This window comes from Rana temporaria, chromosome 3, assembly GCF_905171775.1.
Source record: "Rana temporaria chromosome 3, aRanTem1.1, whole genome shotgun sequence".
NCBI lineage: Eukaryota > Metazoa > Chordata > Amphibia > Anura > Ranidae > Rana > Rana temporaria.
The window spans coordinates 397,059,813-397,128,404 of NC_053491.1; the positions used below are offsets into that span (position 1 = coordinate 397,059,813).

Here is a 68,592-nt window from a genome sequence, read left to right on the forward strand (position 1 = left end):
GGGCAGCAGAATCGGGTGTTTATTTTAAAATCGAAGCAGTACTTACCGTTTTAGAGATAGATCTTCTCCGCCGCTTCCGGGTATGGTCTTCGGGACTGGGCGTTCCTATTTTATTGACAGGCTTCCGACGGTTGCATTCAGCGCGTCACGAGTATCCGAATGTCGGTGCGGCTCTATACGGCGCCTGTGCACCGACGTTCGGCTACTTTCGGAAAATCGTGACGCGCTGGATGCGACCATCGGAAGCCTGTCAATCAAATAGGAACGACCAGTCTCGCAGCCCATACCCGGAAGCGGCGGACAACATCGCTCTCTAAAACGGTAAGTACTGCTTCGATTTTAAAAAAAAAACACCCGATTCTGCTGCCCAAAATTAGCCTCAATCTAATGTTAAAAATTGAGTTTTTGGGTGAACCTCCACTTTATGTCAGGGAACTAACTTAATGTTAGACTTTTCACATGACCACTGTCTCCACCTGTTCCTAGGCATTGATGAGCTCCACATGCAGGGTGAAAATGACCCCACCCCCCATCAGGGTCGTTGTTGGCAGGGGGTAGCACCCACCAAAAACAGGGGGTTTAATTCCTGCTACAGCATGTGTACACCTTTGGCAGCTGCTGCCTCAACAGCTTGTAGGGTTAGAGGGCAGTAAACTCAACCGCAGGGTGTTACCACCCCCAACTTTATCTGTGAATGAGCCCTAATTGTGCCGCTACAGAATGTAACCAAGGGTTCATTACAAGTGCAGCAGGCACTGCTGGTCCTCTGAAAAGCAATCCAAGTGTGTTTGGCAGGTGCAATGTATGCGATTACAACATGGTAGGTATAGCAAGAGGTTTAAATCAGGCATGACGAGGCAACACTGTGCTCGGTGATCTTTGAATTCTTCTATGTTGTTCAGGTAGATCTCCACCTCTTGAGGGTTGCCTACCCCCTGACATAGTGTAGGAATGTGTAATGTACAATATAGCGTAGGACTCTGGATGGAGGAATCTGTCTATGGTCCGCTTAACACACAAATTAGGTGGATGAGAGAATGAGTCACACAGGACATGGTTGCCAATATTTAACCACTTCCCACCCGTCCTATGACATCCTTGACTTTGAGCAGGTATATCTGAATGATGCCTGCAGCTACAGGCATCATTCAGATATTGTCTTTTGCAGCCGGCAATTCTCTACATTATAAGAATGATCATAGCAGCTGGTCAGCCACTTGATTGTTCTTACAGGCGGTGACGACACCCCCCTCCTACTAACCCACTGCTGCGATCAGTGAGTCAGAGATCAGATCCGCCAGCTCTGAATGTTTACCATAGATTTCAGGCAGACCGGATGGTCCCCGGAGTCCCTATGATCGTCGGAGGATGGATACGATATTATGACGTCACACGCAACCTCTACATTCAAACGGTGCCGCCTCGGCTGGGAAGCTGAGATCGTTTTTTGCTTTTTATTTCAGCTGTCCCAGGCTAGAGGTCAGATGTGGGGTCTTATTGACCCCCATATCTCACCGTAAAGCGGTCTGATCATGCCATATTCCTATAACAAGGGATGTTTACATTCCTTATTTTAGGAATAAAAGTAAAAAAATAAATAAAACAAATTTGATCAAAGTGTCAAACTAAAGTTTTATTTTATTTTTAAAGCGCTCCTGCCCACATATGAAAACGGTGTTCCATTAATTGCCACCTATGGGGATTTTTAAGTACCCAAAGTTTGGCCCCATTCCACGAGCGCATGCAATTTTGAAGCGCAACTTCATCTTTCACTTTTGCACATCCTTTTATGCAAAAAAAAAAAAAAAAATGGGCTAAAATTACTGTTTTTTTTAAGCACGAAACATTTAAAAAAAATAAAAAAAAAAAAGTTTGAAAAACTGCTGCACAAATAGTGCAAGATTAAAAGTTGCAACGACTGCCATTGTATTCTCTAGGGCGGTGATGGTGAACCTTGGCACCCCAGATGTTTTGGAACTACATTTCCCATGATGCTCATGCACTCTGTAGTGTAGTTGAGCATCATGGGAAATGTAGTTCCAAAACATCTGGGGTGCCAAGGTTCACCATCACTGCTCTAGAGTCTCTGCTAAAAATTGATATATATATATATAAATATAATTTTATAGCCCCAAAAAAAAAAAAATATGTTTTTACATGTAGGAAACATCAGAATTGGCCTGGGTGGCAAGTGGTTAAAAATGTACTTTGTGTGTGGGACATTCTCTTAAATACAGCAGGTACAACAGTATGTGTAGGAAAGAATTATGGACTGTATAAATGTAATGTAGGAAAGGAGTGTATAGGGTAGCATATGTAGAAGAGGAGTGATTAGGGTGTAATGGTGACCAGTATATGCAGGAGCAGAGTGTATGACGGCAGTTAGTTTGTACAGGAGAGAAATACGTAGTATATGACGGTGCTTAATAAGTGTAGCAGAGGAGTGTAAACTGTATGGCATTGTGTAGTATGTGCAGTTGAGGTGTGTGAACTGTAAGGCAGCGGGTAACATGTACACGAGAGGGGTAGGGTGTGCAGATAGTATATGGTGTGAACGAGCCATACTTCATTGCTCCAGCACTATACAGGCAACTAGGCAGTGGCATGCATAGAGCAACTAAAGCCAGCTGTACAGCACCAGTACTGGCCTTCCAACCTGCTGCAGACACTGCTCTCACCTCCCTCCCCGATCTCAACCCCCTTCAAGTCCTCGCACATAAGTCTAACAAAACCCCACCAACTCACCCCTTTTCTTTCTGCCGACAGTGATGGAAATGCACTGAGCAGGGGCACCGGAGAGTGCAGAGAGGTGAAGGGAGAATTCAGGTCAGTGCTGTATTTACTTAGCGGCAGTGGCACAGCTGTAGGCAGTCTAGGTCTATGTTAAGGTAAGGGCCTGGCGCTGCAGCTCCAATAGCCCCTGGGTATCTGCTACCCATCTCTGCCAATCCCTCCAATGACTTCCACTCAACCAAGTGATAAAATCTGAAATGCCAACAACTTCTATAGCCATCCACAACTGTCCCCAGCTATATCACTAACCTTGTGTCATAATACCAAACAAACCAGTCTCTCTGCTCCTTCTAAGACCCCCTGCTCTCTAGATCCCTCATCACTTCCTGCCATGGTCTCGACAGGACTTTTCCAGAGTCTCTGGAACGTCTTTACTCAATCTGTCCAACCATCTTCCACTCTATCCACCTTTAGTTAAGCCCTGAAAACCCATCTCTTTAGAGAAGCCTATCCTGCCTCCACCCAACTACTTTTATTTTCTCTTTCAGCTCATTCCTTTTATTAAGTTGTATTGTAATTGTACAGTCTGCCTTCATTTTGTAAAGCACTGTGCACACTGGACTATATCAATCCTGCATAATCTAGGTCCAGTCTGGCATTGGCTGCAAACTGTGGGCTGCTGGCATGAATATTCAAGAGCAGGGGGTCTGGTATGTCTCTGTCAGCATTTGCTTGATAGGAGAATCTTCATCCAAATGGTCTTGACCCACTAAAGTTAAAGAGGCATCCAAAAGCTGTAACACACCAACCTAAACTGAGCTTGTACTTCATATGCAGAGCTAGAGGTGCGCCAAAAAATATCAGCCAATAACTTTAATTTGGCCAGATGAAAAACAAAAAAACAGCCGATTCCAAAAGGGGGCGTGGTGCGACCCATTGTGGGAGTATCATCCTGGAGCACCCAGTCCTCCACCCCTCCCTCTCGCTGCGATCTTTATGATTCACAGAGCTGAATTGCCCAGCCATGTCTCACCTCCTATGAGATACAGCACACAAATCCAATGGTGGGACATTGAATCAGCGTGATGCGATTATAAGAGGCTGGACATTGTTACTGAGGCCTGGGCAAGTCAAATTTAGCTCCGTGAAACACGGAGATTGAAACTGATGCGGGCACTGGCAGGCTGCACATGATGGGCACTGGCAGAGGTTGCATTGATCTCCTGTATCATGTCTGCAGTCTCTGACCATCTCCTGTATCAGATCTGCTAGAGGTGCACCGAATGAAAATGTCGATAATACTATTAGCAGCGTGTTCAAGTAAGAGATTGCAGACATGATATAAGAGATGGTCAGAGACTACAGACTGGATTTTTCTTGACCTTTATTGCACTAAAGGTGCCAATAATGGGCAACAATAAAATCATATTAATTTAAATTGATGAAGTTAATTAAAAAGTTGAATACACCTATATATAAAAATATAAAAAAATTTAACTCATTTTCAGTATGTTCCCGGCGCCAAAATTTCCATTCAGTGCACCCCTAGTTATAGCCCCTAGTGGCCTTTCTGCTCTGCTTACTGTACAAACCTAGCAGCACACAGTATTCTTTCTTTGTGGGAGACTGTTCTCCACTGAACTTTGTAGTCAATTTTAATTATTATTTTTTTTTACAAAAATTAATACTGAGCAGGTTACTTAGATTTGCTCACTTGAGCCCTCTTTTGTTAACCATTTCCACCAATATAAGAAATGCATGCTTCAGTTCCATTGCCAACAGAAAGGGCCCTGGTTGGTCGGCTCTATCCCCCTTCACACCACTGCTTTGCATTTCTTGGCTTATCGTGACATTCACCTCAGTCCAATGTTGGTGCACATGGTGGTCAGTCCCTTTAATTATTAAATATTGAGCATGCTTTGCACATTTTTACAGCAGTTTAAACCAGAAACAAAAACACAACAGGCTAGTTCATTAAGAATTTATCACATTTCTAAATCATTTAGTTACACAGGAATATAGCAGTTCTCATTCCTGTTTCCACATAACTGTTTTGATCACAGAAGATAAAAATCCTTGAGAAACAAATCCAGTGGGGATTCTTTTTTCCTAGGCACCTTCTCATAGGAGAGGGAAAAAAAATCAAACAGGTTCTCATGTACAGGCTCAGATCATGTCACATTAGTTTATAAGATGAAAAACTTCAACCCTTTGTTCATTGAAGGGGAGCCGACAGTGATAGTCTTCAGCCCTCCAAAGGTCAAATTTAAGGCGAAAAAAAAAATAATTAAAATGGTCTAGATACAAAATTTATGTAAACCAACAAAATGGGCCATAAAGAATTTTAAACAGTGCGTACAATCTGAATAGGAAAATTATTTTCCACATTGAAGGTTTCAAGGAAGGAAACAAAAACTAACCTTCACAAAACACAACTTCACAAATATTGTACAATTAAACTTTATAATACATCTCAATTCATACTAGGAATGCAATCTAAAACTGCACGCTACTTCAGTGAAAGAAAAGGAAAAAAAAAAAAAAAAATAGACATTTTTGTGCAATTTTCTGCCCAAAATGGCAGTGATCCCTGCATTGTTTTTTATTATTTTCAAATGAACTTAACCCTTTTTCTGCCAAAGATGATCTGACAAGGCTTGGCTGCCCTCTTCAAGAGAGACCAGGTTAAGTAACAGTTACATATAATATAAAAAATAAAATGGAAAAAAAAAAAAAAAAGAAAAAAAAGAAAAGGAAGGCAAAAATTGGCAAACATCCAGCATCTCTAGTTATTTTTGTAGTTTGTTTTTAACCAAGTTGGTGAACATGTCATGATTAAAAAAATGGTTACTTTTTGTTGTATTTTAATAAATATACTGTATCTGACATCTGCACGGACATGATTATAGAATGGTATCAAAGTAAACAAATGGGCCAGCAACAGACAGCTGGTGTGTGTTGGGAGTCCTTCCTCTCATTGCGTTTGGTATCCAGCCATACGATAGCCTGTTTGGTTTGTGATCAGAGTTCCATTCTGTCCAGGTTGAGGTTGAACACCATAATTTGGTCCCACCCATGCTGCCGCTGCTGCTGCCGCTGCTGCAGATGATGGTGTTTGACTGCAAAAAGAAAAAAAAAAGGGGGGGGGAAAGAGGTTTATGGAATCTGTTTAGCTGCTGTAAAACTACTTTCCATATTGTACAGAAATTAAAGTGATATTAGGCCCCCCCGTTCACACATGTCTTGTCATGCAATTTGACAGTTCAAAATTGTACTGTTCAAATCGGTGCAACGCCAAATTTCACCAATTCAAAAAAGGTTCCTGCACCATTTTTGGCGATTTTGTGAGACTTGCACTGACATCTGTGCATGAAATCGCACTGACCTGCGGCTTTGAAATCATGCTCAAGTAGCACGATTTCAAAGCTGCATTCGTTGTGAACTAGGGCTCAAGGTAGTTTAAAAAAGAAAAATAAAGTCATACTTACCTGCTCTGTGTAATGGTTTTACACAGAGCAGCACCGATATTCCTCTTCTACGGTCACCCGTCGGTGCTCCTGGCTCCTCCTCTTATCCAAGTGCCCCCACAGCAAACCGCTTGCTATGAGGCACTTGTGCATGCCTGCTCTGTGTGTCCATAAGACACACAGACCAGGGCACTGCCCCTCTCTCTCCTCACTGGCTGAGACTGACAGCAATGAGAGTCAATGGCTTTCCGCTGCCGTTTCTATACGAGAGGCATGTATTATTCTTACTTGGATCTTGGTGTGTTTTTTTATTTATTTTTTCAGACCCATGCAATCCAGTATGAAGCTGTGCAGGAACAGTTTGCATTAAGACCAGTCACTACTTATCTGTATCCTTGTGCAAGAGGATTTGCCTTGTCTCTAAACAACCAACCCTGTAGTTTTTTGCAGGCAGCACGAAGAGGGTGTAACTTTTGGGTCCTTCCAGTTCTGCTTTCTGCACAGCCCAAGTGTACCACAGTGATGATACGATTACTTTTACAAGGTGATAACTGGGTTTGCAAAGGAATTTGGTAGATAAGATGGGTTTATACATTTTGTGGCTATTCTGGAATATATTTAAATAATTTTTGTGCCCAGATTTCAGGTTTGAACATGAGTTACCCTTCACGAGCAAGCAGGAGATATAGGGTTAGCCACTGCTGTACCAAACAGAATATGCCAGTTGTCCGATTGCAGGGCTTCAGTAGGTTTCCAAATACTTAATTTGCCACAAGTGTAGCGAGAACCTGAACTTGCTGAATCAGATTGCATTGAAGCCAGAGCCAGCCAGGCAAATGACATTTAAAAAAAGTGATTCGGCAGCCTTGGTTTCACCCAGGTTTCCTTTACATCGTTACATAGTAGGTGAGGTTGAAAAAAAAAAAAAAAAAGACACAAGTCAAACCTATGCGTGTGATATGTCAGTATTACATTGTATATCCCTGTATGTTGCGGTCGTTTAGTTTAAAAAAAAGCTATTAGCTAAGCACCTAATCAATGCCACCTTCTGAGAGCACCACCTGTGGAAGGGAGGGTATGTGGCAGCTCTCAACCCTGGTACTAAGGTGCACGGAAATGTGTTACAGGTCCACCAGTACAAACCCAGCATATGTACCAGGGGGTTCAGTAAGGGCTAGCAGTGTACATGGATGCTTGTGAAGCACTTTCGAACAAAAGTACCGTTTAGTTAATCTGTTAAAATGAAACCAGCACTCGCTCATTGTCTCCAAAAAAAAGTAATAAAATTACCTGAACACCATGGCTGGATCTCTCCGGCCCCTCATGTTTTGGCCACAAAAAGCTAATCACTGATGCGAGAAGCAAGTATGCAGGCCTGCTGTAATTTTTTTTGCCGGGAGAGGGAAGAGAGCAGAGGACTGAAGCATAAGGCTGGGCTCACATATATGAGAACTGGATGCGGATTTCATTGCATCCAATTCGCATGACAGGAGAGTGTGACCAGCTGTCAATAGACCTGGGTCACACAGGTTCAGGGCGACCGCAGTCCAGATTACAGAATTCAGGTGCGAATTAAGGCAAGAATTCGGACCTGAACCGATGAACAGGGATGCACCGAACCCCATGCTGTGAACCCGGCCTAAAAAAGGTAAAAATGGATTTGCATACGGGGTGGGGAGTTTTACTTTAGCCAAGGAGCCTAGAGAATAAAGACAAGTATACTTTTACACAAATTTGAAAAGGGCTGTTGTACCTCCGATAAATGCAGGCACGTGGAACCGCATGGTCGTGTTTTCCAGATAAGTGGGGGTGCCATTAAGAACAAATTGCACCCCTGCACTTCTGCTAAAAAGCAGCGTGTTTTGCCTGCATGTTCCCAACCTGCTCATGAGTGAACCTTATTGTCCAGCATGACGAACCCAAAACATACCGCCAAGGCAAGAAAAGGAGTGTCTCGAAGAAGCACATTAACCCCTTAACGCCCGCCGCACGACTATATACGTCCGCAAAATGGCACGGACAGGCAGATGGGCGTATATATACGTCCCTGCCTTCTAGCGGGTGGGGGGTTCGATCGGGACCCCCTCCGCTGCGTGCGGATTCCCTCGGGCAGCGATCGCTCCCCGGAACTGAAGAACGGGGAGAGCCGTATGTAAACACGGCTTCCCCGTGCTTCACTGTGGTGGCGTATCGATCGAGTGATCCCTTATATAAGGAAGACTCGATCGATGACGTCAGTCCTACAGCCACACCCCCCTACAGTTGTAAACACACACAAAGTGAACACTAACTCCTACAGCGCCCTCTGTGGTTAACTCCCAAACTGCAACTGTCATTTTCACAATAAACAATGCAATTTAAATGCATTTTTTGCTGTGAAAATGACAATGGTCCCAAAAATGTGTCAAAATTGTCCGAAGTGTCCGCCATAATGTCGCAGTCACGAAAAAAATCGCTGATCGCCGCCAATAGTAGTAAAAAAATAAAATGCAATAAAACTATCCCCTATTTTGTAAACGCTATAAATTTTGCGCAAACCAATACCAATCGATAAACGCTTATTGCAATTTTTTTACCAAAAATAGGAAGAAGAAGAATACGTATCGGCCTAAACTGAGGAAAAAAAAATGTTTTATATGTTTTTGGGGGATATTTATTATAGCAAAAAGTAAAAAATATTGAATTTTTTTAAAAATTGTCGCTCTATTTTTGTTTATAGCGCAAAAAAAAAAAAAAAAAAAAAAACGCAGAGGTGATCAAATACCACCAAAAGAAAGCTCTATTTGTGGGGAAAAAAGGACGCCAAATTTGTTTGGGAGCCACGTCGCACGACCGCGCAATTGTCTGTTAAAGCAACGCAGTGCCGAATCGCAAAACCTGGCCTGGGCATTTAGCTGCAAAATGGTCCGGGGCTTAAGTGGTTAAGGTAATTGGGTGGCCTAGTCAGTCTCCAGACCTTTATCCTATAGAAAGTTTATGGAGGGAGCTGAAACTTCAAATTGCCAAGAGACAGCCTAGAAACCTTACGGATTTAGAAAAGATCTGTAAAGAAGAGTGGACCAAAATCCCTCCTGAGAGGTGTGCAAACCTGGTCACCAACTACAACGTCTTACCTATGTGCTTACCATCAAGGGTTTATCCTCCAAGTACTAAGTTATGTTTGTGCTTGAGGATCAAATCTTATTTTACTCACTGAACAGCAACTTAATTTATAGCATTTGTTTTAGGTGTTTTTTTCTGGATTTTTGGTTGATATTCTGTCTCCATCATCCCTTTCACGCCGACGGAACGCATATATGCGTCCTCGGCTTTCAGGGGATATACCGGGATGATGCCTGCAGCCGCAGGCATCATCCCGGTACCGTTGTTTAGAGCGGGCGATCGGCTTTCCAAACATAACAACCGATGCGGCTAAAAGCCGCTCGGTTGTTATGCCGGAGGAGCGGGAGGGGACATCCCCCCCCTCCCGCCGCCTCTCGCCACTCTGACCGGGCCTCCCGATCCACGATCCGGCGCCTCCAGCGTCTCGGCGCGCTCTGAAACAAAGCCGTAAACGGCTTTGATTCAGTGTCCGCATTGAAACCACGGAAGCGGCGTCATGACGTCACTTCCGGGTTTCTCAGATGCCAATGGCGCTGGATTTAAAAAAGTACACAGTATTCAGAATCGCCGTTTTCGGCGATCTAAATACTTTGAAGTGCAAAGGAGGGCTCGGAGGTCGTTTAGACCCGCGATCCCTCCATAAAGAGTACCTGTCACCACCTATTGCTGTCACAAGGGATGTTTACATTCCTTGTGACAGCAATAAAAGTGATCAAAAATGTAAAAAAAAATAAAAAAAAATTTAATAATATTAGAAAAAAATAAATAAATAAGAAAACAAAAAAAAATTTTTTAAAGCGCCCCCCTCCCCGCGAGCTTGCGCAGCAAAGAAAGCGCATACGGAAGTCGCGCCCGCATATGAAAACGGTGTTCAAATAACACATGTGAGGTATCGCCGCGATCGTAAGAGCGAGAGCAATAATTATAGCACTAGGCCTACTCTGTAACTCTAACCTGGTAACCGTAAAAAAAGTTTAAAGCGTCGCCTATGGAGATTTTTAGTTACCGTAGTTTGTCGCCATTCCACGAGTGCGTGCAATTATAAAGCGTGTCATGCTTGGTATCTATTTACTCGGCATAACATCATCTTTCACATTATGCAAAAAAATTGGGCTAATTTAACTTTTTCATTTTTTTAAAATTCATGAAAGTAAATTTTTCCCAAAAAGTTGTGTTTAAAACACCGCCGCACAAATACCGTATGACATAAAATATTGCAACAATCGCCATTTTATTCTCTAGATTCTCTGCTAAAAATATATATATAATGTTTGGGGGTTCTAAGTAATTTTCTAGCCAAAAATATGGATTTTAACTTGTAAACACCAAATGTCATACATAGGCATAGGCATGAAAGGGTTAAAATACACCTATGATCAAAACGATAGACCCTTCATTTCTTGGCAAGTGGGCAACACTCACAAAAACTGTAGGGGGATCAAATAATTATTTTGCCCCACTGTATAGAAAGGTCCTCATGCCTACAAATTATGAAAACAAGCATGTTTTGTATGCGATAGTGAAAGCCTATGTGAAATGCAAAGCCTGGGCATCCAGAAATGAATGATTCAAGCTGTAATTTTATTTAAATACTCTTACTAAAGGGGCTGGCAACTTACAAGTGCATAAAACAATTAAAACTTTAAGAAATGATCATTGAGTTCTTCACTTATGCTGTCTTTCAAATCTTACATTCTTTGAATAGCTGTGACAAGCCCTCCTGATGCTAATGCTTTTTTAGTACATATCCTTGGTCTGGTTAGTATTTAAAAAAAATTTTTTATAACACTATAAAAATTTACAGCAGAGAACTTTTATTAATCACCTTGCGAACAGATACCACTGGTATCTTACTAGGAAATTATAATACTTTAATTATGCTTTGTAGCCTGAATAGCCTTTGCTTAGACCACAGGTCCGCAACCAGTGGTTCCTATACCAAGGAAATACTTTTACATGATAAACGTAAATTCATCACATCAGCAGAGATTTAGCAAGCGATACATTTTCCACATGGAGGCGTATTCAAGAATAGGTGATCCACATTGGAGGAGCATTTAAAGTGGGAAATACTTCAAAAATGCTGATAAACACCACCTTGGACTGTAAATTGAGTTTAGTCTCAACTTTTTTCAGTTATAAAATGGAATAAAGTTACGGACTCTGGTTTTGGTCACTTTTGTGCACCTAGGTGGTGATTGTAATGAACAGTGATATACATAAAATTCTTACCTAAAGCCCTGTTGATTCCAAGCTTGACCGTACACTCCATACGCAGGCACCTGCCAACCATTGGGCATATACTGGCCTATTTGCTGAGCTCCTCCATACCACTGTCCCCATTGTCCATATGTTGGCGGAAAGCTAATTTGGCTTTGCTGAGGGAAAGAGAAAAAAATTAAAAAAAAAAAAAAAAAGGGACTGTGAAAATAGTCAAAATAAATGGTCAAATAATGAAGGCACAAAGCAAAAACACTCACTTGCTTTATATGTAGGAGTAAAAACACTAACATCCTAAACTTTAAATTTAAAGTGGAAGTAAACCCTCCTATTGTTTTCAGCCAAGGAAGCTGCCATCTTGGCCTCTGTTTAAACTGCAACTGCCACGATGCTGCACATGTGATCAGTTATGAAACCAGCCATTGGATGGTTTGACAGTTTGGTTGAGAGCACAGCAAATGTGACAGCTAGCATTTCCGGCATGCCGGGAATGTTAACTGTTTTTTTAAACTATCAAATAGATGGGTTTACTTCCGCTTTAAGGAAAACTATATTAAATAGTGTCCTCAGATTTAGGAATAGACATCTTTCAAACCCAACTACTCATAGGACCGCATCCACAAAAAAAGTTGATCTTACTTGATCTGAAAGTGACTTTGAATAATAAAGTGGAGTTCCAGGCAAAACTTCTTTGAAAACATACGCAATTCCTACCCCACTTCCTTGGTTTTTCTCGTGCCCTCCTTCCTCTCGTCGCCTCCTGGGACCCGCGTGTGTCCCAGAAGACGGGACCATTCAGAAAGCGCTGTGCTACTCGCGCATGCGCAGTAGGAAACAGACTGCAAAGCTGCAAGGCTTCACTTTCTGTTTCTCTTAGTAAGGATGTCGGCGCATGCACCCGGAGCCGATGGATGGGGCCGACATCACGGGCTCCCTGGACAGATAAGTGTCCTTATATTAAAAGGCAACAGCTTGTAGCTCATGACTTGTATTTTTTTTTCTCACCCATGCTGGAACTCCACTTTAAAGGGGTTGTAAAGGTAAAAAAAAAAAAATCCCCAAATAGCTTCCTTTACCTTAGTGCAGTCCTCCTTCACTTACCTCATCCTTTGATTTTGCTTTTAAATGTCCTTATTTCTTCTAAGAAATCCTCACTACCGGTTCTTCTGTCCGTTACTCCACACAGTAATGCGAGGCTCTCCCTGGTGTGGAGTGTCGTGCTCGACCCCTCCCTTGGACTACCGGAGAGTCAGGACTCTCTCTACGTTGCAGATAGAGAAAGGAGCTGTGCGTTAGTGGGCGTCCTGACTCTGTTGTCCAAGGGAGGGGGCGCGCACAACACTCCACACCAGGGAAAAAGCCTTGCATTACTGTGTGGAGTAACAGACAGAAGAACAGGAAGTGAGGATTTCTCAGAAGAAATAAGGACATTTAAAAGCAAAAATCGAAGGATGAGGTAAGTGAAGGAGGACTGCACTAAGGTAAAGGAAGCTATGAAAAACTTTTTTTTACCTTTACAACCTCTTTAAAAATTTTATAATGTAACTAAAGTCAATTTGTTTTTTTTGTCCCCCGCCTTTAGGGATATTCACCCTCTGTTTGGTCTTGTTTACCAAGAGCGAAAGTGAAAGGAAACCAACGAAATGGTGAGAAATACAGGATGCCCTCACTTCCAGGGACAGGAATTTAAATTTCTCTCTACAAATGATTTTTTAGCAGTGTGAGAAATGGTTAGAACTTTTGTCCACATTACTGTTGGGGATCTTCCATTCACTTTCTGCGTGGTCACTGATAACCATTAAAGCAGTGGAAACCTGACAGAGGTTCTAACTGTTTGCTACTCTAGCCAAAGCCAAAAAGGTTTTGTCTGAACCTGTGTAAATGGGCCGAACACCTTCAGAAGGTGAAATGGTCCGTTTTACTTGTGGCACCCAACATAGCGATATCTGCCATTATAGATACTGCAATGACATATGAAAAAAGCAAAAAAAAAAAAAATCACCTGGGAGGTACTTTAGCCCTCCAAAACATCCGTAGTGAAGGGGAACCCTTTGTTACTCGTAAAATGTCCCACTTACAAGAAACTTTCCTAGTGAATTCCTATGGTCATCAATCTGTACCCACAACATCAACTGCCATTTAATTTCTCTCTGTTTAGTTACTGGCTTAGTAACGGACGATCTGCAAAATATGTAAAATGCACTTACTTGTTGTACTGGATTCAGCATATCTGGAGTCTCCTTGCCCCAGTAGCACTTTACCACATGACCTTCAATAGTAGTTCCATTCACACTAACTATAGCATGAGCTGCACTTTCATGAGAATTAAACCTGTAAAGATACATAACCACTGTCAAATAGTATTCACAGTAATTATACTTTTCCACATTCGTTTAGGCCATCACAAAGGCCACTTTGTGTTCTCATGGGTCAATATCATATAGACAATAAGGAAAGCAGTTATATATGCTTGCCAGGCCCAAAATTGCAAGATCATATCAATAAACCCCCCCTCTGAAGCTTCCCTCTAAACACTTTGCATATTATTTTATATATACTGTGATTCTGCCAAATATGCTACAAAAATCTACCGAGTCTGGCTGCAACCATTTTAACTGTGGGCAGCTGAAGCTGCTGCCTGTTCACTTCCTGGATTTACTCAGACATACAGAGGCACACCTCCAGCTCGGAAGCGCTCATTGGCCCTCTTAAGCCTAGTCTTTTTTTCCCCATTCAAGAAACAGGAAGTGGGCTGTAAATTGTATTTACTGGCAGAAAAAAAAATATTTTACTATCCAAAGGTATGCTATGACTAAGCACTAGTTTCAGTGCGAAACGTGTCAGCAGTCAGGTTTTATTTTGCTGTGACTTGTAGTGCTGTCCTTTTAACCACTTCCCGACGGCCGTACGAATATGTGCGGCCGCGGGGTGGTTCTAAATCTGACAGGACGCATATACGCGTCCTCCGCTCTTCCAGGCCACTAGAGGGCGCGCCCGCCGCATTCCTGAGATACCGATGTGCGTGCCTGGTGGCCGCGATGTTCGCCGGGCACCCGCGATCGGCGGTTACAGGGACAAGGATCTCTGTGTGTAAACACAGAGATCCATGTCCTGTCAGGGGAGAGAGAAGACCGATCTGTGTCCCTTGTACATAGGGACACAGCATCAGTCACCTCCCCCAGTCACCCCCCGGGAATACATTTAACCCCTTCCATGCCCCCCTAGTGTTAACCCCTTCACTGCCAGTCACATTTATACAGTAATCGGTGCATTTTTATAGCACTGATCGCAGTATAAATGTGAATGGCGCCAAAAATGTGTCCGCCATAACGTCGCAGTCCCAAAATAAAAAAAAATATAATCGCAGATCACCGCCATTAATAGTAAAAAAAAATATATAATGAAAATTAATAATTCTGTCCCCTATTTTGTAAGCGCTAGAACTTTTGCGCAAACCAGTCGCTTATTGCGTTTTTTTTTTTTCACCAAAAATATGTAGAAGAATACGTATCGGCCTAAACTGAGAAAAAACGTATTTTTTTTTTAAATGGGCTATTTATTAGAGTAACAAGTAAAAAATATTGACTTTTTTTCAAAATTGTCGCTGTTTTTTGTTTAGCGCAAAAAAAAAAAAACGCAGAGATGATCAAATACCACCAAAAGAAAGCTCTATTTGTGGGGAAAAAAGGACGCCAATTTTGTTTGGGAGCCACGTCGCACGACCGCGTAATTGTCAGTTAAAGCGACGCAGTGCCAGAAGCTGAAATTTCACCTGGTCAGGAAGGGGTATACGTGCCCAGTAAGGAAGTGGTTAATAAAAGGCTACAATTTGTGTGAGTGCGGCTGTCTAGAGACAATTTTTGTTCCTGCTCCTATAAGCCTAGGGTGTCAATCTGCATGCCTCACCGTGCCCATGTCTAGACGGACATTTAACATGGGAGTCTATGGAAGGGGTGCCCGGCTTTGGAAAAAAATAAAATAAAATCCGTGCTCCCCGGCCAACAAACCTTGCACACTTGTAGAGGAAGAGTGGGGGCTACATGTGTGCCAAGTTTGGGGTCCAGGGGACCTACGGCTAGCCAGTACCGGGCCCCCAAAGTCCGGGAGATCAGGTGCAAAAAGGTGATTCGAGTATAAACCGAGGGGGGCATTTTCAGCACAAATAAAATATGCTGAAAAACTCAGCTTATACTCGAGAATATACGGTAATTGATTAATTTCATAATCGATTATTTGTGTCGGCCTTAAATAAAAGCTATACTGGACTACATAAAAGTTAGACAGAACACTTGGTTAAGAACTAAAACTGAGTTTTGGTTCATTTTAAAGAAAGGAACACACTACAAAAAGACAACAGACAGACAAAAGAAAGTTCCCTGTGCAGTAAATTTACTTGGCAATCTAATGACTTACCGTACAAAAGAGTACCCTTTATCTGGAAAAACTCGAACCTCCATTATTTGACCAAATGGGGAAAAAGTCTGACGCATAAGTTGTTCTGTAGAAAAATCAGACACAAAATTAAAAGAAAGTCATCTCCCTAGGGCAGGATATAACCGCTCTGAAAAGCATAACGCTTACCTGTTAACCCGGATGTAACACCACCACAATACACAGTGCAGTTGCTGGGGCTTGACTGGTTGACCACCTCATCATAAGACAACTGTTTTGTATTTGCTGAAGAGAAAGAATATTTAGGAAGGCTTATAGAGTAAAGATCTAAATACATTACATACAAGATAATTTTTTATATATATATATATATATATATATATATATATATATATATATATATATATATATATATATATATATATATATATATATATATATATATATATACACACACACACACACACACACACACACACACACACACAGTTGAATTGATCACTAAAAAGGTAATGTCATCACACCACCAGTCTGTCCTAAACCTAAATTGATGCCACACCAATTACCAAAAGTAGTTCATGTACTACTTTTGGAGACTTCAGGAGCGATTTGAATAGACATCTGTGCATGAACCTGAACGGAGGTCTATCAAATCGCCCCTGAAGTCGAATTTGAAATCGTGCAAGTTCAGCTGAACGGAGCCAACTTCTACCCGTTTTATCATTGTTTTCCAGCGAACACATGACTCCTGGGCTCTCTCATCACCTCCCTGGCCGATGTCCGCAAGGGAATCTCGGCCCCCGCCCACTGGAGCAAAAAAAAATAAAAAAAATAAAAAAAAATAAAAAATGATCTTCCCCCATCCAGCCGATCCTTGTAGTGCAACAAATGCCACCACCTTAATCAAAACTCACAAATGGATGTACATGAATTGGGGCAGAGTCAGTGAACTGAACTTTAGCTTGAAGCCCATGGACATTGTAGTATTGATGTACTAAAACTGGAGTGTGTAAAATCTGGTGCAGCTCTGCACAGAAACCAATCACTTCCAGTTTTGTTGGGCTCAAGCTTAAACAAACTGAAGTTACACACCGATTGGCTGCCATGCAAAGCTACACCAGATTTTGCACTCTCCAGTTTAATAAAAAATCAACCTGTATCTCTTACTCTGCGTTTTAATAAAGAAGAACTATCATTACAACTTTACCTAGTTCTACCCCATCAGTTCATTTAGTACTGTCCCATGTATCTAGGTGCTTCCCTAGTCATGAGACCAGAAAAACCCAATAGTATCAGAATACTGATGTCCCAAAAAAAAAAAAAAAAAAAGTTACATTTTAAATGACAGATACCTGACCCAAATAAGTTACAACTGTACTTTTTAGATGCTGTTGAGATGCAACTCACATTCATAGGTGCTTTTTGGGGCTGGAGGTTTTCTCGTGGCCCAGTTTGTCCTGATTTGGCGACCACCAAGCCACTGTCCTCCCATCTGTGCAATAGCACTTTCTGCATCCTGAAAACACAAGACATTAAGACTAAAACACTGCTCAAATTATTTAGAATTCTTAAAATACATCAGTTATGAACAGAGGTGCCATGCCCACCTATGCCTGTTCTGGAGAAAATAAGAGAAACAAGGGTGCTGTGGGGTGTATATATTATATATATATATATATATATATATATATATATATATATATATATATATATATTATAGTGGATGAGGTCTGGTTATTACGTGAACCTTGGTTAACAAAAAAACACATACATAGTGTATGAGCCAAATGTCTTTCTGAAACACAATTTCTGCATGGGGTAAACAGATCAGGATTTTTTTATCAGCACAAGGGCCCTGAAAAATCTGTGCTGCTCCAATACCTCCACAGTAGCTTCAAAACTACCAGCAACTCTCACAGTAAGGGTTCATGGGCAATCGTGGGAGGGCGGGGGGTGGTGGTAAAAAAAAGGTGGTTAAGCTTCAGTTTTAACTTTCCACTGGATACCCACCCAAGTTCTAACATTACAGCTGAAAAGAGCTGTACAAATGCCGCGACAATTTTAACTCAGCCTACAGAATTCGACAGGCAGCACCGCCTATCAAACTCACCCACTGAGGTGAAAGAGCACTGCAACCATAAGGCAAACAATTGGCTTGCGTTTGCAGTGTGGCATCTTGATACAAAAAAACACACACACACACACACACACACACGGATAGAGTGGTGCTTTTAGCTGCTGATTTTACCGCAGCTAGAAGCACACAATGCTTTCCTATGACACCCTTCACACAATGCAGTTACTTACGGATAGAAAAAATAGAATTGAATGCGTCCAGGTGCGATCTGGCGCAGCTATCGGTACATAACCGCAGGTAATCGCAGTGCACTGTGTCAGCTGCGTTTGGTATGAATCTTGAGGGGGAACTCCACGCCAAATTTCAAATAAAAAAACAGCATGGGTTCCCTCTCCTAGAGCATACCAGGCCCTTAGGGTCTGCTATGGATTTTAAGGGCAACACCCATACGCCGACGTGGGGTTCCCCCAAAATCCATACCAGACCCTTATTCGAGCACGCAGCGCGGCCGGTCAGGAAAGGGGGTGGGGGATGAGCGAGCCATTCACCTGGACGAAAAAAAATGTAAGAAAAAAAAAAAAAAAAAAACACACTACAGGTTTTTAAAGTAATTTATTAGTCAGCTTCGGGGGTCTTCTTTCGACTTCTCCGCTCTTTCGTGGGGGGGGGCTTTCTTCTTTTAAGCTCTTTTACAAGCGGGGGCCCGGGTCTTCTGTCATCATCTCCCTTCTTCACTGTCTTTTTGCAGCTCTTTTACCAGTGGGGGCCCGGTCTTCTGCGTCGCCTTCTTCCATCTTCTCTTCTTCGATGTTGACACATCGCTTTCTCCCGCTGTAATGCTGGGTGCGCGGCTCGCACCGATTTATACAGGACCCTTATGATGTCACAGCCCCATCATGCTTCGGGTGGTGACGACATAAGGGGGCGGGGTCACCGGGTGATATCCGCCCCTCATGTCATTACCCGGAGCATGCTGGGACTGACGTCATAAGAGGCCAATATAAATCGTTACGCACCGCACACCCGGCATTCCAGCGGGAGGGAGCGTCGAGTCAACATCGAAGAAGAGAAGAGGGAAGAAGGCGCTTTCTGGTAAAAGAGCTGGAAGAAGACAGCTGTGCTGCCCGGCAGACGGGAGAAAGAACCGGAGAGCGGGAAAAGAGCGGAGAAGGGAGAAGTCGGAATTTTGGGGGAACCCCCACGCCGTTTTTTCAACGTACGGGGGTTCCCCTTAAAAACCATAGCAGACCCAAGGGCCTGGTATGCTCTTGGAGGGGAAACCCATGCAGGTTTTTTATTTGAAATTTGGCGTGGAGTTCCCCCTCAAGATTCATACCATACACAGTGCTTGATATTGGCAGGGATCCAAGTCGGATCCCCGTTCAATATCGTGCCGCGGCTAAAAGCACTGTACAAATGCAGGTGATCGCTGTGCCTGGAGTCTTAAATTTCAGCAGAAAATAAACTGCTTTTAAGTGCGGCAGAACAGCCGTTCGTGTGAAAGGGGCCTTTAGGTTGCCACAGGATTGTTTCCTGAATGCATGAACCACTTTACTGAGGGCGGGAGGCACTGGCGCTCCACTGTTTAAGAGTCTTAAAAAGGTATTTTCACACTCTAGGTATTAAAAAAAAAAAAATACCTGGAAAAAAAATGCTTCTCACAGAGAGAAATTAAACATATTTAAGTTGGAAATCCCCAGCAACTGAAAACACGTGCACAAGATGATGCTGATATTAGAGAACATGTAAAAGGTTGCAAACTTTAATACAAGCAGGAACTAAACATACCCATTTGTTGAAGAAAGACACAAAGCCATAGCCTTTTGATTTTCCAGTTGTCATGTCCTTCACTACTCGTGCATCTCTGCAATCAAAAAACAAAGACCCATTTACCGATGGAATCGCATTCTTAACAGCAAATACAAATAAGGGAAGCAAATCACAACAGACCACACTGTGACCCCCCATATCACTCCTTTGTCCCTTTTTAAAAGGCCAAAGTAGAAAACATCAGCAAATCAAAAAGTTTAAAGCAGTCCCCTTACATCATAAAAAGCTAAGAAATAACTTCTATTTCAAAAGGGGTGGAGGGAAATGGCAAGTAATCAGGTGTACATGCAAATTTGTTGATTATAACAACTTAAACACATTAACACAAACTACAGCTGATCCCACTCACAACATGGCTACTTCCACATCAAGCATGGGCTAAAGCAAGCGACTGAAAATTTAGTCATTTAACCTTGGAATAGTTGTACACCTTTAAAATAGTGGCTTTCTTGTGTGTTTTATCCATTCATTTATTTTAAACTCTTTCAGTGCAGAAGAGACCTGCAACAATGGTGCAGACCACGCCAGCTGTGAAAAAGTTAAACCATGCAATTTGTTCCTGATCATTGCAAACACAATTTCAATTACTTAAATGGAAATAAAAATAATAAAAACGGAAAATAGGAAAAATGATATAAATATATATTTAAAAAAAATAGGAATTAAAAAAAAGGGCATACGTGGCCTGTTAACTGAATTCTCAGGTCAATGCGTTAACCCCCTTTTTGGTCTGTGGCCAGCTGTAAATTTTGAGAAATTAAATATTAAAAACCAGTTAACAGTAATAAAAAAAAGAAAAAAAAGAAAAATTCAATAGTGAAATTATTTTGAATGAGGATTGGAGAACGCAGCAAGAATCTAAAAAGGACATTGAAGTTACACAGGAAAAAGATTGGCTCCGTCTTATCTTTCTACTTACGATATTCTTCCAAAAGGTCCAAAGGCAGCTTTAATGTCATCGGTTGTTATCTCGGGACTCAAATCACCAACAAAAACATGGAAATGATCTTGTTGGGAGAAGGAGATGGGAACAGGGTGAAAGGGGAAAACAACATTTTCATATTTTTAAAATGTCAGATATTACAGATTACGCAACTCAATATATTGCTCCATTATTAGAAAAAGAAAAAGCAGCAATTAGATACAGGATCTTAAACTAAAAGCCCCCCAGATTAGACCCCATTGCTCAATTCTATGCCCATGTATATTATAGTATCATTGGTCACTATATTCAGCCACTGAATTTATTTAAATATATATTTTTAATGAACTATGTACATAAAATATGCCCCCGATAAAGTGAAAAAACATCTACTTTTTTTGGTAAACACGCACAATTGGTATTCATCTGGAGAAAGAATATAGGCACAGCCATGCTCATTATAGGGCAGATATTGCCACAAAAGAAAAGAAGAAAAGAAAGTTATGGGAGTTTTAGACAAATATTCTACACTATGTATACAATAAAATGCCTTCTTAAAGGAGAATAGCTGCTCGGATCAGCAAGGATCTTTCCTTTGTTTACTAGGTATCAACTTTTTAAAGAACAAGTAGGAGAATATGGCTATTGCCTATGGCAAAGACTTGGAATGTGATCAGTCACCATGAAAAATATTGCCCCTTTTTCTTTTTCATCACGGATATGAATTAAGACATGATTTTCAAGTTGAATACAACAGAAAATGATGATATTTAGAGGGCCTTCCCTTTCTGGAATACACCAAGTTTCACATAAGATGAGACTTATGTTTTCCTAACATACACCACTATGCATACAGTACAGCAAAACCACCCTTTAACAAAGTGATATGTTTTGACAAACACATCAATATTCTTACTCTATGCCAGTCACAGGGACTTGCACAGAGAATCACATATTCCCCAGTTTTTTCCTTCATTTAAAGTACAACTAAAAGGCAACTTTTTTTTTTTAGTTTTGCATAAAAGTGGAGAGAGATTATGACCCTTTAAGGTCATTTCTCTTACTGTCCCTGCTAGGGAAGATTTAGCCCCAGCTCACACCAAATGCGGCTTTAAAACCAATTTCAAAGCCACCAGTCAGCGCGATTTTATGTGCGGGTTGCCCACATCTATGCGGCTTCATGCACTTGTGTCAAGTAGCATATGAAATCGCCCAAAAAATTGCAGGAACCTTTTCAAAATCAGCGTCGCACCGATTTGAATGATTCCATAGCCAGAAATAGGGTGGGACTTGTTATGCGAATTTGATCTGTCACATGACAAATTTCACCGACGTGAACGGGGCTTACCCTCTATTCACCCTGGTGACTGCTTTCACCTAAAGTGTCACCTGAACAGGAATAGAGGGGAAAATGGGGAAATCCTCCAATGGGGACACTAGTTATGGTGACAACAAAGGATTTCCTCGCTTTCCACTAATTTCCTGTTTTTGCTATGGGACAGAAAGGGAAGGAAAATCTCCTCAATTGGAGACATAAGGGGGCTTACAACCCTAACTATACACAAATAAAAAATAAGCCACCATGCCTTTTGTTCTACTTTTATGTTCCATCTTTGCTGTCATTTATACTCCAACCTACAGGTCTGTCTGCAGTAGCTTATGTTATTTAACGTGAAGCTCCAGCCACTTAATAAGTAATGGCATTATATATATATATATATATATATATATATATATATATATATATATATATATATATATATATATATATATATATATATATATATATATATACACACCATATTTACTGCTGGCTTAGTCTAGGAGGGTTCACATGCAGCAACCTTGGATTTTTCCTGAAGCAGGCAGCCCTTGTTAGGGAGCCACAGTGGTGATAAGCAAAACTAAACAGGAGGTACTTAACCCAATTATCAGCAAGGAATCATGGTACTGCATACAATGAGTCTTTTTCTAACATATACTCTTTTTGAATAGTGGTGTATTTTACAATAAGTATTATACAGTTTATTTCAAAGCAGCATATGCCAGAAAGCGAAAGGCTCTCCATAAAAGTGCATCTTCATGGAAATGTACCCAAGAGATGTGTAGATTAATTCATAAAAATGTTTTACTTCTTAAAGTCAACAAACATTAATTTAATGTTTAGCCAGTTCCCATCCGGCCTGTAAAATTATAGTCGAGCAGTAGAGCTCCCATCCTAGATGAACGTCATATGACGTCCTCCCAGGATCGCACATTGTGGACGCCCTAAGGGCTGCACTGTGGCAGGACCTGTCACTTACTATGTCCACTGGATACAGCGGATGACAAATAATTGTAACGGGCTTCTGCCAGTACCATGTAATCACTGTGACCAATCACAGCTAATGACAGTTGTACATAAATAAATGTCTTTCACTCATAACCAGTGTGTACTATTGTGTTCACCTTTGTGATTGGTCACAGCGATCACATGGTACACACAGGGTCAATCACAGTACATCTGTACCATGGGATAGCATTGGCCAATCGCAGCTTCACAATAGTACACACCGGATGAATGGATGGCAGTAAAAAAAGGGTTGCTTATAAACAGTGATCATCATTGTTATAAGCAATCAAAAAAAAAAAACCCTGGTCACCTTCCCAGAGTAGTACGTGTTCAATGCCACTATTGTCACACCGTACTGTTCTGGTTAGATAGAGATAGATATATATATATATATATATATCACCATTGTCTGGATTTCCTACAGAATACACACTGATTTTGGTTATTACCAAACAAATGTAGCAGAATACATTTTAGGGCTCTTTCACACGGGCGGACCGTATGTTCTTCTTTTTCATCCGTCTTCAGCGGAGCGATTCCGGCTGAGAAAGCGGAGGTTCACGGGGCGGATCATCACGGATGTGTCCCGTGTGAAAGAGGCCTTAGTCTAAATTTATGAAGAATAATTATTTGCAAAATTTTATAAACAGAAAAGAATGAGTTTTTCTAAATTTGTTTATTTAGCAAAAAAAAATCCAGTGGTAATTAAAATGGCACCAAAAGAAAAAAAACTGTCCAATAATAAAAAAAGATAAAAATGTAATTTTGGTACATGAGCGGTCTCCTTGAAGAAGGCATTTAGTGAAAATAAAAAAATACAGGTTTTAGTTTAGCTCCTTGTAGAATGTTATGAGCAATTGTAAATCTAGAACTCAAAGCATTCTTTGCTTTTCTACTTGTCTTGTGATAGCTAAACATCTAAATGTAGCTCCACAACTGCGTTTTGTAGCAGAACCACCTCCATAGAAGTGGTATGTCCAGCGACACCAATGTTATTATGGGATACAGAAGGTAAAGCTATGGTTTAAGGAATGGCTAGGTTCACTGGTTATACTCAATGACCTCAAGACTGCCAAGGTAAACAGAAAAGGGTAGCTTGAGAGGGTAATGGCAGAAGAAAAGGAGTGGATAGGAACAGCCTGACTGTCGCTGGTCACCCGTGAGAGATTTAATTTTTATCCATAAAAAGACACAATTACCTTGAGAACGCAGTGTGTTGACAACGGAACTACCTGATGACAAAGATTAGATTTGTTCTTAAAATATTAGCACAAACACAATAATACAAGTTATCTAAGGCAGTGTTTCTCAACCATCTTTTCTTTATCAAAGTATTAACATCTCACCCCACAATCTAAAAAAAATAGGGTATTGTTTAACATCTACTTAGATTGACCAACGTGGAAAGGAAGTAGTTAAAAAAGGCAGATTGACACTGCTTGAGGTATGTATGATAATCACAGGATGAGAAACACCAATCTAAAAACTGTCAAAATGTGTATAGTGGTTTTAATGTAAAATGCATTTATACATTACAAGTTAACGATTAACTAGTACAATGTGTGGTAAACTTACTGTTCGCATCTTTCTTTTGGCTGCTAGGAGTGGTGGCCCAGTTAACCTTTACTTCCTGTAAATCCAAAAGAAATACAACAAACACCATTGGTACACAAACCTTGATGAGTTCTACAAGTCTTGCAAGTCTGAGAAGCAGCTTTTTAGAAGAAAACATCTACTGTACTGATAAAAGCGATTAAAAAAAAAAAATGAAGCTACTTGCATTAAAGTGTCCTTGACCTGCTGTTTGTGCTCTATAATGCCAATACCAACTTCAGCAGTTTGGGTCATCTCCTCCAGCACCTTACTACTGGAACCAACAATGAAATTTAAGGGCATCCTCAATGGCCAATAGCAGGGTTAGATCCAACGCAGCCCAAAAACCTGACTAACATCATGAAATTGATGCTTTGCGTTTAGGGGCTCCTTGAACAAATCAGATACTACTATGTACTGCTGCCTACACATGCCTTTTTCTAATATAAAAACAGAGATTGTTCATGTTATAGCAAGCAGACCATAGCAATTACCACTTTCGGTAGGAAAAGTGACTGGTATTTGCACCGACAGAATAGAAAAATGTGTGAAACTGCTAATAAAAGTAGAACTAAAAGCAAAACTTTTCTTTTTTGATACATCGAGGGAAGGTTATAACTCCTGACGTTTTTTGCCTTCGGATTAGGGAGAATTTTCTTCACTACGTGGGCCATAGCCAAAACAGGAAACGAGGAAAAAAACAGTTCGAACCGAGAGAAATACCTGCTTTTCACCAGAACTAGTGTCACCACTGGAAGATTTTTCCTCCATTCCTGTTCTGGCGATGACTGAAAATGTGTGATTTTCTTTTACCGTCAGTGATAATGGTAAAAGAAAGGACAAATAGAGAGCGTGAATCTCCCTATTGGGGGACACAGACTGTCATAATTCCTCTTCACTAGCCATTTAAAAAAAATGCCTTTAAATTATACTTTAAACATGCTAAAATCACTAAAACACTGTTTTCTCTAAGTAAATGGAGCTTCATTTTAGCCACCTTACGAAACATCCAATACAGTGATTTTTTTGGGGGGACATAATGGGGTTGATTTACTAAAGGCAAATGAGGGGGAAGCTCTGCTGTTTTTATCCAATCATGTGCAAACAAAAATACTGTTTATTTTCCTTGCATGTCCCCCTCAGATCTACAGCGACTGCACTTCCAAGTGAACTTGTAGTGCAAAACCCCCTACGGGAATGAAATGCCACTCTTAATTTGAAAAATACATACCTTGCCCATTATCTTTCGCCCATTCATAGCAGCCAAGGATGCAGCGGCATGGCGGTGTTCATAAAACTCCACAAAGCAGTAGGGGTCATTTCCAGCGGTCTGCTCAAAAACAAAAAAAAAGGTACACGTTGAATAAATTAAAAAGTCACAAAAACTGTTACACAAGACAACATCAAGCATCTTAATTGACCAATGAAAAGATACCTATTGACTAAGGAATTAATAATTCTACTACTATCCATCTGCACATTGAAAACACTGGACAGTTTAACAAACAAAAGGTATGAATGGCCTTTCAAAACATGATAATCCACTCTTGTTCTGGCAGGCCTAATTACAGTCTATAGGCCCAAAATCATTTTAGCATGCTGTAACTTGTTTAGAAAATTGGGAGAGGCTGCCCAATAATAGGTCCCAACCTCAATTTGCAAAGTGTTTTCACTTATACTGAATTGCACTTAGACCACCCTAACAATCAGTACTTTTTGGACCTTGAAAAAGCATTGTATTCAGTGGACTGGGTGTATATGGGTGGGGTTCTGGTCCCCATGAAATTTGAGGAGGCTCTAAAGGATGTTACTGTATGAGCGCTCAGAGGTGGCCATTATTAAAACAGAGAGAAAATCACTTTCCCGTGAGCTGGGGCATCAGGCAGGGTTGCTCATTGCCTCCTGGGCCGTTTGCCCTCATGGTGAAGCTCATTGCGCTTGCATTACGTACCTCAGCGGTATCTGGGTGGGCAGCCTTGAAGAACGAACTGCCCTTTGTGCGGATGATGCGTTGCTGTTCCTGCAAAACCCTGAGGTTTCCATAGAGTTTGCCTTGGCTATCCTAGACCATACGGCCTCTTTTACAGGCTTACGAGTGAACAGGCACAAGTCTGCAGTTCTCCCTCTCAGTAAAAAACATACTTAGCTCATCCAATGTTCCACACCAATGCTGAGTATCATAAGTTAAATACTTGGGTCTCAGTATCACCAAGTGTCTGATTTTTCATCCACCTTAAGGAGACCCCCCCTTATTAAGCTTAAATGCCTGGAGAAATATACCCCTTTTGTTGATTGGGGGAAAAAAAATGTAGTTAAAATTAAGTTTTTACTACTATTTCTATATATTACCCGAAACGCCCCTGTGTGGATTCCCAAAAGTGTTTTCAAGTCCTTTCATAGATTGCTTCTGGATTTTCTTTGGCAGGGCTCTAATCGTAGGATCCGCCTTAATGTCCTACAACAACCCTGGAGGGGTTTTGGACGATGCCACTGTGGTCCTATAAGCAGCTGTAGCAGGTTATGAAGTGTTGACCCAAACTAGTTCCACAAGATCGGTCCTACGGGCCTGGAGTGTGACCCATGGGTCAGAGTTAGGAGGGCAGTTTTCTATGTCACCACATACTAGGGCTGGGGAAAAAATCTATTTGAATCGTGAATAGAGTTTCGAGATCAAATCAATTCAGATTTTGACCAAATCAATTTTAGATTTTTTTTTTCCATAGGACCGGCACTCCGCGGACTAGGCCGAAGCCTCGCCTAAAAAATCCTGCCCGCAGCTTGCCGCGATCCTGGGACAAGGATCGCCGCAGACTAGGCCGAAGCCTTTTCCCAGGATCGCGGCGAGCAGTATTTTTTAGGCGAGGCCGCGGCTTCGACCTAGTCCGAAGCTTCGCCTGAAAACTCCTGCCCGCCGCTCCTTGGTACCGGTGAGGTGTCCATCAGAAAAAAAAAAAAAATTTGATTTGAATTACATTTTTTGGGGGGGCAAAATTGCCCAGCTCTACCACATACCCCTATCGAAGAATTCAAATGTCTCCCATTTTTAGGCCTATGAGGATCCAGTAGTGTGGACTAAATATGGGATCAAGAAGCTAGGCGATATTACTCATAATGGCATACTACAGTCCTTTGATAGGGAGGGCATGCCTACCACTCTCAAATGGGGACCTGTCCAGGTCTACTTTTGCCCATCTGACTTGGAATCCCTGTTGAGGGAAGATGATCTTTCTAAACCCCTGACTACCATTTATAAAGAACCCTTCTCAGAAACAACCAAAATGCTGCAAACCTGCAGAACAATTTGGACAGCCACAGTACTATACTGATATGGATGACAAAGATTTGGCGGATGTGTGGGAAGCCCCCGTTAGTAGGTTGGTCTCTGTGAGAGATTGCTTAATATATTACACATTTTTGCACAGTGTACCCAACTCCAGCTAAACTGGCCGAAATGTTCAGGAATAGCTCCTTTCCTGGAGCAGACTATATGCATATCTTTTGGGAATGTCCGCACATTCAAGCATATTGGACAGATGTCCTTCAGGTTATTCAATCCATCAACACCATTCCCCTTAGAACTTGCTAGAAAATGTCTTTTAAGCTTAGTAGATGGACTGGCTGCCACTAAAGCTATCTGCACTCTTGTTTTATTATGTCATAAAACGTATTATCCTTTGTTGAAAGAAAGCAGAAACACCGTCCGTGGTGGCCTGGAAAGCTTTAGTAATTATGGCACTTTCTTTATATAAGACAACCTACGCTGGCAGAGGGGCACTTCGATATTTCAATAAAGTATGGGAAGGATGGATTAGGCCTCCACTTACGTTTCTGATTGGCTGCTCCTTATGTTGCAATTTCAGTTCTATGCTGAACTAAGTGAATTGTTTGTCATTTCCCTGGCTCTTCATCTGCATATGTGTGATGCCTCTCATATTTACACTGTAAGGCGAGACGTGTGGAGCTTATTTTAAGGTTGATGCATTACAGGTGGGGTGGGTGTACATGTTTGATCTCTCCTGGGATGTGGAGCGTGCTGTACAGGCCACAGGTGTCTTAAGCTATATTTTGCTTCTATTTCACCGACTGTGTATGTATGTATGTATGTATGTATGTATGCATGCATGTATATATTTTTTTTTTGTGATATGCACTGAGTGAAAATAATAAAATAAAAAAAATTTGTATGATATATATATATATATATATATATAAAAAATGGTTGCATGGTAACTGAAACAATATAAACCTAATGACACCTCACCACTGCAAATCATACCTTTATCCCAAGGCAGGGCTGGGAAAAATCACACTTGTCCTGTTATTTATGCATTTGGAATAGTCCCCTCTGTCCTGTCACTACTTCTGGGCTCCAGGTCAGCTACACCGTTTCCTCTATACAGGGTTTACTTATGACTATACTACGTGTTACAGCAGCCAGATGAACCAGTAATCATTTTCGTGCAGGCCCACATGCCAGATGAGTGACCATTGCTAGAAAATGGGATTTAGCTTTCTCTGCATGTCATGTGACAGGTTGTCGACCAAAGGTCACATGACAAAGTATAGAAGCCAGGTTTTGCTTTTGCACTGTGCATTGGTTGCTTTCTTCAAAATTACATCTGTGCATAGGAGCCATGCTGAAGGAAAAAGCAGTAATCAAGCATGCCACCAGAGATGCCGATTACAGCTTCAACGGGGACGACAAGAACATTATACATGGAAACTGAGGGTATTAGGGGATGACAGGCGCATGAGTCACATTGTTGTTGCTTCCTAACCTTTGGAAACTGCCTCGGAGTTTGTGAATAGCCAGGCCTGCCATCAAGTATAAAGACAACTAAAAACTTACATCCATAATCATCTTGCAGCTTTTGCAAGGACCGATCTGGCTGAACACCTGAAGTATGAGTGCTTCTGTGACATCTCGAGACAGGTTACCCACATACCTACAATGCAAAAGACATAACAAACCAATCAACATGTGTACACAAAAAGTAGACATTGACAAATAGTTAGATGTGCACTGATTAGGAACTTTGGTGCTGAAACCCAAAATGCATTTGGTCGAAAACATACATACATATTTTATATATACATATATATACATATATATATATATATATATATATATATATATATATATATATATATATACACATATACACATATACACATATACATATACATATATCATTATATTCACCTTTTTAAATTAATATCAATTAAAAGCCTTGGTTCACACATATGCAGACGTCGCATTGCTGTGCAGATCACATACGATGTTTGTGCAACAGCTTGTATGGCCCCTATGCGAACCCCTGCAGGTGTCAATAGAAAGTTAATGACACCCCCAGATCGTTTCACATATCGCAGTGTGAACTGTCAATTCAGACAGGAATCAGATCGCATGGGTGTTGGTGGGGGACCAAAAAGGGTCCTGCACGATTTTGGTCCGAATGCAATGTTAATTCAGCATCGCACAGACATCGCATGTGATGTGCACATGAGATGTCACATGAGATGTATGACATCACAGCAGTGGGAACCGGCCCTAAAAACATACAAATTTGATTTATTCCAACATATACCATGATAAACAAAAAAGCTCAGTCAATGTGTATTCTAGAAATGAATATACAAACGTTAGTCAATAAAAGGATAGAGATCTACACCAACACCACAGATCTGGCTTTTAAATGTTGTCAAAAGAACATCCAGAAATTATTCTTAACCACTTGCTGGCCAAACTCTGACATTTCCCACATACATGTAAAAATCTGCTTCATTTTTTATTTATTTTTTAAACTGGATAATCACTTAGAACCCCCAGGCATTGTATATTTCCTGAAAGAAAGGGACCAGAAGGGGGGGGGGGGGGGCTGTTGCGATTCTACACCCCCTCCTGATCTTAAAAATGCATTTCCCAGATTCTATGTAACAAGTGCAGTTCTCTGCTCACTTCTGAAAGCTGAAAAAAAAAAAAAAAAAATCCAGGCAGCCTGCAAAGTTTATCTCAACATCAGAGAACTATAAACAAAGTAACATTTTGTTTTAAGATCAAAAGGATGAACTTCTGTCTGTAAAGGTCGGTCGGTTTAACCACAAAATCTTTTTCTGACTCTTGTTGCTTACAAGTTAAAAATCTGTGTTTTTGCTAGAAAATTACTTACCACAAACATTAAATATTTCTTTAGCAGAGACCCTAGAGAATACAATGTTGGTTGTTGAAATATCTTATGGTCAGGCTGTATTTGCGCAGCTGTCTTTTAAATGACATTTTTTTGGGGGGGGGAATACTTTTTAATGAATAAAAAAAACAAAAAACTAAACAGTAAGAGCCGGTTCATACTGGGGTGACCTGGGATCCGACTTCAAGACGCCCCAAGTTGCGCGGTCGAGAAAATTAACGGAAGTGAATGGGAGCCGTCTTAATGTACACTACTGAAGTCGCTCCAACTTCAGAAAGGGTTCCTGTACTAACTTCTAGTCGATTTGTAGGCAACTTGTACCCATTACTTTCAATGGAAGTCGCCTCAGAAGTCGGATCACTGTCTTAACTGAAGCAACAATACAGGAAGATAACATACATTTCTCAGACAAACCCCTCCCTCCCACAGAGCTGATTGTTGTTTGATTGGCCACTGGAAAGCCTCCTGTCCTGGAGGCGACTTGAAGTTGCCTTGTACTGTCCTGGAGGCAACCTGAAGTTGCCTTGTAAGTTGCCTGATGATTCATACTCAAGTGTGTCCAAGTTGCCTCCCAAAGTCGTGCTGGAAGTCGTGTTGCCCCTGTGTGAATGGGCTCTTAAGTTAGCCCAATATTTTTGATTAAATGTGAAAGACGATTGTTACGCCGTGAGAATCATGAACTTTAGTCAAATAAAAAAAAAATTGAGATTCAAATTTTAGCCAAAATCGCGCAGCTCTAACATTTGGGCGGATTGAATAGCGAGCAGAATTACCACATTTCTGCCTGCGATTTTAAAACGCCCAGCTCACGTTTTAGATGCATCATGTGAAGCATGTCGCCCAAAAGCAGCTCCTGAACTTTTTTGGACGACAAGCTTCACGTGATGCGGTTTGGCGCAATGGCAGCCTGACAATCGCAGCAAAACTGCACCGCGTTTTTAGGCAGCATTCAAATGAATGGCATCCAAAATGCGCGTTTTGTCATTCACACCTGGGCATTTTGAAATCGCAGCGATTCTCCCCACAATTCAAAATGCCCATGTGTTTATACAGTCTTTAGGCGAAGAAGAAAAGAAGAAAAAAAAAAGAACAGGCGGACTCTTTATTAAAGGAGAGACAAGAAATGTATCTTCTGAATTAAAATACACACACCTGCCTGCAGTCTTCTGCAAAATGAACAACGAGATGCACATGCACAGCTTACATTTCTGCCAGGGTTCCAGGACGAATGAGCAGAAGTATTTCTGCCTCCACTTTCGGTTTTAAACAGTTGCAGGGTGGATTTGATTTAAAACACAATATGAATCACTAGTAAAAAGTCTTGAAAATTCTAATTTGGTAGCATACTGTGAGCTTTTGTGCCTCAGAAACTGAGGAAGAAGGTTGTTCTTCGAAATGCGTCAGTGAGCAGTGGCCTTCATCACATCCGTTTGACCATGTAGAGTGCGGTTGGGCTCGATTTATTGCTGCTACCTGTGGAAACGTTTTATATTGTGAACCTTTCAGTTACACTTGTGAGTAGTTTTAATAAAAAATTTCTCTAAGTCAAAGGATAATGCACTAGGCTGGGGTGCCCTTTTTTCCCCTTCTCGTTTATCGCTAGGATACCCCTATCCCTGAAGGGCAGCAAAGCCAGTGACCTGTACCATCACAAAATATTGACTGTCTGGTAATCCACTCGTGCGCCGGAGTGTTTGTTTTCGGTTAGCAAATCAGACATAGCCTGGCTTCCAAGTCGTCCAGCATTATCTAGCCTTCCCTCCCCAGTCTTACTGTTCCTGGCCTACCCCTTTCATTCACTGGATTTCAGTTATTTAAATCCTGGAGACTTTGCATCACACATGGGTGTTACCGAGGGTGGCCTGCATGCAAATGAAGCCCGTCCACAATGTCCACTCCTCCAGACTGACGTCATCCACTCAAGGAATTTTATAACAGTACAACTCCTCCCAAGAGACAACCTCCTGCTTGCATCAGGGCATGTGACAGAGGTACCAAGGTTGGTGCTGTGATGTGCTCACAAAGCTATGTACAGCACCCTGCCAACCCCTTCAATCAGCCATAATCACAGAGGAGCAAAGACCCACCAATTATAAAATAAGGAATACAATGAAAACAGAAAGGTTTTATTTATAAAATAGAATTGTTGATGGGGGGGGGGGACCAGGGAAGGTAAAAGATTCAACTTTAGCTTTTGTTTTTTTCCACAATACAGCTGCTGACATTGGGTCATCTCAGGACACTCCGTCCCTAGCTTAGCAGAGCGTTCTGTTCCATACTAAAAGGAGGAAACCGCTGAAAGATGGAGGGACACGCTGTGTCTGAACAACATTTTTCAAAAGCTATAATTGGTTCATTGGGACATTAGAGCAACTTAAATTAGGGGAAAGGCCATTTCAAAAGAAAAATGCTGATAAACATGTTACAAAAAAATAATATGTATTTAAAGAAAATCATTCAGGTCTCATAGGCAACAATGAACAAACATTGCCAGTATTTACACAGCAGCTCAAGCAAACAGAAACAACATTTTCAACCAGAACAGCTCCTGCTTTCCTATTGGCCACTAGTCTGGAGTGTTTGTCTTCTGCTTTCTCCATTTATGTCATACCTCCAATACAAAACCAGTGTGTCTTTATGCACTCTTCAAGGTTGGTACAGATACCATTATGCCTGCTGTAATGTACAGATAGATACCTTCAGTAGACAAAATAAAATCCAATTAATATTACAAACACTACTATTAGGCTAGGTTCAAGATTTGAAGCGATTTCCAGGAGCACATCCAGTGCGATTTGGACAAAGCTGCTTTTCCACTCTCGCTCTCTCCCCTTTGGTAAGCAGATCAAGAAGCAGTAAACTGCAGAAAATGCACTGGAATTGCCTCATCTTTGAACAGATAGACCAGGGTTTGACAAATTTGCTTGGAATCTAGGAGCCAGCTAAAAAAGTTAGCAGCCAGAAAACGCGCCCCGTCCCACCAAGCTCGCGGACGCATACGTAAACGGTATTCAAACCACACGTGAGGTATCGCCGCGATTGGTAGAGCGAGAGCAATGATTCTAGCACTAGACCTCCTCTAACTCAAAACATGCAACCTGTAGAATTTTTTAAACGTCACTTATGGAGATTTTAAAGGGTAAAAGTTTGTCGCCATTCCTCGAGCGGACGCAATTTTAAAGTGTGACATGTTGGGTATCAATTTACTCGGCGTAACATCATCTTTCACAATATTAAAAAAAAAAAAAAAAATTGTGCCAACTTTACTGTTGTCTTATTTTTTAATGAAAAAAAGTATTTTTTCCCCAAAAAAGTGCACTTGTAAGAGCGCTGCGTAAATACGGTGTGACAGAAAGTATTGCAACGACCGCCATTTTATTCTCAAGGGTGTAAACAAAAAAAAAAATGTTAAAATAATTATATATATATATGGGGGTTCTTATTAGAGGGAAGGAGATGGCAGTAAAAAACACATTAGAACTGCTGTTTTACTTGTAATGTCAACGGCCACCACAAGATGGCGCCAGATCACAAAAGGAAGCTTAGACCTGCAGAAGGCCACAAAGCTGCGGCCTCAATTACTGGCGGGCGTGCATGGAGATCCTGTGTCTCCGTGCACCCCACCTCCCCCGCCGCTTTCTGCAGGCCTAAGCTTCCCCGGGCGTCAGGTCACAATTTCTTGTCGCAATTGCGCCCGGGCACCCGGATTTTGTGGAGCCCTGAGATAAGTGATTTTCAATTAAGTCTATAACTCTAAATCGCATCGCACTGGACCCTTTTTAAAGATAGCGTTGCATTTGCACTGCATATATGTGCACAGCCTTCATAGAAAGAGGGGAGAAATCTTTCAATGGGGACACCAGTTCTGGTGACAACCAGGGGTTCCCTCACTTTGGAGGGATTTTCTGACTTCCTATTTTGGCTATAGAAAAGAAATCTCCTCAATGGGAGACAGCTGGCCACAAAAACTTCAGATCCAAAAAGGACGACAGAAAACATAAAAAAAAAAAAAGTTCAGATTTTTCTTCTTTGAAAAGGAAATGCCTGCTTTTCAAAATGCTTATTGTGATTTACCAATGTGATTGCACAATTTAGCTCCCTATGTAGAAATACTATGATTTTGCAAGTTTGTGAGTGATAAATACAACAGATTACTACTACAAGTTTACACTTGAGAGGCGCACAAGAATTGTTGACATATTCACATAAATAACTGCCAGGCTCAATGCATTAGATCAGGGGTGCCAAACTCAATTTCATTGTGCGCCGCATCAGCATTACGATTGCCCTCTAAAGGGCCGGTTGTATCTGTAAGATTAGATGTCCAGCGCATCCCCTCCCCTTACATTAGATGTCAAGAGTCACCCCACCATCAGAAGTTGGGTCCCCCACTTTCCCTTACATCACAGTGCACCCCCTTTCCTTAGGCTGCTGCTGGGAAGAAGCCGGATGCATTGCTTGAAAGCAGAAAGTAAGGGTCTGGAGGAGGACCACATGAAATGGCCTGGATTCGGCCCGCGGGCCTTGTGTTTGCCACCAGTGCACTAGAATGCAACGCGTAGCAAGGCAACAGCATTGGGCTCAAAAAGAGATAACATACAAAGTAAAATAGTTACTGCAATGATCATTAACCACTTCTGAACCGCCCACTGCATATATATTGCGGCAGGGCGGCCCACCTGTGTGAAATCAGGTACCTGTACGTTATTTTGTGCACGTAATGTAGGGGGCCCACGTGCTGCTGGAGTGCCAGTCCCACTGTGATTGGACACAGCGAAAGCAAAATCAGCGGGTCCAGCGGCCACTGTGACCCGCTGATTGTTCAGTGAAGAGACAGAGCAGCGAACTGCCTATGCAAACTAGGCAAACCGCTGATCTGTTCAGGGAGTAAAAGATCTTAAAGGGGTTTTCCACCTTTTTTTTTTAAGTTTATTAAGTCAGCAGCTACAAAAAGTGTAGCTGCTGGCTTTTAATAAACTGACACTTACCGGCTCCAGCGACGCGCCGGCCGGGGCTTCCGCTCCTCGCCCCCCCTCGCCGGCCGGCGTCTTCATTCTTAGTGTGGGCACCCGGCAGTGACAGCTTTCGGCTTCACGGCCGGGCACCCACTGCGCATGCGCGAGCCGTTCGCTTGGACAGGCGCTCGCCTACAGGGAGGGGCTGTAAAAAGGCGATTAAGCTTATCGCCTTTCCAGCCCCTCGGCGGAAGGAGGAAGTGGGACAGGAAGTCCCCTTCTCCTGAAGCCCCCACTCCCCCCCCAAAAAAATTACATGCCAAATGTGGCATGTAAGGGGGCGAGGAGTGGGTTAAGTTCAATTTTTAGGTGGAACTCCTCTTTAAGTAAAACGTGGATCTCTCCATTCCTCCAGTTTATCCCATTTATTTTTATAGCAGAATACATATTGGCCTAAACTGATGAAGAAATTTGACTTACATTTTTTTTTTATTGGGAAGGTTTTAGCAGAAAGTAAAAAAAAATATTGTTTTTTATTCCAAATTTTTATTCTTTTTCGTTTATCGCGCAAAAAATAAAAAACTGCAGGGGTGATCAAATAGCAAAAAAAATAAAGCCATTTGTGGGAGAAAAAAAAAAAAAGGACATTTTATTTGAGTAAACCGTTGCACGACCGCGCAATTGTCAGTTAAAGCACCGCGGTGCCGTATCGCCAAAAAAAAAAAAACAGCCTGGTCAGGAAGAAGCTAAAACCATCCAAAGCTGAAGTGGAGTGATAGTAACCACTTCCGGACTGCCTACCGCACATATACTGCGGCAGGGCATGGCCGGCTGCGCGAAAAAACGTACCTGTATGTTGTTCTGTGCATGAGATACTGTGGGCGTGCACCCGCTGCACGCCAGGAGAGCGCACGCATGGGTCCCATGGACTTGATGTCCGTTGGCCAACCACAGAGGCAAAACGGGGGTCCTCATTCTGACAGGGGACAACACGGAGATCTGCCTTTTCTAGTAATCTGGAACAGTGATCCCTGTTGTCCCAGTGAGCCCATTTCCCACACAGTTAACACCTTGACCGCCCCCAGTGTTAACCCCTTCCCTGCCAGTATCATTTATACATTGATCAGTGATTTATTTATTTATTTTTTTATACGCTTATTTACAAATGGATTATCAAAAGGGGCTCTCCCAGATTCGATGAGAGAGGCACATATAACATTAATATATAAAGAAATGAAAGATCCAAAATTATGCTCCTCTTATAGGCCAATTGCGCTATTAAATATAGATCTTAAAATATTAACAAAGATATTAACATTAAGGATACAACTAGAGGACGACCGATATATCGGCAGGCCGATATTTGGCCGTTTTGGAGAAATCGGAATCGGCCGCCGCGGTCACAGCATCAGGAAAGGCCGCGGCTTCGGCCTAGCTCCGGAGCTGCGGCCATCTTGGTACACCCAGCGCGGCGGCCCTCCTCTTTGTTTATACCCACTGAGGAGGAGGGGCCCACGCTCGTGGGACACACACACCGCTCTCTGGTGTCTGTACTACGGGGGGCCTGTACTGAGGAGGGGGGGTGTCTATACTGGAGGGAGATCGGGTCTGTACTGAGGGGGGGTGACACCATTTTTTTTGCACCAGTGCCAATTAGTGCCATCTGCCAATACCAGTGCCACCATCCAGTGACAATTAGTGCCACCTTCCATCCTTACTGCTGGAAATATTGGGAAAGTCTGTCAGGACAAAAAGAACACCAACCTATCTCGTTTATGTCTTCTATACTCGATTGGACTTTCAGTCCACAGGGATTGTACCCATGCTACCATTAGTTACAGCCCATCAAAGTCTACAGCAGGGCTGTCAAACTAAATTTCACTGCAGGCCACATCACCAGTATGGTTGCCCTCAAAGTGCAGGTTGCATCTGCAGCACGCCACAGAGTAAAGGGGCACACCACATATGGAGTGCAGGATTTAGTGGTGCACTATGCACAGTGTGGAACCCCCAACCCTCCCAAATCTTCCTCAGATTTCTCTCTCCTACCTTTCCTGACACTAGTACCTCCCCCATGTAGTCGTTTAGACATAAAGAAATAGCATAGAAGACAATTACAAAAAATGGATCTGACTCATACATACAACTACAGCTACAACTAAAATGTATCCTCACTTGCCGGTGTTGCACTTTTATTAGCACATATGCAACCAGAATGGCCAACTTTCGTGAACAAGGGTATTAAGGTCTATGGAGAGGGGTGGAAGCGGCACAACCTTACCAGTGGAAGAGAATAGTCATGAGTCAACCTGACTAGTGTTATGCCCCAAAATAATCAACTGGCAATATGTGCAGGTAGCTCATAAACAATAGATCCTTACCTGGTCCAGACAATAAAATTCTGAAATCAGGAGACTGCACTGGGAGTCAATGTCTATATGTGCCTTATAAGGAATGCAATTTCATAAGAATGCAGCAGTTACAATGTCTTTTCTTAATTACTAAATCAGCCTAAATAAACAATTTCTATTTACAGAGAGCAAAAAGAAATGATGTTGGCTATTGTCCATGCTGGAAAATGCCTATTGCTAGCGCACAAAAAATGGTCTGCAAAAACCAGAGCCAGCAATCATGGAAATTATTACACTCTGCGAGTAGCCAATGATCAAAAAAAAAAAAGAAGAAAAAAAAAAAAAGAAGATCTGTTTGCCACGGAAACCATGCGACCAAAAAATATGTAAAGCCAAAAGATAAAGCAAAACTCTTCTCAAAAGGAGTTCTCTAAGCCAATAAAGATGATCAAATCATACACAGAAATTGTAAAAACATACAAAATAGTTTTATAAAGCGTAAAAAAGAATCATTAAAAAAAAAAAAGACCAACTGGTTTAGGTCCCTTTCATACAGGGCAGATCCGTTTTCACTGGCTCTGCCTACTCAGCAGGGTTCGCCTTGTTGATTTTCAGGGGTTGGACTTGGCCTCTTAGTTCCAGTGAGGGGAACACTTAAGGCTAGGTTCACATCACGATTTTTACATCCGATAATCGGACCGTTAAATCGGATGGAATCGTATGTCAAAAATTTTCACTAAAAAAATCGGATCCTGATTTTAAATAATGTCTGGCTTTCTGGGAAAAAGAAGATTCTTGAAGTTTCTAGCTCGTTACAGTGTCTAGTGCGCATGCGTAATAAAAAAAAAATCGGGTACGATTTATCGGATAAAAACGCACAGTCATGCGATTTATTACGATTTTAGATTGACCACAATATAAAAAAAAAATCGGACACGATTTTAATACGATTTCAAATCAGGACCAAAAATCGTGGTCAAACACGATTTTTGATGCGATTTTAAATCGTATCAAATCTGATGCGGATCAAATCGGATGCACTTGGGGACCTACATTAATGAATGGAAGTGAATGGATACGTTTTGCCATACAGATTTGTACGATTTCAAACCGTGAAATCGTGAGAACAAGTAGGATGATAAAATCGTGGTGTGAATGCACCCTTAAGGCGTCAGAATACCAAGACATTTTGGACAATTTTATGCTCCCAACTTTGTGGGAACAGTTTGGTTTGGGGGTGGCCCCTTCCTGTTCCAAGAAGATTGCACACCGGTGCACATCTTCACTGGTCTCACAATTCGATTACGATTATCCTGTGAGCGATACGATTCCGTGATGCATCACGATTACTGCGCTTTTGCTTTTTTTTTTTTTAAGAACAGATAACAAAAAAACACACACTCTGAATGTAGCAAAGTCTAAATACAGCAGACAACTTAAAGCAGGGTTGACAAATTCGCTTGGAATCTAGGAGCCAGCTAAAAAAGTTAGGAGCCAGAAAACACGCTCCGTCCCGACGAACTTGCGCGCAGAAGCGAACACGTACGTGAGCAGCGACCGCATATGTAAATGGTGTTCAAACCACACATGTGAGGTATCGCCGCGATTGGTAGAGCGAGAGCAATGATTCTAGCACTAGACCTCCTCTGTAACTCAAAACATGCAACCTGTAGAGTTTTTTTTAAACGTTGCCTATGGAGATTTTAAAGGGTAAAAGTTTGACGCCATTCCACGAGCGCACGTAATTTTGAAGCGTGACATGTTGGGTATCAATTTACTCGGCGTAACATTATCTTTCATAGTATTAAAAAAAATGGGGATAACTTTACTGTTGTCTTATTTTTTAATTAAAAAAAGTGTAATTTTTTCCCAAAAAAAGTGCGCTTGCAAGACCGCTGCGCAAATACGGCGTGACAGAAATTATTGCAACGATTGCCATTTTATTCTCTAGGGTGTTGGGATAAAAAATATATATAATGTTTGGGGGTTCTAATTAGAGGGAAGAAGATGGCAGTGAAAAATTACATTAGAATTGCTGTTTAACGTGTAATGCTTAACTTGTAATACCAACGGCCACCACCAGATGGCGCCAGCTTACACATCTGGTGGTAATAACTTGTAATACCAACGGCTCACCACCAGATGGCGCCAGCCAGCTCGCAAAAAAAAATTTTTTTTTTTTTTTTTTTTTGCCCCCCCTTCCAAGCCAAGTCGCCAGGACCCTATTTCTAGTCGACCTGGCGCCCGGGATTTGTCGAGCCCTGACTTAAAGAGACTAGGAGATGGTCAGAGACTGCAGACAATGCCCCCATAACGTCCCCCCAAATGACAATGTATACCATTTCATTAATTATGGTTTATGTATGTCTTAGTGATTGATTCACATCATAACTTCATTGATACAAAAAAAAAAAAAAAAAGTACGATTTATGGTTCTGCTTATTACTGCTCCACACATGCAGCCAACATCAGTACCTGACCTCACAAATGTGCTTCTGGAAGAATGGTCAAACATTCCCATAGCCATACTCCTAAACCTTGTGGACAGTCTTCCCAGAAGAGTTGAAGCTGTTATAGCTGCAAAGGGTGGACAACTCAATACTGAACCCTATGGACTGAGATGCAATTAAAGTTCATGTAAAGGCAGGTGTCCCAATACTTTTGATAATATAGTGTGTATGTCTCCATGGGGACCGAGGTTCATGTGCTGCGAGTTTGCTTCCAGCACAGTGACTGAGCTTTCATAGACCAGTTTTAGCTTCTATTTATGATTGGGAGCCCACAGGCTAAGATCTTTATTATGCGACCAATATGACAGCCAATCAGTGATCATGTGACTGGGAAACGCCCATCATGCATTTCATTGTCAAGACCCAGTTAAAGGGAGGATAGAGGAAGGTGTAAAGCGCTGCAAAAACTGTTGGTGAGAGATCGATATATGGTACAAAAAGGGTAGCCACCTCACTATGTTTGAGGTAAACGCCCAGGTGCTCATCCACAGAGAAAGCCAAACCAATCCAAAACTAGTATATAGGAGGCAATCACAGGTCTTGCTGGGGAGGAAAATCATAACAGCAGCATTTTTATTACTGAAACTCAGTCCATCTTTCTCAAGATCTTCATCAAAACATGGACAATACAAACACTGCTGTTTTGATTTGCCTCCGCCTCAAGACCTGTGAGACCCGCCCACACCTGGGTCTAGCAAAAATGGGGCCAGAAATGAGCGTTTCTGAAAAAACATGCAACGTGCTTGCACTGCCATTGCTACTTCGTGGAAAGCAAGGGGGTTGTGGGACTTCAAATGAACCCTAAATCAGAAATAAGAAGGGGGTTTTGGGACTTTGAGTGAGGCACAAGACATGTGTGGAAGGAGAAATTTAAATTTTTTAATCGGCCTATAAACAAAAGCGTTGAAAAGGAATAATGGATACAAATGGGTTATAGCAGGGCTAGACAAAATCCGGGCGCCCGGTCGCAATTGCAACAAGAAATTGTGACCTGGCGCCTGCCGGTAATTGAGGCCGCAGCTTTGCGGCCTTTACAGAAGGAAGCTTAGGCCTGCAGAAGGCTTGCAAAGCCGTGGCCTCAATTACCGGCGGGCGGGGGAGGTGGGGGCGCACAGAGACATGTCGCGCTTCAAAATTGAGTCCGCTTGTGGAATGGCGACAAACTTTTACCCTTTAAAATCTCCATAGGCAACGTTTAAAAAAAAAATTCTACAGGTTGCATGTTTTGAGTTACAAAGGAGGTCTAGGGCTAGAATTATTTCTCCCGCTCTACCAATCGCAGCGATACCTCACATGTGTGGTTTGAATACAGTTTACATATGCTCACGTATGCGTTTGCTTCTGCGCGCGAGCTTGGCGGGAGGGGTCGCGTTTTCTGGCCCCTAACTTTTTTAACTGGCTCCTAGATTCCAAGCAAATTTGTCAAACCCTGGGTTATAGGACGCAAATAAATCACAGGTGAGGTAAAGCTATGTGTTCGGAACATGATGACATTGATGGGCTCAACACGTTTCGTGCCCAGTTGCCACTCATCAGGAGAAAACGCATAGCGTATGTATAAAAAGTTACAAATTTATACATGAATTGCATGGGTGAGGAGAAAAGCCAGTGCCTTTCTTCTCAACCATACACATCATGTCTCTGAAATATCGCCAGACATATCTGAATTATTTCACCTTTGCCCATAAGTTTGTAGGGGGCTCCAGGGGTGTGTCGGTGCGCTCACTTCCTCCATGGGTTCATTCCCTCAGCTCCCAGGACAGACTTGCCTCACAGATCCTGACTGGCAACACTGTTTATTTAGAACTGATAATACATATGCTATTCATTTTCTCCTGATGAGTGGCAACTGGCCACAAAGCGCGTTGAGTCTATCAACGTCATCATGTTCTCAACACAAAGCTTTACCTCAACTGTGATATATTTGCATCCTATAACCCATTTGTATCCATTACTCAATACGCATTGGCTTTTTATACTATTTACTTCCAAAGGATAGTATGATTTCAGATGTGTGCATGAATATTTTTTTGTATGCCATTGCCCTGTGTATATAGATAAAAATACTCACGTTCAACGCTTTGTTTACATGCCAATTAAACAATTTCTCCTACCACGTGTCTTGTGCCTCACTCAAAGTCCCAAAAACCCTCTTCATATTGCTTCTTAGTGGCACCCCAAACATGGGTAGCAGTTGCATGTTTTCCAGGCACAAAAACACGTGGCGCAAAAAGGGTACACAAGCTACTTTAGCTTGTTTTTGGAGCTGAGGAAGGCATATTCAGATGAACAATGCCGCAAAAAAAAAAAAAGTGCTAGAAATGCCACACTGTAGCTTCCCATAACCACTTGGCTTTAGGTGTTTGTACCAAGATGATGTTGGCAGCTACAGGCATCATCCAGGTATTGTCTTTTTCTGCCGGCGGCTGGATTTTATGTAAAAGTCATCCTAGTGGCCAATTAGCTGTTGGATGGCTTTTACAAGCACCGGGAGGGGTCACGCTGCCCCCCCCCTGCCCCCACGGGGTACGCCTCACCCTCCTTTACTGCTGCTGCCTCTTCAGATTCTACCATCCTGGTGGCAAGCCTGGAATGAAAGCCAGCAGCTCTGCCGGCTTATCATAGAGATTGTGCAACGTTTCAGAGTCACGCAGATCCCCTTCATCAGGCAGCCTGACGAAGGGGATCCTGTGTGACTCAAACGTTGCACTCTCCTTGTGTTGTGATCCAGCAATAAATCATCCATTTGGACGCTATTCACGTTGTTCCATAGTATGCTGGCAAATATCTACATTGTCATGCAATTAGACTGTTCCAAATTGCATCCCAATTCCGGCAATGGAACCGTTCATATCGCCGTGACTCATGACGCAGAAATTATGAAAAAGGTTCCCGTGCTACTTTAAACCGATTTCATTGTGACTCACATAGACTTCTGTTAAATTAAGTTGCATTGAAATCAGCAGTGAAAATCGCACTGAAGTGCGGCTTTAAAGTCTCACTAAAGTAGCATAATTTGAAAGCCGTACCGGTGTGAACCAGGGCCAAATTAAACCAGGGCTCGACAAATCCCGGGCGCCAGGTCGCCATGGCGACTAGAAATAGGGTCCTGGCGACTTGAATTGGAAGGGGGGGGCAAAAAAAAAAAAAAAAAATTTTTTTTTTTTTTTTTTTTAGTGAGCTGGGGCCATCTGGTGGTGAGCCGTTGGTATTACAAGTTATTACCACCAGATGTGAGCTGGCGCCATCTGGTGGTGGCCGTTGGTATTACAAGTTAAGCATTACAAGTTAAACAGCAATTCTAATGTTGTTTTTCACTATTTTCACTGCCATCTTCTTCCCTCTAATTAGAACCCCCAAACATATATATTTTTTATCCTAACACCCTAGAGAATAAAATGGCGATCGTTGCAATACTTTCTGTCACGCCGTATTTGCGCAGCGGTCTTACAAGCGCACTTTTTTTGTGAAAAAATTACACTTTTTTAAATTAAAAAATAAGACAACAGTAAAGTTATCCCCATTTTTTTTTTATATTATGAAAGATAATGTTACGCCGAGTAAATTCATACCCAACATGTCACGCTTCAAAATTGCATCCGCTTGTGGAATGCCGACAAACTTTTACCCCCTTAAAATCTTCATAGGCAACGTTTAAAAAAAATCTACAGGTTGCATGTTTTGAGTTACAGAGAAGGTCTAGGGCTAGAATTATTGCTCTTGCTCTACCAATCGCGGCGATACCTCAAGTGTGGTTTGAACACCGTTTACATATGCGGGCGCTGCTCACGTATGTGTTCGCTTCTGCGCGCAAGCTCGTCGGGACGGGGCGCGTTTTCTGGCTCCTAACTTTTTTACCTGGCTCCTAGATTCCAAGCAAATTTGTCAACCCCTGAATTAAACAAATAAGCTTTAAAGTGCCCCCATCCCTTAGTGTTCACGCTCAAAAGGTGAATGCCGTGTTGATCCCGCACACATACGTAAAAAACAAATCGCAACATATGTGAGGTGTCGCCACAAACGTCAGAGCGAGAGCAATAATACTAACAGCAGAACTCCTCTGTAAGGGCCAGTTCATACCGTAGAAACTCAGTCCCGATGCTTTTCTGCATGCGCATTATTGACGCTATTCCAGTGCGTGCCTCTCCCCTTTTTTCTTAATCTTAAGGCTTGGTTCACAATGGCACAATGTGAGAACCTTGCAAATTCAGTGCGGGTTCTTGAATCGCGCAGTAGTTCACACTAAGATCTGCTGGGGGTGTCAATGTAAAGTTGGACGACACCCCCAGACCGGTTTGCAGTGCGAACTGTGAAATGGTGCAGGAATCGCATAAGTGTGAACACCCATGCAATCCGATTCCAGTGCAAACCAAAAAAGGGTCCTGCACCATTTCAGTGCAAATGTGATTTCAGACACTTTGTATGGCTGAAGTCGCATTGCACCGACATTGCATGTGATCTGCACAGCATCGCACTAGTGTGCACCAGGCCTAAATAAAGACATGTGCGTTCCAGTGCATTTTTTGGTTCGTTAGCCGTGTTTCGGTGCATTTTACTGCAGAAAAACGCAGCATGATCTTTATTTTTTCTGGAAATAGAATGCGCTGAAACTGTCTTCACTGGTGTGCACTAGGCCCATGAAAACCATACACCCTACTATCTATGTGTTTTTAACCACTTAAGCCCCGCACCATATTGCTGGTCAATGACCGGGCCCCTTTTTGCGATTCAGCACTGTGTCGCTTTAACTGACAATTGCGCAAACAAAATTGGCGTCCTTTTTTTCCCCCCACCTCTGCGGTTTTTAGTTTTTGCGCTATAAACTAAAATAGAACGACAATTTTGAAAAAAATGAATATTTTTCACTTTTTGCTGTAATAAATATCCCCCAAAAATATATAAAAAAAACATTTTTTTCCTCAGTTTAGGCCGATACGTATTCATCTACATATTTTACGTAAAAAATAAACGCAATAAGCGTTTGGCTTGCGCAAAAGTTATAGCGTTTAGAAAATAGGGGGTAGTTTTATGGCATTTTTATTAATATTTTTTTTTTACTAGTAATGGCCGCGGTCAGCTATTTTTATCAGTACTGCGACATTATGGCGGACACGTCATACACTTTTGACACATTTTTGTGACCATTGGCATTTTTATAGCGATCAGTGCTATAAAAAAGCATTGATTACTGTAAAAATGCCACTGGCAGGGAAGGGGTTAACACTAGGTAACGAGGAAGGAAACTAAGTTTGGGACTTTAGATGAAGCGTGCAGCCACAGAAAATAACGTCTGATGTGGTTTTTATGTTATGATTGTGGCTCTAGGCCAGCAGGCCATCTTTGTGTCATCATGCTATTCTGTTCTTTATTATGTACCATGTTATGGAATAAATGGTTTTATTACCTTATTACGATGGTTATGACGTTTATGCATTGTATTATATGACACTACTGATGGCCCCATCATCAGACATTATTATAGTTTAATGCTACGTTATTTTCTGTGGCTGCACGCTTCATCTAAAGTCCCAAACTTAGTTTCCTTTCTCAAAGATATCGGGGATAGAGGTACATCTAGTTGGCCTCATAAAAAAGTCCCACAATTTTTTATTTTTTATTTTTCATAGGGAGCGAGGAAGGGGTTAAGTATGTTCCCTCTGTGTGTTCTAACTGAAGGGGGGGTGGGACTGACTAGGGGAAATGACAGATCGCTGTTCATACATTGTATTAACAGACGATAAGTCATTTCTCCCCTGACAGGACCGGGAGCTGTGTGTTTAGACACACAGCTCCTGGTTCTCGCTCTGTAACGTGCGATCGCGGGTGCCCGCCGGGCATGCTTGTCGGCATCAGGGGCAGGGGGGCGCGCGCCCTTATTGGCTGAACGGCAAGATGACCTAGATCTACGTGATCTCTCCCAGCAGAGCCGACCTGCCGCCGTATAACTGCAGCGGCTGGTTGGCAAGCAGTTAATACAGAGAAAAAAAGAAAAAAAAGGTACTGGGCTGGCTGCATGTGGTGTGAACTGACCCTAGCTCTAAACTGGTAACATGTAAAGGCCTTTAAAGCATCACCTATGGTGACGTCGTTTGTCCACATTCCACGAGCATGCGCAATTTTAAAGCATGACATGTTTGGTATCTGTTTACTTGACGTAAAACAATAGGGTATTATATCATGTTTTTATGTATTCAAATTCATTAACCACTTCCCTACCCGCCCATTTTCAAATGACGTCCACAGATGGGATCTCCCATCCTGGGTGGACGTCATACGATGTCCTGGGCTTCCCGGCCGTCTATGGGGCGCGCGCGGCATGGCTCGGGATCCGGTGCGCGTGCCTCGCGGCTGCAATGTCCCCTGGGCACCTGCGATTGCCCTCAATCACAGCAGGACCGTGGATCTGTGGGTGTAAACACACAGATCCATGTCCTGTCAGAGGTGAGGAGACCGGTGTTTTCCCAGTACAGAGAAACACACATCGGTTTCCTCCCCTTGTGAGTCCCCTATAGTTAGAATCACTCACTAGGGAACATATTTAACTCTTCAGCGCCCGCTAGTGTTAACCCCTTCCCCGTCAGTCACATTTATTCAGTAATCAGTGCAGTTTTATAGCACTAGTCGCAGAATAAATGTGAATGGTCCCAAAAATGTGTCAAAAGTGTCCGATATGTCCGCCGCAATGTCACGGTCCTGATAAAAAAAAAAAAAAAAAAAAAAAAAAAAAAACGCAGATCGCCGCCATTACTAGTAAAGAAAAAAATAATGCAATAAATCTATCCCCTATAACTTTTGCGCAAACCAATCAATATACACTTATTGCGATTTTTTTACCAAAAATATGTAGAATACGTATCGGTCTAAACTGTGGAAAACATTTTTTTTATAGATTGAGGATATTTATTATAGCAAAAAGCAAAAAATTGATTTTTTTTTTCAAAATTGTCGCTCTATTTTTGTTTATAGCGCAAAAAAAAAAAAAATGCAGAGGCGATCAAATACCACCAAAAGAAAGCTCTATTTGTGGGGAAAAAAAGGGCGTCAATTTTGTTTGGGAGCCACGACGCACGACCGCGCAATTGTCAGTTAAAGCTACACAGTCCCGAATCGCAAAAAGTGCTCTGATTAGGGGGTAAATTCTTCCGGGGCTTTAGTGGTTAACCACTTGAGATCCGCGCTATAGACAAAAGACGTCCACAGCGCGGCTCTCAAGTGCCGAGTGGACGTCTTTAGACGTCCTTTTATGTGCATTACCCGCGCGCGCCACTGGAGGGCGCGCAGCGGGTAACCACTGTCCCGGCGCATCGCCCAAGAGCCGATGCGTGGACCTGGCGGCCGCGATGTCCGCCGGGTACACGCGACCGTCGGTAACACAGCAGGGAGGTGGAGCTCTGTGTGTAAACACAGAGCTCCACGTCCTGTCAGGGAGAGAGGAGACCGATGCTGTGTCTCTTGTACATAGGGACACAGCATCGGTCACCTCCCCCAGTCACCCCCCCTCCCCCCACACAGTTAGAACACACCCAGGATACACATTTAACCCCTTCCTCACCCCCTAGTGTTAACCCCTTCACTGCCAGTCACATTTATACAGTAATTAGTGCATTTTTATAGCACTGATCGCTGTATAAATGTGAATGGTCCCAAATTTGTGTCAAAAGTGTCCGATACGTCCGGCGCAATATCGCAGTCTCAATAAAAATCGCAGATCGCCGCCATTACTAGTAAAAAAAATAAATCATAATTCCGTTCCCCATTTTGTAGGCGCTATAACTTTTGCGCAAACCAGTCGCTTATTGCGATTTTTTTTTACAAAAATACGTATCGGCCTTAACTGAGAAAAAAACGTTTAAAAAAAATTGGGATATTTATTATAGCAACAATTAAAAAATATATATTTTTTTTTTAAATTGTCGCTCTTTTTTTGTTTATAGCGCAAAAAATAAAAATCGCAGAGGTGATCAAATACCACCAAAAGAAAGCTCTATTTGTGAGGTAAAAAGGACGTCAATTTTGTTTGGGAGCCACGCCGCACGACCGCGCAAATGTCAGTTAAAGCGACGCAGTGCCGGAAGCTGAAATTTCGCCTGGGCACGAAGGGGGTTTATGTGCCCAGTAAGCAAGTGGTTAAACTGTTTTCCCCAACATGTGCATAAAAAAAAACACACACACTAAGCAAAAACCATGTGAACACATAAAAATTGCAACACCCGCCATTTCATTCTCTGGAGCCTCTGCTAAAAATGTTTGGGGGTTCTAAGTCATTTTCTAGCAAAAAGATAAAAATACAGTTTTACATGTTAAGTGTCAGAAAAGGCCTGGTCTTCAAGTGGTTAAGCATGACAAAAAATAATAATAAATAATAACAGGCGGTGTAAGATCTTTTGGTTTCTGGCCCTCAACCCACAAAGTATTTCTCTGATGATCCCTAAATGTGGGAAGTCAGGGGAGGGCTCCCCATTACTGGTGAAGAAATGTGACCAATCACAAAGCCCCTTACTTACACTAGCGGTGATGGCTCTCCAGTCAGGGCCATGGTCTGCCGGTATGAAGAAGATGAGGCCTATGAAATGATGTCCCAATATAACACAATGGGGGGAATTACTAAGTCTAGAGCAGCAGAGTGGCCAATCAGCTGCTAGCTGAGTTAAGCTTTGAAAATTAAAGCTAGATGCTGATTGGTTGCCAGGCACAGCCGCTCCAGTCTTACTAATCTTCCCTTTATATCCCCCCCGGCCGGAGCCACCTATAGAGATCACCTCCACACACACCATCCCCCGACCACAGCCGGGCCGCCAACACTTACAGCGTCTTGGGCAGCTCGTCCTCCATGATTCCGGGCCCCTCTCCGTCCTAAGGGACCCGGCGGGAAACCGAGTCGGTGTAGATGAAGGTCAGGCCGCCCCGGTGACGGTAGAAGATCCGCTCTTTGTTGTTCTTTCTTCTCGGATGATAGCTCTGAAACCCGGCTCCCACCTCCCCGGCCTGGAACAATGCGAGCCCGTCACCACAAGATGGCCACCACGACCAACTGCGCAGACGCGGCGCAAGGACCCCGGAAACCGGCTGCCCCCAGCAAATGCCTGTTTGTAAATTCGTGAAATTGATAGACCATGCGCTATGTGTAAAGCAAGTGCCTGAGAATAATTAGGATGTCATGTTCATGGAGAAAAAAAGACGTAAAGAAAGAAAACATTCAATGCAATGGAGTAAAAAGAGAAATTAGGAATATAAATGTAATAAGAAAAAGATGTGCGCCGCCCGGGAATCGAACCCGGGTCGCAAGAATGGGAATCTTGCATGATACCACTACACCAGCGGCGCCTGTGGGGGACTACCCCTTCTGAGCTTTTTATGAGCATAATATCTCCGCCCACATGTATACATCACTCCTTAGAAAATAATATAGTCTGTGAATTTTCTACACTGGCTACTTCCCATCCAGGAATAAAAAGCAGGAGGGAGATGTTTTTATTTGTACTTTTGTCTATTGGTGAATGTAAATCTAAATAAAATCTCTTTACTGCAAAAAAAAAAAAAGAGAAAATCATATATTCTGCCCTTAGCTCAGTGATAGTGCATGTAGTTCTCTCTCTATGTGTGTCTGTCTCTCCATCTCTCTGTCTCTTTTTCTCTGTCTCTCTCCATCTCCCTCCCTCTTACTCTCTGTGTGAGTCTCTCTACCTGTATCTCTCTCCATCTTTCTCTCTCTCTCTGTCACTCCATCTCTATCTATCTCTCTGTCTCTCCATCGCGCTCTCTCTCTCCTCCGCTGTCTCTGTGTCTTTCCACCTCTCGCTGTTTTTGTGTCTCTCCACCTCTCTGCATCTACATCTCTCTCTCTCTGTCTCTCCATCTCTCTCTCTGTCTCTCCATCTTCCTGTCTCGCTCTCTCTCTATCTCCCTGTCTCTCTCTCTCTATATCTCCATCTCTCTATCTCCCTGTCTCTCTCTCTCTATATCTCCATCTCTCTCTCTCTCTCTCTCTCTCTCTCTCTCTGTCACAGTTTCTCCATCTCTATCTCTCTCTCTGTCTCTCCATCTCTCTCTCTCTCGCTGTCTCTGTGTCTCTCCACCTCTCTGCCTCTACATCTCTCTCTGTCTCTCTCCATCTCTCTCTCTCTCTCTCTCTCTCTCGCTGTCTCTGTGTCTCTCTGCCTCTACATCTCTCTCTGTCTCTCTCCATCTCTCTCTCTCTCTCTCTCTGTGTCTCTCCACCTCTCTGCCTCTACATCTCTCTCTGTCTCTCTCCATCTCTCTCTCTCGCTGTCTCTGTGTCTCTCCACCTCTCTGCCTCTACATCTCTCTCTCTGTCTCTCCCCATCTCTCTCTCTCGCTGTCTCTGTGTCTCTCCACCTCTCTGCCTCTACATCTCTCTCTGTCTCTCTCCATCTCTCTCTCTCGCTGTCTCTGTGTCTCTCCACCTCTCTGCCTCTACATCTCTCTCTGTCTCTCTCCATCTCTCTCTCTCGCTGTCTCTGTGTCTCTCCACCTCTCTGCCTCTACATCTCTCTCTCTGTCTCTCCCCATCTCTCTCTCTCGCTGTCTCTGTGTCTCTCCACCTCTCTGCCTCTACATCTCTCTCTCTGTCTCTCCCCATCTCTCTCTCTCTCGCTGTCTCTGTGTCTCTCCACCTCTCTGCCTCTACATCTCTCTCTCTGTCTCTCTCTCTCCATTTCAATTCAATTCAAATAAGCTTTATTAGCAGGACCAAATACATGTTAGCATTGCCAAAGCAATTGAGTTTGTATAAGAAAAAGGGGAAGGGGGTAATATAACAGGAAATGGACATAAGTCTGTGAAAGGATTTTTAAAGCGGAGCTCCACCCTAAAGTGGAACTCCTGCTGATCGGAAACCTCCCCCCCTCCGGTGTCACATTTGACACCTTTCAGGGGGGTGCAGAGACCTGTCTAAAGACAGGTATTTGCACCCACTTCCGGCCACACAGTCTCGGGCAGACTGCGGGCATGACGTCACCTCCCGTCCCCCCGTTGTGTTCTGGGACTCGCGCATGCGCCGTAGGGAACCGGGCAGTGAAGCCGGAGCGCTTCACTTCCTGGTTCCCTCACCGCGGATGGCGCGGGGGGGGCAGAAGTGTGACGAGCGATCGCTTGTCCTCTGCTGCGGACGGCGCTGGACTCCAGGACATGTAAGTGTCCTAATATTAAAAGTCAGCAGCTGCAGTATTTGTAGCTGCTGGCTTTTAATATTTTTTTTTCAGCGGAGCTCCGCTTTAAGTCCTCAGTTTTTCATGTCCCTCTCAGTCTGTGACACGCTGTCACATATTGGGCGGCTATCTTCACCATTGGTTCCTCTTCTCCCAGTAGAAATTGGAGTTTCCTCTTCTCTTCTGTAGAATTGAAGTCCGGGATGAGAGCGGAGAGTCTCTGGAAGTGAGTGTCCCTCACTGATGAGTACTTGGGGCAATGTAGCAGGAAGTGTTCCTCATCCTCCGGGACCCCCTGGTCACATTGCTGGCACAGTCTCCTCTCCCTGGGCTTGTAGGTTTGTCTGTGCCATCCTAATTCCATTTCCAGGCTGTGGGCGCTCAGTCTGTACAGGCTCATTGTCTGTGTGTCTCTCTGCAGTGACTGGTAAACTGTTACCATCTTTCTCTCTCTCTCTGTCGCAGTTTCTCCATCTCTATCTATCTCTCTGTATCTCTCTACCTCCAGCTCTCTGTCTCTCTATCTCTAGCTGTCTCCGTGTCTCTCCACCTCTCTCTCTGTCTCTCTAAATATCTCTCTGTCTCTCCATCTCCATCTCCCTCTCTCTGTCTCTCCATCTCTGTCTCTATGTCCGTGTGTGTGTCTCTCCATCTCTCTCTCGCTGTCTATCTGTGTCTCTCCACCTCTGCATTTCTCTCTCTCTGTCTCTCTATATCTAGCTGTCTCCGTGTCTCTCCACCTCTCTCTCTGTCTATCTCTGTCTCTCTAAATATCTCTCTGTCTCTCCATCTCCCTCCATCTCTCTCTCCATCTCTGTCTCTATCTCCCTGTATGTGCGTGTCTCTCCATCTCTCTCTGTCTATCTGTGTCTCTCCACCTCTGCATCTCTCTCTCTCTGTCTCTCCATCTCTCTCTATGACTCTCTATATATCTCTCTGTCTCTCCATCTCTCTGTGTCTCTCTCTTTGTTTCTCCATCTCCCTGTCTCTCTCTCTCTCCATCTCTCTGTCGCTCTCTCTCCATCTCTTTCTCTCCTTGTCTCTATTCATCTCTCATGTCTCTCCATCTCTCTATGTGTGTGTGTCTCTCTCTCTCTATGTCTCTCTCTATCTATGTGTGTCTCTCCATCTCTCTCTCTGTCTCTCCATCTCTCTCTCTTTCTCTCTGTGTCTCTCCATCTCTCTCTCTTTCTCTCTGTGTCTCTCCATCTCTCTCTCTTTCTCTCTGTGTCTCTCCATCTCTCTGTCTGTCTCTCTCTCATTGTCTCTTTCTCTCTCTTTCTCTCTGTGTGTCTCTCCATCTCAATCAGATGACTTTTCAAAGAGCATTTAAGCTGTGCGTGGCGCATGGTTGTTGGGCAGTGTGGCCCCATTCACTTTAATGGGTCACGTTTGGGTCACATTTGGTGGGGGGTAGTGCCCCCCGAGCATCCTCCTTTGTGTTAACATCGCTGTCCAAACTGCACCCAGACAATGCTCCACTACTCCATGTGTTCATTGTATTATACGCTGGGAGAATACCAATTAGGGCCCATGGCACACTTGTGCATTGCAGTGATCCATGTTAAAATGCTACACACCTTACCACAGCACATGGCAACTCACCCACTCTCTGTGTGATGCATCGCAGTGCCTTTCATTGTGATTGGTAGCTCAATGTATAGTACAGTAGAGCACAATACATGCATGGTGTGTTGTGGTGTGCTGCATTTTCAAAAAAGGGGTTATGGTTTGTTTTGTTATTCAATACGCGTTCATGCGCTACTTCCTTATATATCTGTTTAATGTCGCCCCTGCATGGGCAAACCACGGCTTGTTACGATTTTTGAAAATCCAATAAATTATTGAAAAAGAAAAAAGGGGTTATGCCTCTTTTTATCCATTGTGATGTGTTGGCAGGTCAGTCATATTGTAAGGCTGCACACATACACTGTACATTAAGGTGACCAGATTTTTTAAATGAAATCCGGGGACATATTTTTTTTTGTTTACTAGTAATGGTGGCAATCAGCGACTCTCTGCCCATTGCCGCCCGCCTCACAACCTGTCAAGTCTTACTCTCCGGACCCCGGTTACTACTGGATGGGGAGCAGAGGAAGATCACTCCGCCAGGGAAGGTAAGGCGATAAGCAGGCAGGCAACTGGCCGGGACTTGAGCCAAGGCAGAAGAACATGCGAGCGGAGCTGAATGGGCATGCACCCGAAACTGAAGAAATATTCCCTCTGCTCCGAACAGCACATGATCACCAGAAGGGGCACAGATAATGAAAAAAAATACACCCCCCTAAGCTATTAGGAGCAGGAAATCAATGAGAAAGAGACTAAGCACTGATTGCTTGTGCGAAACGCGTCAGTTTTTTACCCCACTGCTTGCCGTGCTGTGTTTTGTAGTGCTTTTTATACTTTTTACACCAATAAAGGCTACCTTTTTAGGTTCATTTTGGTGTGCGGCGGTCCATGAATTCTTTTCATTGATTTTTTGCCTTGTGCATTGCCAGCACCCACGGTCTTTGAGGAGGACATTGATTGCTTATTGCATTTGCCTGGAGCGGCGGTCTCTTTCTCTTTTTCTTCCCTATTAGGAGCGGGGGGGGGGGGGGGTGTAATTCAGATTTTTTTTTTTTTATTCTGCACTGACTGTCTTTGAAATTGCCCCAGCCCCTGTTCAAATCCAATCCGGGGACAGATTTGGCGTGGGGACAGTGTCCTCAATCCGGGGACTGTCCCCTGAAACCGGGGATATCCGGTCACCCTACTGTACATGCATCAATGATCAACAACTGATTGCTTTACAGTGAGTGAGTCTTTGATGGCACCCCAACACATTGCACAGCACAGCATGTCAAAGCGCACCCCAATGCATATACTTTGAAAAATATATATATATACAGTATAATAACGAAATTTGTTGGCATGATGAATGGGCCCGGCTGCCTTATAACACATGTTGACCAATGACATGTACCATAATGTGCGTTTATAGTGTGTGCATACTCTCTCATCCTCCTAAAGACTCCTGGGATGTATGACATTATTTGCCTAGGCAATAAACCAGGAAGTAACTGAGGAAGAGTAAAAAAAAAAAAAAAAGTTTAAAGTGGAGTTCCACCCATTTTTTTATGTTTGTCTGTGCTGCATGCCCTAATCTCATAGTGTTCAGAATGGACAATTTTTATTTAATTTGTTGCTTGTAAATACCTTTATTTTGTAATCCTTCATTACTTCCTCCTCCTTATTAGCCTAGGCTATTTGCAAGGGTTTCTGGGATAGGCATCATGTTTCCCAGTAGTCCTTGCAAACCTGACTGAAACCTGACTGAAACCTATTACATTGCTTGTGCAGCACTGAGCATGTGCGAGATATGCAAAGCTGAAATCCAGGAAGTCATACAGTCTGGCTTCATGATGCCCTCACTTGAGATGGGCACGGTCTATTTCTAGATTATAAACTATCTAAATGCTGTAACAACCTAACAGAACGGACCTTAGTTTACAGACTAACTTTACTAGAATACATTAAGCTTGTGTATTACAGGGGTATTTATATTTAAAAAGTGAAATTGTGGGTGGAACTCCCCTTTAAAACAAGTAAATATGATATACTTTCCTATCTATTTACTAATGCTAGCAGCATAAGGATTCAATCTTGATTGGAAGCCTGAAGTTCCACTTTAGCTCCAGAGCTTAGTACGTGAAGGCTCTGCTGACTTCTACCAACCAATCATGTGCAGGCAAAAATTCCGTTTTTTTTTTTCCTTTCATGTGAATGTGTATCCTTTGCAAAGTGAAGCTTTTCCTCATTGGAGCTTTAAAGCAAATGTCCTTGCAGAGTTCACAGTCTATTTTCCTTTAGTAAATCAAACCCACTGTATTTTTCAACACACCACATTATCTATTATTAGCTGATTTGTAAGTATTAGAGCCCTCTGGTGGTTTTTGAGGTTGGAATTACAGTGAAACCTTGGATTACGAGCATAATCCGTTCCAGGGGAATGCTCGTAATCCAAAGTACTCACATATCAAAGCGAGTTTCCCCATTGGATGGAAACTAAAATTATTTGTTCTGCATTGACTTCAATAGCATGCAATACCGAATGCGGCCAGAGGCGTGGGGGCGCCGTAGAGCCTCCGTACTGCACACCACTTTGACCTGAATCCTTCTCGTTTTGCCAGGCAACACTCGCAATCGCAAAGCAAGTTATGATTTTTAAAAATACAGTGCTCGTATTGTGAAACACTTGTTAACCGCGTTACTCGCAATCCGAGGTTCAACAGTATTCTATGTATTACGAGATACCATTAGGTATGCAATATACCTGATGTTTTATCTTTATAGATACCATAAATGCATCTACTCCTGAAGACGTTAACAAAGACCCACAAACCGCGCCGAGTCTTTGGATGCAACTTTAGTTTAATCATGTATTGACAGTTTGATTTTATATGGTCAACATTATATTTAACCACTTGCTTACTGGGCACATCCTGCCCAGGTGAAATTTCAGCTTTCAGCACTGCGTCGCTTTAAATTAAGATTTTCGCGGTCGTGCGACGTGCCTCCTAAACAAAACTGACGTCCTTTTTTTCCCACAAATAGAGCTTTCTTTTGGTGGTATTTGATCACCTCTGCGGTTTTTATTTTTTGCGCTATAAACCAAAAAGAGTGACAATTTTGAAAAAAAACACAATATTTTTTACTTTTTGCTATAATAAATATCCCATTTAAAAAAAAATATATATTTTTTTTTTCTCAGTTTAGGCTGATATGTATTCTACATATTTTTGGTTAAAAAAAAATTGCAATAAGCGTATAGTGATTGGTTTGCGCAAAAGTTATAGTGGCTACAAAATAGGGGATAGAATTCTGACATTTTTTTTATTATTTTTTTTTTTAATAGTAATACAGCGATCTGCGAATTTTGTCAGGACTGCGATATTGCGGCGGACACTTTTGACACATTTTTGGGACCATTCACATTAATACAGCGAACAGCTGTGACTGGCAGGGAAGGGGTTAACACTAGGGGGCGAGGCAGGGGTTAAATGTGTATCCTGGGTGTGTTCTAACTGTGTGTGGAGGGGGACTGACTGCGGGAGGTGACCGATGCTGTGTCCCTATGTACAAGGGACACAGCATCTGTCTCCCCTCCCTGACAGGACATGGAGCTCTGTGTTTACACACAGAGCTCCACGTCCCTGCTCTGTCATTGCCGATCGTGGGTACCTGGCGGACATCGCGGCCGCCAGGCGCGGGCATCGGGATCTCGGGGATTCGCCGGGAGCGAGCGCGCGCGCCCCCCAGTGGCCGGAGGACGTGAAGACGTCAAAAGACGGCGTCCCGGATTTCTAGAGCCACCTTGAGGCCGTCATTTGACTATGGCCCGGGGCTCAAGTAGTTAAAGCGGATGTGCCACTAAAAAAATATATTAAAAGCCAGCAGCTACAAATACTGCAGCTGCTGACTTTTAATATAAGGACACTTACCTGTCCTGGAGTCCAGCGCCGTCCGCAGCAGAGGACGAGCCGATCGCTCGTCACCCTGCTGCTCCCCCCTCCATCCACGGTGAGGGAACCAGGAAGTGAAGCGCTCCGGCTTCACTGCCCGGTTCCCTACGGCGCATGCGCGAGTCGCGCTGCGCCCGCTGATTGGCTCCCGCTGTGTGCTGGGAGCCGAGTGTTCCCAGCATACAACGGGGGACGGACGGGAAGCGAGGAAAAAACCCGTCTTTTGCCCGTATCGTAGGGCCGGAAGTGGGTGCAGATACCTGTCTGTAGACAGGTATCTGCACCCCCCTCCCCCCTGAAAGGTGTCAAATGTGACACCGGAGGGGGGGAGGGTTCCGATCAGCGGGACTCCACTTTAGAGTGGAGATCCGCTTTAATTATGTATCAAATGCATTAATATGGATTAATTACAAATCAGCTTGTTACCATTTTATCCTCTTTTATTTAATTTATTTATTAATTTATTAAACAACAATGTTGGAAACTAGTTATTCATTGGTTGTATGTGTTGTGCCTCATTTAAAGTCCCAGGACAAATAAATTGGTTGCATGAACAAACTACATTGAAATGCAGATAGGAGTAGACTCCATCTTTATTAGGAAAACCATGAAACCATGAGACATGCACTTTGGTACATCAAACAATGGCGGCCGGTGCTCCATTTTTTGGGGGTGGCGGAAAAAAAAAAAACCCTGCTCGCCCGTTTGCCCGCCCGCTCACTCGCCCACCTGCACTTTGTCAGTTAAAGCGACGCAGTGCCGTATGGCAAAAAATGGCCTCGTCAGGAAGGGGGGTAATTTATGTTGTTTGCGTAAGTGGATCGTGAATGGCGCTGGACGCCATTTACGTTCACGTCGAAGCAAATGACGTCCTTGCGACGTCATTTACCGCAATGCACGTCGGGAAATTTTCCCGACGGAGCATGCGCAGTACGTTTGGCGCGGGAACGTGCCTAATTTAAATGATCCACGCCCCCTACGGGATCATTTAAATTACGCGCGCTTACGCCGGCCCCTTTTACGAAACGCCGCCGCAAATTACGGAGCAAATGCTTCGTGAATGAAGCGTAGCTCAAGTAATTTACGGAGGCGTAGCGTAAAAACGGTATGCTGCGTCGCCGTAGCAGTGCGCGCCCCTACCTGAATCTACCCCAATGTCTCCCTCTCTTCTCCATAACAGGGGAGCGGATTTGTAGTCCACAGAGAGAACATGGAACAAGGCTAAACCATAACAGTCCAGCAGTAGAGAGTACAGAATGTTATCAGTTTACAAGATTTCTGGCTGGATGAGCAGCCATTTGTTTTTTGCACTTGTTGAACAGATAAACAGATATAATAAAACACTTTCAATGGAATATGTACAGAACAATGGGAGCAAATAAGAAAAAAAATATTGTTAGCGTTTGCATGCACTTCAGGCCCCATACTCACGAGCAAACATGTCTGCTGAAACTGGCCCGCAGGCCAGTTTCAGCAGACATGTTTGGTCGTGTGTGGGCGCGAGCGGGCCGAATTCCAGCAAACATTTGCCCGCCGGGCCTTTTCCCAGCAGACAAATATTCCTGGACTTGTTTTAAAACAGTCCGCTGGAATTCTGCCCGCTCGGACATGTACGGTCGTCAGTACAGACCTACCGTACATGTCCAGGCGCCCGCCGTCCCTCGCATGCGTCGAATGACTTCGACGCATGCGTGGAAGCATTTTAAAGGCGGGCCGCCCACGTCGCCGCGTCATTGTCACGGCGACACCGCGTCATCGACGCGGCGACACCGCGGACACGCCCCGCGTATTGTTTACGCGCGGACTTATGTACGATGGTGTGTACAACCATCGTACAGAAGCCCTCTGGCAGACATGTATGGTGAAAACGGTCCGACGGACCGCTTTCACCATACATGTTTGGTCGTGAGTACCCGGCCTCAAGGTTACCATTCCTCTCCATTTGAGGGGTCTATTCCCAACATAGTAGAGTAAACATTGCAGTGTGCAGGCTCCAACATAAGTCACCCTGTGCAAGTGTCAATCCAAGCCATTCGATTGCTGGAGTGCACATCGATCTACGCTGCCCAACTCCGGGGGATGATGCTGTGGATGACTGGAAAACCAAAGGCAGAGGATAATGCGGGGGGACATCAAATGTGATCTGTGAGTTACTTGCCCCTGTCTTGACCCCTGAACTCTGTACATTACTCAGCCCTGACCCCTAAACTCTGTGTGTTACTTAATCCTGATCCCTGCACTCTGCGTGTTACCTAATCCTGATCTCTGCACTCTACATGTTACTTAATCCTGATCCCTGCACTCTGCAGGTTACCTAATCCTTATCCCTGCACTCTGTGTGTTACTTAATCCTGATCCCTGCACTCTGCGTGTTACCTAATCCTTATCCCTGCACTCTGTGTGTTACTTAATCCTGATCCCTGCACTCTGCGTGTTACTTAATCCTGATCCCTGCACTCTGCGTGTTACTTAATCCTTATCCCTGCACTCTGTGTGTTACTTAATCCTGATCCCTGCACTCTGCGTGTTACTTAATCCTGATCCCTGCACTCTGCGTGTTACCTAATCCTTATCCCTGCACTCTGTGTGTTACTTAATCCTGATCCCTGCACTCTGCGTGTTACCTAATCCTGATCTCTGCACTCTACATGTTACTTAATCCTGATCCCTGCACTCTGCGTGTTACCTAATCCTATCCCTGCACTCTGTGTGTTACTTAATCCTGATCCCTGCACTCTGCGTGTTACTTAATCCTGATCCCTGCACTCTGCGTGTTACTTAATCCTTATCCCTGCACTCTGTGTGTTACTTAATCCTGATCCCTGCACTCTGCGTGTTACTTAATCCTGATCCCTGCACTCTGCGTGTTACCTAATCCTTATCCCTGCACTCTGTGTGTTACTTAATCCTGATCCCTGCACTCTGCGTGTTACCTAATCCTGATCTCTGCACTCTACATGTTACTTAATCCTGATCCCTGCACTCTGCGTGTTACCTAATCCTATCCCTGCACTCTGTGTGTTACTTAATCCTGATCCCTGCACTCTGCGTGTTACTTAATCCTGATCCCTGCACTCTGTGTGTTACTTAATCCTGATCTCTGCACTCTGCGTGTTACTTAATCCTGATCCCTGCACTCTGTGTGTTACTTAATCCTGATCTCTGCACTCTGCGTGTTACTTAATCCTGGTCCCTGCACTCAGCGTGTTACTTAATTCTGATCCCTGAACTTTGCGTGTTACTTAATCCTGATCCCTGCACTCTACGTGTTACTTAATCCTGATCCCTGCACTCGGCATGTTACTTAATCCTGATCCCTGTACTCTGCGTGTTACTTAATCCTGATCCCTGCACTCTGTGTTACTAATCGCAGATCGCCGCCATTACTAGTAAAAACAATTCTGTCCCCTATTTTGTAGGCGCTATAACGCTTATTGCTATTTTTTTTTTAACAAAAATATGTAGAAGAATACGTATCAGCCTAGACTGAGAAAAAAAATATATAAAAAAAAAAAAAATTGGCTATTTATTATAGCAACAAGTAAAAAATATTGAATTTTTTTTCAAAATTGTCGATCTTTTTTTGTTTATAGCGCAAAAAATAAAAACCGCAGAGGTGATCAAATACCACCAAAAGAAAGCTCTACTTGTGGGAAAAAAAGGATGCCAATTTTGTTTGGGAGCCATGTCGCACGACCGCGCAATTGTCAGTTGAAGCGACGCAGTGCCGGAAGCTGAAGTTTCACCTGGGCAGGAGGGGGGTATATGTACCCAGTAAGCAAGTGGTTAATCACCACTGGGTTTTTATCTTTTGCTAAATAAACAAAAGAAATCGTACTTTTTTTTTAAATAACATTTTTTTTCTTTGTTTCTGTTATAAAACGTTGCAAATAAATAATCTTTCTTCATAAATTTAGGCTGAAATGTATTCTGCTACATTTCTTTGGTAAAAAATAACCCAAATCAGTGTATATTATTTAGTATGCAGGAAAGTTATAGAGTCCTCAAAGTATGGTAAATTTCTTGAGGTCCATAAATGCCAGGACAGTACCAAAACCCCTCAAATTACCCCCTTTTGAAAGTAGACAGTCTGAGGTATTTAGTATGAGGCATGGCAAGTTTTTTGAACTTGTATTTTCTTGTCACAAGTTTTTGGACAATTAAGAAATGAAAAAATGTCCCACTATTTTTAGTATTTTTACATACTCTCAAGTGCAGTACAGCATCATCATATAACTGGTGTGGCGTGATCAGGGACACTGACTGGTGACAGTATGTAAACATAACAAACAAATTTCATATATATTTTTTAGTTCTTTTTTTATAATTTTGTTTCCTTTTATTATGTCTGACAATTGTTTTCTTTACATACTTTGACCATAGCTATACAGTGTTATCATAGTAACACTGTACTATTCTGGGGAGGTGATTGTGATTTTTTTTTTATGGATTATAATAGCTTATAACAATATTATTGACTGTTATAAATAACCATTTTTTCTAAATTCATTCAGTGCGTACAGTACTTTTGTGATTAGCTGTGATTGGCCACAGCTAATCACATGGTACAGATGGGCTGTGATAGGACCGGTCTGTACCATGTGATCACTGTGCCCAATCAAATTGAGCAACACAATAGTACACAATGAATAGCATGAATGGAACCCATCCATTGTGTACAATTGTCATGTGATCTGCTGTGATTGGTCATAGCAATCACATGGTACCGACAGTGGCACGGTAGAATGATCCACCATTGGCTGTGTCCAATGGACAGGACGCGTGACAGATTGTGCCGCAGTGCGGCCCACGCAAAGAGCTTCCCGGGGAGGACGTCCTTTGACGTCCACGTGGATCTAGAGCGATCCTGCCCGTCTTTAGTCTATAGGCCGGGTGGGAACCAGTTAATAATGGAAGTATAACACCAACTGTATAGGGCATCCATTCTCATTCAGGGTTCCTCCAGGGTTTGCTAAGGTTTCCTTGTGCTGTGGCTGATTGACCACCCATTTAATGGTACCAGCATAGTTCCAGGACTGATGCCACTTAGCAAAACCAGCAGCACGACACCAATTATCTCTTAAAGTGGTTGTAAACCCTTTACAACCACTTTGAACTACAGGCAAGCCTATAATTAGACTTACCTGTAGCTACACTGGATATCTCCTAAACCTACATGGTTTAGGAGATATCCCTGTATTTGCATGTGCCAACGTCATGCGGCACATGTGCACTTAGGCCAACTGAAGCAACGGCACACACATGCTGATGCTTCAGTTGTACTGTGCCATTCCCGGCGGCTCCCGCGCGCATGCTCAGGCCAAACACAGCGCCCTGAGCAGCGATACCCGGAACCTCCGGGATAGATGTCGCCGGCCGAAGGGGGAGACGAGGATGGCTGCGGGGGCTATGCATACTAGCTCATTATGCCTTTATCTTGCAGGTTGGTTTTTTTTTTTCCAGGAGGGTTTACAACCACTTTAGGTTGGATGTGAGGGTGGCTTTCTAACCACCACTGTAAGGGTCAAAATACACAGTACAATCTGATCATACAATAATTCAATGTCATATGAGGACTTACCAAATTTATCCAATCAATCTGTATCCAACCAGGCAGTCCCCTGCATAAAAATAATTGTTGGTAGAGCTAAAGGAGATAGTACAATCAGATTGCAACTTGTGTGGTGGTTGCATTTTCCCTACTGACAAGTGACCACAAGTGACCATAGTTTTTTTTTGTATTGCAGCCAACACCCTGGAGCTGGTGCAAACATCTTTTTATTTTACTTCAATTGTTATGGGAGTGTGATTGGACAATGTTATATCAGCTGAGGATAACCTCTGAAAAACTTTATATTTTAAAAATAAAAGACGGCAACATAAAACTAGTGTGATATTTGACCATTTTTTATTTAAATGGGTTGTAAAGGTACAATTTTTTGGTCCTAAATAGCTTCCTTTACCTTAGTGCAGTCCTCCTTCACTTACCTCCATCCTTCGATTTTGCTTTTAAATGTCCTTATTTCTTCTGAAAAATCCTCACTTCCTGTTCTTCTGTCTGTAACTCCACACAGTAATGTTAGGCTTTCTCCGTGGAGTGTCGTGCTCGCCCCCTCCCTTGGACTATAGGAGAGTCAGGACGCTCTCCACGTTGCAGATAAAGGAGCTGTGTGTTAGTGGGCGTCCTGACTAGTCTAAAGTGGCCTTCAGGGAGCCTTGATCAGAATCCTATTGGAACTATGGAAAGATGCATGGCAGGTGCAGGACTCTTATTAAGGCTGCATTCACACCTGAGCGACAAAACGCCCGACGCCGGACGCTTCTGCCGCTAGAGGGGAGAATTCCCATTGTAAGGGGCATTTTTGCCCTTGTCCCTTGATGAACAGGTTCAGTGAGGGTTCAATACTGAGAGAACAGACAATACTGAGAGGTAATTGCAGGTAACAGAAGGTTTCTGATGTACAATACCATAGCAGGTTTTCAATACTTTTTTGCATAAAGGCTCCATTTTTAATGAATGGTCTTTGTAAGACTCCTGTGGGGTTACCTTGCCCTTGGCAAGGAGCTTTATACATTACACAATAGAATCCTGTTCTGATCTACTGAAAAAGACAGTTTTGTGTAAATGTAAATGCTTCATTACCATGTGAAAAGTTTCAGCTTCTCTCTTTTTTTTTATACTACATGCAACTACCCGGAGTTTTGCATTTTGGTTCTATTTCTAACCACATAGGGGCAGATCCACAAAGATCTACCCCGGCGCAGCGTTTCTGAGATACGCTACAACGCCGTAACTTACTTGTGCTTGGTTCGAATCCAGAAAGAATTTGCGCCGTAAGTTACATCGGCGTAGTCTATCTCTCGCGGCGTAATGGCGCGCAATTCAAATGCGGCGAATAGGGGGCATGTTTCATTTAAATGAATCGCGTCCCCGCGCCGAACGAACTGCGCATGCGCCGTCCCTAAATTTTCCGGCGTGCATTGCGCTAAATGACGTCGCAAGGACGTCATTGTTTTGGCGTGGACGTAAATTACGTCCAGCCCGATTCACGGACGACTTACGCAAACAATTTTTTTTTAATTATACGCGGGAACGACGGCCATACTTAACATTGAGTACGCCACCATATAGTAGCTTTAACTATACGCCGGAAAAAGCCGACTACAGACGACGTAAGAGAATGCGACAACCGCGCGTACGTTCGTGGATTGTCGGAAAAAGCTCATTTGCATACACGACGCAGAAAACGACGCAAACTCCACCCAGCGGACGCCGAAGTATTGCATCTGCGATCCGAAGGCATACAAAGCCGTACGCCTGTCGGATCTTACCCAGATGCCGTCGTATCTTGGTTTGAGGATTCAAACTAAAGATACGACGCGGGAAATTTGAAAGTACGCCGGCGTATCAGTAGATACGCCGGCGTACTTGCTCTGTAAATCTGCCCCATACTTTTTATGTTTTAATCAGACTTTCTCAGCCTTTTTAAGATGGAGGAACCCTTGAAATAATTTTCAAGGCTCAGGGAACCCCTGCTAAAAATGACTATATCTACAACTCGTGATACATTAGTGTGATGGTCAATGGGACGAATGCTCCTTACACTTGTGGTCATTGGGAAGAATCACCCCTTTACAGATAGCTAAAAAGATCAATGGTGTCGGTGGGAGCTTATCTGAGAGGCAGAAATTGCTCAATGTTCAAGGAACCCCTAGCAACTTCGGGAGGAACCCTTTCATTCCATGGAATCCCGGTTGAGAAACCCAGTTTTAGATGGCTTTATACAGAACACATAGAACCTTTCCCATCAGTTTCTGAACCTGAAGAACCTAAAGCAGTCATGTCCAAAGTCCGGCCCACGGGCCAGTTGCGGCCCGCGGACCGGTTTTATACGGCCCACATCTGAGTTGGCATGTTGTCACCCTTGTGGCCCCCCAGGCTCCGGACAGAACAAGGACGAGCTGGCCTTTTAGAAAAAAAAAATGTTTTCTAATCCCCATGTAATCCAATCACTGACAGGCTGGGGCTTGTTTAAAATGCCCCCGGGGAGCTGACAGTGCGCGGTGCCAATAGCAGACACGCCTGTGTCTGTGCCTGTGATAGGTGGCGGTGAACGGCGGCGGTGATTAGCTGCAGCTTTTATCTCCGAGCGCCTCTCACTGACAAGCTAAGGTTCCAAACCCCGCCGGGAAGCTGACAGTGCACGGTGCCAATAGCAGACACTGAGTCATGCCTGTGCATGTGCCGGTGCCTGTGATTGGTGGCGGTGAACGGCGGCGGTGATTGGCTGCAGCGTGCGAGTTGATCCCTGCAGTGAGAGACGCTCGGGGATAAGATAGGTGTAATTAACACACACGGAAAGAATAAATTATATAACAATATATTTAGAAAACAAGCTCATCCTTGCCCTGATCTGAGCCTGGGGGCAGATTGCAAGTGGGGGCCAAAAAAGAATCTATAAAAACACAAAAAAGAAAGTCAGGCAAAATGGTCGGCCCTGGTGCATGTCCACTTCATGAAATCTGTCCCTCTTTGAAAAAAGTTTGGACACCCCTGACCTAAAGGGTGTGTTTACTAAAACTGGAGAGTGCAAAACCTGCTGCAGCTCTGCGTAAAAACCAATTAACTTCCAGGTATTTGCGACAAAGCTTAAAGGAGTTGTAAAGGATATATATTTTTTTAAAATAACAAACATGTTATACTTACCTCCACCGTGCAGCTTGTTTTGCACAGAGTGGCCCCAAACCTGGTCTTCTGGGGTCCCTCGGCAGCTGTCTCAGCTCCTCCCCGCAAGAACTAACCCCCTTCATTGTAGCTCTCTCCCATGGGGGTTAGTTCTTGCAGGCGCGCTCCCATGATACAGCCGACGGCTATTGCGGCTCACTGTGTCACTTGGCCCCGCCCCCCGGCACGTCATTGGATGTGATTGACAGCAGCGCAAGCCAATGGTTGCGCTGCTATCAATCCATCCACTCTATCCAATCAACGTCCAGACTGAGCGGAGAGGACGTCGGGGGCGAGGGCAGCAGGTGAACGGGCTCAGGTAAGTAAAACGGGGGGCTGTAACTGTCAGATTTTTTTTCACCTTATAGCATAGGATGCATGAGGCTGGGTTCACACTGATACGACACGACAGTCATACAACTTTCATCCTACTTTGCTCTTCGACATCATTCCTACATTGGTCCTACATCCATCCGACCTTAATGAACAGGATACTACTTTGATCCGACTTTGTGATAGTCTGACTTGTTCTTTGACCAATCAAAACAATCCCAGTGCAAGATACATTTTTTTTTACTGCTGCTGTTATCATCATGTCGGATGTCAAAAGTCAGATGGTTAGGACAAGGATCCTACTTTGATCCGAATTCAATGATATTCAATGGGCTGAAGCAGGGCTGTCTTAAAGCGGGAGTTCACCCGAAATCTTTTTTTAACATTAGATTGAGGCTATTTAAAGGGGTTTTCCACCCATTTTTTAAGTTTATTAAAAGTCAGCAGCTACAAAAAGTGTAGCTGCTGGCTTTTAATAAACTGGCACTTACCTGCTCCACGGCTCCAGCGACGCGCCGGCCGGGGCTCCGCTCCTCGCCCCCCTCATTTCTAGTGTGGGCACCCGGCAGTGACAGCTTTCGGATTCACGGCCGGGCACCCGCTGCGCATTCGCGAGCGGCACTGCGCATGCGTGAGCGGCGCGGCGCCATCCGATTGGACAGGGAGGGAGGGGCTGTGAAAAGGCGATTAAGCTAATCGCCTTTCCAGCCCCTCGGCGGAAGGAGAAAGTGGGACAGGAAGTCCCCTTCTTCTGAAGCCCCCACTCCCCCCCCCTAAAAAATTACATGCCAAATGTGGCATGTAAGGGGGCAAGGAGTGGGTTAAGAGGAAGTTCCATTTTTAGGTGGAACTCCTCTTTAAGGGGAGCAGAAACGGGTATTTTTTTTTAAATCAATGCCATACTTACCGTTTTCGAGATAGATGTTCTCCCGCCGCTTCCGGGTATGATCTTCGGGACTATTTGATTGACAGCCTTCCGACCGTCGCATACGAGTCACCAGTTGCCGAAAGAAGCCGAACGTCGGTGCGGCTCTATACGGCGCCTGCGCACCGACGTTCGGCTACTTTCGGAAACTCGTGACGCGATGTATGCGACGGTCGGAAGGCTGTCAATCAAATAGGAACGCCCAGTCCCACAGCCCATACCCGGAAGCGGCGGGAGAACATCTATCTCGAAAACGGTAAGTACGGCATTGATTTTAAAAAAAATACCCGTTTCTGCTCCCCTTAAATAGCCTCAATCTAATGTTAAAAATGTATTTTTTGGGTGAACCTCCACTTTAATGAGAGGGCACACTTGGGCACTGCCCAGGGGCCCCAGCTGCATGGGGGGCCCCTGCCCTTTTCCCAAAGCAGCTGGTCCTTGAGCCCAGGCTGCCCCAAAATTGGGGCAGCCCCGGGGCTGCCCCTCTACTTTCCAGATATCCCCCCAGCACTCTGACCCATCTACACCCTAGATATCCCCTACCTCCTACCTACTTGATTTCTGTTTACCTGCACTGTCTCTATTGTAGGGGCCCCAGAGCATTACTTTGCCCAGGGGCCCATGATGCTATTAAGATGGCCCTGGGCTGAAGTAGGATCAAAGTCGGACCAAAGTAGTACAGGGAGCAGGGCCGATCCTAGGGTCACAGGCGCCTGGGTGCAGAAATATTTCTGGCGCCCCCACATGGGCGTGGTCATTTTACTAACTCCTCCTGTTTACAAATGTTTCTATGGCAATGACTCAACCACAGAGATGCTCCCCCACGAAGTCTTCATTAATCTGGGATCCTTACGTGATCTCTTAACAATAAACAAAATACAGAGTACTTTATTGGGACCTGGAGGGGGGCCTCTGTGATGGACACAGAGAGGGCTTCTGTTAGAGAGTCTGTTAGATGTTCGGCGCCCCCACCTCTGCAGGCGCCTGGGTGCAATGCACCCTGTGCACCCTGCCTAGGATCGGCCCTGACAGGGAGCATTTCCAAAGTCGGACCGACTTGTGTCGGACCAGTTAAGACGGCTCTCAGGCCAGGTTCACACTTGTCCAGCAAACGCTCCGACATTGGGAGCTCATGTCGCATGAAGTGTGAAAATAAATAATTCCCTATGAGAGCCGTCTTAACTGGTCCTACACAAGTCGGTCCGACTTTGAAAATGCTCAGCCAATAAGCTGAAGGAAAAAAAAAAAAACAGGACATAAGCGAG

General features: G+C 43.3%; 1 protein-coding gene and 1 non-coding gene across 2 annotated transcripts; both read right to left on the reverse strand.

The window, feature by feature from the left end:
- Positions 1 to 4,699: 4,699 nt before the first annotated feature.
- On the reverse strand, positions 4,700 to 49,703 carry TIA1 (TIA1 cytotoxic granule associated RNA binding protein). The gene is made up of 13 exons (XM_040345870.1): positions 49,479 to 49,703; positions 29,518 to 29,614; positions 25,900 to 25,998; positions 24,651 to 24,705; positions 24,275 to 24,307; positions 20,741 to 20,828; positions 19,780 to 19,855; positions 17,322 to 17,430; positions 16,104 to 16,199; positions 15,936 to 16,020; positions 13,730 to 13,853; positions 11,535 to 11,680; positions 4,700 to 5,852 (listed from the first exon to the last, which is right to left on the reverse strand). Exons 1-13 carry the CDS (start codon positions 49,502 to 49,504, stop codon positions 5,708 to 5,710), a joined length of 1,179 nt encoding a protein of 392 aa, XP_040201804.1. The 5' UTR covers positions 49,505 to 49,703; the 3' UTR covers positions 4,700 to 5,707.
- A 222-nt stretch (positions 49,704 to 49,925) lies between these two features.
- On the reverse strand, positions 49,926 to 49,996 carry TRNAG-CCC. Its single transcript has one exon. It is a non-coding gene; the product is annotated as a tRNA-Gly (tRNA).
- Between the last annotated feature and the right edge of the window lie 18,596 nt (positions 49,997 to 68,592).

What these genes read in the sequence shown, in the direction of transcription:
- TIA1 (XM_040345870.1), bottom strand. Translation starts at nt 49,504, where the DNA reads ATGGAGGACGAGCTGCCCAAGACGCT. An exon ending in TGTTACATCCGGGTTAACAG is followed by an intron (nt 16,021 to 16,103) that starts GTAAGCGTTATG and finishes ATTTTTCTACAG; the next exon opens with AACAACTTATGCGTCAGACT. An exon ending in TGGAATCAACAGGGCTTTAG is followed by an intron (nt 5,853 to 11,534) that starts GTAAGAATTTTA and finishes TTCTTTTTGCAG; the next exon opens with TCAAACACCATCATCTGCAG.